Source organism: Oncorhynchus mykiss, chromosome 8, assembly GCF_013265735.2.
Source record: "Oncorhynchus mykiss isolate Arlee chromosome 8, USDA_OmykA_1.1, whole genome shotgun sequence".
Classification (NCBI taxonomy): Eukaryota; Metazoa; Chordata; class Actinopteri; order Salmoniformes; family Salmonidae; genus Oncorhynchus; species Oncorhynchus mykiss.
The window spans coordinates 60,628,986-60,701,074 of record NC_048572.1 but is presented as its reverse complement, the minus strand read 5'-3'; the positions used below and the strand labels follow the sequence as shown (position 1 = coordinate 60,701,074).

Below are 72,089 nucleotides of genomic sequence, written 5' to 3'. Positions count from 1 at the left end.
TGTGACAAAAAATACATACACTTAATCAATTTTATTCAGGCTGTAACACAACAAAATGTTGAAAAGACAAGGGGTGTGAATATTTTCTGAAGGCACTGTAAGTACAATCTGTTTCTAACGTCAGAGTCATCAAGAGTTGCACCAGTTGGGCTTAAAATAAGTTGGTATTAAATTGTTATCTTAGACTCTAGAATGTACACTTCCGTAACATTGGCAACAATGTATTTGTGCAGTGAACAGTATACATGCAAAGGAAAGCACTCTCATTAGTTAATATTGTCTTTTCACAGCAAAGAATGGCCTAGTTTGGGGGAAAAAACGCAAAAGGACACACTCCATTTATTCATTAATACATGATAGAACAACATGTAAACAGTTACAGTGTAGCTCTTCCTAATGTGTCACATCCCTCACTGTCATGCTACATGATGTGACAAGTACACAATGTGCATACATGTCCATGTTTCTGGCCACAGACATTACTGGTAATGTTCATTGTGTCCTAAAGTAATTTCCCCCAATGTTTTAGTGATTCAATGTGCTCAACCAGGTTGTTTTCAGATGCCATCTAAAAGAAAAGTGGAATTGCAGTCCAGAATTGTTGTTATGTGTATTGTGACTGTGACCCATGTGCATGTCCTTTTATATCACTGTTATACCCCTTAGTGGTTTGTTTATGTCAGAGTGGTGACCGATCATCATTAGGTTAATGGAACTTGCTTTTGTTCCGGAACTTTCTCATGTTCTGAGAAAAGCATGTTTCCGACAAAGGGGCAATGATGTCATGCTTTTGTAGTTTAGTCCTTTGTTGCTGTTTGTGAAACACATTACAATTTAATTGAAGTGCATTTTGGCAGATTTTCTGGTTGAATGGAAAATGTCTTGTTATTCTATTACTAAAATATGACATTTTGGGAAACCAAAAATTCCCCCACAAAGCATGACATTGGCTGTGAATAGATCCTTTATTTTTTGTCATCATGTCCAATGCAGAACCATTTTATTTAATTTATGTTCAATTAATTTCCTGTTTGAGCCACCCCACTGGGTACACACTAGTCGAATCAACGTTGTTTCAAAGTCATTGGTCACCCTAATGTCATGTGGAATCTACGTTGGGAAACACATATTTGAATTTGCTAAAAGTCATCAATCAGTACTGGTTTCATCTCATTTCAACCAACGCTGTAAAGATTGAAATTGAGGTAAAACGTCAACCAAAATAAAATGACTTAACCTGGCTAACAGGTTGTTGCATCAATCTAATGATCATCAGAACTATGTATACGCTGACGTTGTGTTGAAAACTCTACATGGAAACTAGTTACATAATATCCTAATAGACCAATAAGAAAGCGAGTTCCAAAGCTGTCCCTTTTCCCATTCCCTACTCAGACCACTCCCAGACAGTCCTAGCAAAATTCTTCCTTGAGAAATTGCTCTTTGCTAAGAAGCTATTTTTGTTTTATTTTGACAATTATAATTTAAAACAATCACATTAAGGTGCTTACTGTAATTACTACCCAGAAATGATTTGATATTGAGATAAAAAATGACTGCATTGAACCTTTAAGTGTCATGCAGCTAGGTCTACACGTTACATGGTGATATGCTATTCAACCCAGTCAATTGTGGAGAAAAACATCATTAGCAAATTCAGAGCGAATAAGTTATATGTGTAAAGTGTTTTTTTTTTTTGAATAAAGTACTCAATTAAAAGTAGAGCTGTGGGTTTCCATTAGTGTACTACTTAATACTGCCTCCCGCCGAGCATTGCTTTCTCGTGGTGTGCCAACTATGTTAACATGACTTTCTCTTTGATGATACAATATATGGGCCGTTTTACATAAGTGTTGCAAATAAGAGATTGAAAACGTGATGTGAATGACTTGCATGATGAAGGATAGTTTTCTCAATACAATTTTCTCAATATCAGCAGGAGTTTTTCTCAATATCAACTGAGCTACCCACAACCTATAACAATACCTGAGGGAAGGATCCTTAGTGGAGTTGCCAACAACCAGAAGTTCCAGTTTTCAGAGCAGATGGAAGAGAAAGAAGGTGAAGCGACTACTGCTTTTGGATGTTAACAAGACAACACTCCATCTTAACTCCTCCTCCACATTTACTGGATTGGTTTAATAGTACAGAAGAGAACCTCCCCCGACAGCTTTTTAAAAATTCTTGTCAAGACCAGAATGCCGGCGATCTAGTTTCAGGCGTTTCTTTTAACGGCTGGCTACGTTGGGTTAGTTACACATTAATCTTGGGCTCGGCCTCCAGAACCAAATGGACTAGATACAAACACGAGTTATTGTAGTCTATAAGAAACGAAGAGTTCTTCACCATGTACAGTGCACTGATTATATTCGAGTGAGGTTCCTTCCAGGGAAATTATGTTATTCTTCTCTATACAGAATAAAGAGTTGTTCAACATGCACAGTATATATTTGGTATATGGCTTTCTTGCACTTGTCTTGTCTTGCAAGCACTGACTTTTCTGCTAGCTGTTTTATTGAGGACGGTTGTAATTACCGTGACTGTGGCTGTTGTACCTAGTTAACTGTATGTCACTCTGGATAAGAGTGTCTGCCAAATGACTCAAATGCAAATGCAAACATATAATGTTCCCTCAGGCAAAATAAAGTTATTCTATATACTGATTCTATTCCATAGGTCAACAAGGTGTGAAGGTGCTTACAATATACTGGAAGCCGTGACCTGCTTGTGCAAGCTTACACATTTAATGCTAATATGTTTAGTTGATTGGCCAGACTAATTGCTATTGTACACATATAGAAAAACATACTTCTGACTATAAAAATATTCCTAGAGGAAATTGAGCAACTGACCTACCCACAACCCACGGCAATACTTGAGGGAAAGACATAACTTACACATAAAGAATAGACATGTTCACCGTGTCATGTCATTCCATTCCAGAGGTCATCGAGGGGTGAAGCAGCTCTGTGATCTGTCCCTCCCTGTGTTCTGCTACTGTATGTGTGAATCCCAAATGACACTATCTATTCCCTAAATAGTGCACTATATCAGGTGCCATTTGGAATGCAAACTATGTGGGTGACAGTGACTGTAGGGGCCAGTCCAATGGGGCAATCAATGGCCATGGGCTGGTCACAGACACATAGAGAATGTTTCTATTGACCCTTCGCACTTTCAATGACATAGATCATGCACTCTACATTAATGCTAATTTGAAACTTATTCTGCTACAGTATATTTTTCTCAGAAAGTCATGTTTCTGGTATGTCTTTAGTTCACAGTTCATATGACTAAGGATCAGTAGAACTGTGGAGTTACAAGTTTCTATGTATTTGTATGAGTATAGCAATTAGGTAAGGGGACACATCCCCACCACATTTTAGGAAATTGCCAGTTGTCCCACTTTTTATTCATAGCAAGCGCAATTAAGTCAATGTATTACTGTGAAAATCGGAAAGGCGTCCTCCCAGCAAAGCCTCTCAAGCAAGGTGGAAACAGAATCAGATCAAATTGACCTGTGTATCGAATGGAATCTAAATCAAACGGCATTTGATTCATTCTATATTGTTTTTCCAACAATCATGGTTAACTGTCAATCTCATATTACGCTTAATCAGTTTGAACAAAGTTGTTAACTCATTCTTTCCGGCACTTCAGTTCTCACCGTTAGTGTAGGATGTTTGATGTTTGACAGAGATTTGCCTGTCATCAAACAGTATAGTTTGAAGGTTCCCGGTCCTTTACCGACAGAAGGTTGCCAAGATTGACCGATGTTACTGTTGAATCACACATTGAGATGTTCACTTACAGTATGTTTTCATCTTTTTTATTTTACACATACTGTATAGGCTTCACTAAAGTTTGAATACTTTTTTAAAGCCCCATTAACAGAATCAAAGTACGTTTCGTAAAGATGACTTTACAGATTTTCTTGAACTATCCATTGGCCTCTGACCTCTCAGTTATCTCAAAAACTGTGGCTGTGTCACAAATGGCAGATTATCCCCCCCCCCCCCCCCCCCCCCATAGGGTTCTGTTAAGAAGTAGTGCACTATATTGGGAATAGGGAGCCATTTGGGACGCATCCTATGTGAACAGAGAACATGTTCCCTATTCATCACAAGCAGACCTGATGGGACTCATCCTTTCTCCGGCTCAGCCACAGGGGAAAATGACTCAAAAGAAATTAAAGGGAAGGGACAAACACACACACTGGTTGACCATTCACTCATCTGGAACCAACTTGGAGGCTGCTTAGAGAGCATCTTGCTCAAGTCAAGTCTAGGGCTTTCATTATGACAAGGGGACACAGAAAATATTTTAGATAATGGAGGAGAACAGTCTTCTTCCCCGAGGTTGAAGTAATTGAACTCAGCATTACATAAGAAATATTCTAGTAGGACATTGGTTGTGTCCCAAATGGCACCCTATTTCCTACAGAGTGCACTAATTTTGAACAGAGCCCTAACAGTAGTGCACTATATAGGAAATAGGGTGCTATTTAGGATTCAGACATTCCCTCACAGCATACATTACTGGGGCTTATTAGGGTCTGCACTGTGTAGTCACATGGGTGCATAGTTGGTTAGTACGTGTTACTCCTCGCCCACACTACAGTATAGCTAATCATTGCATCCTGTGCTGTATTTCTCTGATTTTAAATGCAACCCTGGTGTTGTTTTGTCTTGGTGGGCAGGCATGCTGATCCAGCTGAACAACACATGTGAAACAATACCAAAAGGAGAGGAGCAATATTGTTTCGATATTTGAATGCCTTCATCCTTAGAAGCAAAAGCTGAGGAACATGAACTCAGCAAAAAAAGAAATGTCCTCTCACTGTCAACTGCGCTTATTCTCAGCAAACTTAGCATGTGGAAGTATTTGTATGAACATAACAAGATTCAACAACTGAGACATAAACTGAACAAATTCCACAGACATGTGACTAACATAAATTGAATAATGTGTCCCTGATCAAAGGGGGGAGGGGGGGTCAAAATCAAAAGTAACAGTGAGTATCTGGTGTGGCCACCAGCTGCATTAAGTACTGCAGTGCATCTCCTCCTCATGGACTGCACCAGATTTGCCAGTTCTTGCTGTGAGATGTTACCCCACTCTTCCACCAAGGTAACTGCAAGTTCCCGGACATTTCTTGGGGGAATGGCCCTAGCCCCCAGCCTCCGATCCAACAGGTCCCAAACGTGCTCAATGGGATTGAGATCTGGGCTCTTTGCTTGCCATGGCAGATCACTGACATTCCTGTCTTGTAGGAAATCATGCACAGAACGAGCATTGTTATGCTGGAAGGTCATGTCAGGATGAGCCTGCAGGAAGGGTACCACATGAGGGAGGAGGATGTCTTCCGTGTAACGCACAGCGTTGAGATTGCCTGCAATGACAACAACCTCAGTCCGATGATGCTGTGACACACCGCCGCAGACCATGACGGATCCTCCACCTCCAAATTGATCCCGCTCCAGAGTACAGGCCTCGGTGTAACGCTCATTCCTTTGACGATAAACGCGAATCTGACCATCACTCCTGGTGAGACAAAACCGTGACTCGTCAGTGAAGAGCACTTTTTGCCAGTCCTGTCTGGTCCAGCCCATAGGCGACGTTGTTGACTGTGATGTCTGGTGAGGACCTGCCTTACAACAGGCCTACAAGCCCTCAGTCCAGCCTCTCTCAGCCTATTGCGTACAGTCTAGACACTGATGAAGGGATTGTACGTTCCTGGTGTAACTCGGGCAGTTGTTGTTGCCATCCTGTACCTGTCCCGCAGATGTGATGTTCGGATGTACCGATCCTGTGCATGTGTTGTTACACGTGGTCTGCCACTGCGAGGATGATCAGCTGTCCGTCTTGTCTCCCTGTAGCGCTGTCTTAGGGGTCTCACGGTACGGACATTTAAATGTATTGCCCTGGTCACATCTGCAGTCCTTATGCCTCCTTGCAGCATGCCTAAGGCACGTTCACACAGATGAGCAGGGACATTGGGCATCTTTCTTTTGGTGTTTTTCAGAGTCAGTAGAAATGCCTCTTCAGTGTCCTAAGTTTTCATAACTGTGACCTTAATTGCCTACCATCTATAAGCTGTTAGTGTCTTAACAACCGTTCCACAGGTGCATGTTCATTAATTGTTTATGGTTCATTGAACAAGCATGGGAAATGTGTGTATAAGTGTATAAACCCTTTACAATGAAGATCTGTGAAGTTATTTGGAATTTTACGGATTATCTTTGAAAGACAGGGTCCTGGAAAAGGGCCGTTTCTTTTTTTGCTGAGTTTCTGTACATCTGTAGAAGCTCACATGGTATCTCAACAGAATGAAACTGCTTGCCAATCATTACATATATCTTTTCATAAGGAGTTGTATTCTTATGTCCTCAAAATATTTGTGAACGATCACAGTAACATCAAAGATAAGTTACAGTATTTCAATAAAATATTAAGAAGTGTTTTTAGCTTTAGCAAACAAATGATCACTGACGGCTTTGCAGATTGGTGTCTGAATTTTGTTGTCACAGTCCTTGGGGATAAAACTTGGCTCAAACAATGCTCTAACCCAATAACTTTAGGTCTAGACTCCAGACAAACAATACAAGTGTTAGGCTACCACTGCAAGAAAATAGCAGTTTCTGGGAATTTACAAACCTTGAGCAAATCCACGCAATTTCGCATGCACGAGGAGGAATTTCAATGCTTCTAGGGAGAAATGAAATAGATGTTATTGTTTTGAGATATTCAGACTGTGTCTAAATGGATGGTTTTGTGATATTCAGACTGTGTCTGAATAAGTGACTGTGTCTGAATCTGGTTTAAAACACACAGATGTGTTCCTCGTGCTTTTTGCAGGTGTTCTTTGTGATGTTAGAGAGGATTACATGGAGTGAATTACCTACCTGGGGCGGCAGGTAGCCTAGTAGTTAGAGCGTTGGGCCAGTAACCTAAAGGTTGCAAGATCAAAAAATCTGTCGTTCTGCCCCTGAGCAAGGCACTGTTCCTAGGCTGTCATTGTAAATAAGAATTTGTTTTTAACTGACTTGCCTAGTTAAATTAAAAAAAGCATCAACCTAAAGGGAACGTTGGGGGTTTTGTATTGAGGTTAATTAACAAGCATGTGATTTTATTGCTGATTTGTCATTAACAAAGTATCAACCAGCTGAGTCATCATCACACTGCGGTGTACTTTTATGTCTGAGCAATAAATCAGACATCCCTTCCTTTCTGTCTTTATTGAATGAAAACCACTGTAAACTGTACTCTGGACAAAGTTCTAGGAACAGAATAAAACTCTCTCTGTTGCAGTTTAAGTTTAATATTTACATACTATCCAGTTGCAAGTGTTTTGGAATAATGTAATCAACGGCTTTTGATTACACCAAAACTATGCTCCCATATTAACAAAGCCCATGAAAATGTGGGAAGTGTTCCATTGCATAGTCTGATATTGATACGATGAGAACCGGCTGTGCAGGCTGGTAGACTGTGTATTTGTTCATACCATGAAGTTTTGGATAGCAATGATATCCACTGCCTATGTCCTAAAATGGCACCCTATTCCCTATAACATGCACTATGTTTGACCTATATTTGGAATAGGGGGCCATTTAGGACTGAGACAGTGTTTATAACAGGATGATGGGGTGCCTCTTTCTCTGCTGCATTGTGTGTGGGTGGTCAAGTAGAAAGACATGAGTTTGTGGTTTGTGGTAGGTTGCCAGGCAACATGGATTTCTCTATTGCCTTATGATGTTGGGAACAAATTGAGGGTAGAGTTCCAAATGGCACCCTATTTGGCCACTAGGGATGCAGGTGAGATCTTTGGTGAACATAAAGGAGGTAACGTTTCTTATTCCCTTGAAGTAATTATTTCTAGCGTCAACAAAGGGGTCTTCGTTTTTTTGTCACAGTATTCTGCCAACCTCGTCAACATTGTCGGAAGGGCATGATCTACTGTGCTGTGACCACAACAAAATAGCCTTATCCTACCCAGTGAATGAATGAGAAAGCTCTCTCTAAAAGTCTTACGAAACGTGAAATCAAATCACTGTGTTTATACATTCCAGTTGTTTAGATGGTAGCCCGAAACTAACGATAAGAAATGCTTCACAGAACATTTTCACAGAATATGGTTACTGTGATTGTAACATTCACACACAGAAGATAATGGATCTGTCAGCAGCATGGAAGATGTGCTGTAACTGTAATTGTTCTTTAGAAAGATAAATTAGCCACCAATTGTGCAAGTTCTCACACTTAAAAGTTCTTCCACTTAAAAAGATGAGAGAGGTCTGTAATTTTCATCATAGGCACACTTCAACTATGACAGACAAAATGAGAAAAAAAATCCAGAAAATGACATTGTAGAATTTTTAATGAATTTATTTGCAAATTATGGTGGAAAATAGGTATGTGGTCACTTACAAACAAGCAAGATTTCTGGCTCTCACGGACCTGTAACTTCTTCTTTAAGAGGCTCCTCTGTCCTCCACTCGTTACCTGTATTAATGGCACCTGTTTGAACTTGTTATCAGTATAAAAGACACCTGTCCACAACCTCAAACAGTCACACTCCAAACTCCACTATGGCCAAGACCAAATAGCTGTCAAAGGACACCAGAAAAAATATTGTAGACCTGCACCAGGCTGGGAAGACTGAATCTGCAATAGGTAAGCAGCTTGGTTTGAAGAAATCAACTGTTGGGAGCAATTATTAGGAAATGGAAGACATACAAGACCACTGATAATCTCCCTCGATCTGGGGCTCCACGCAAGATCTCACCCCGTGGGGTCAAAATGATCACAAGAACGGTGAGCAAAAATCCCAGAACCACACGGGGGGACCTAGTGAATGACTTGCAGAGAGCTGGGAAAGTAACAAAGCCTACCATCAGTAACACACTACCCCGCCAGAGACTCAAATCCTGCAGTGCCAGACGTGTCCCCCTGCTTAAGCCAGTACATGTCCGGGCCAGTCTGAAGTTTGCTAGAGAGCATTTGGATGATCCAGAAGAAGAGTGGGAGAATGTCATGTGGTCAGATGAAACCAAAATATAACTTTTTGGCAAAACCTCAACTCGTCGTGTTTGGAGGACAAAGAATGCTGAGTTGCATCCAAAGAACACCATACCTACTGTGAAGCATGGGTGTGGAAACATCATGCTTTGGGGCTGTTATTCTGCAAAGGGACCAGGACGACTGATCCGTGTAAAGGAAAGAATGAATGGGGCCATGTATCGTGAGATTTTGATTGAAAACCTCCTTCCATCAGCAAGGGCATTGAAGATGAAACGTGGCTGGGTCTTTCAGCATGACAATGATCCCAAACACACCGCCCGGGCAACGAAGGAGTGGCTTCGTAAGAAGCATTTCAAGGTCCTGGAGTGGCCTAGCCAGTCTCCAGATCTCAACCCCATAGACAATCTTTGGAGAAAGTTGAAAGTCCGTGTTGCCCAGCAACAGCCCCAAAACATCACTGCTCTAGAGGAGATCTGTATGGAGGAATGGGCCAAAATACCAGCAACAGTGTGTGAAAACCTTGTGAAGACTTACAGAAAACGTTTGACCTCTGTCATTGCCAACAAAGGGTATTTAACAAAGTATTGAGATAAACTTTTGTTATTGACCAAATACTTATTTTCCACCATAATTTGCAAATAAATTCATTAAAAATCCTACAATGTGAATTTCTAGATTTTTTTTCTCATTTTGTCTGTCATAGTTGAAGTGTACCCATGATGAAAATTACAGGCCTCTCTCATCTTTTTAAGTGGGAGAACTTGCACAATTGGTGGATGACTAAATACTTTTTTGACCCACTGTACCTTAATTTGATCACTCTGTTGTCGCAAATATTTTCCTGTACAACAAAGGCTTATAAGTTCGTAATTTCCACTTTAAAATGACTTAGCAAAAAATGTATCAACCCATAGAAAACTGTCCATGAATTATAATCCATGAAATAATGAGGGTTTCACAGCAAATTCACAGCAAAAACTCAAGCACAGACTTTTTTCTAATTTGGCACACAGAAACTAGAGGCCTTGAGTAACTTGATCAAAAACAATTGCACTGATTGGCACTGATTGGTGGTGCTGTTATAAGCAGTCTCACTGAAACCCACATATCTGCCACCCAGTTTGACCTAGAGACTTGGAACTTTGTAGGTGTCGTTTTTTATGCTGAACAAATTTGGGTCATGGACCCATAAGGTCCGTCAGGAGAGATTTTATCTTGGACATTTTGGAAAAACTTAGAAAATGTATTCTCAAGAACCATGAATCCAAATAACACCAATTGTAGGCCCACGGTACATATCTCAGTTTGAGAAAAGCTAAGAGATTGGTTAAGAGAGGGCTGAACTATTGATTAGTCTGGAAATCTGATTTTACAAGCCCATTTAAATCCTCCACTCCACAATGGATTTTTGTGGGGTCATCAAAGACATTACCCTGATGAACCATGTTAAGTTTTTCATTGATATCCAACAATTCACTTTTTTTTGCTATGTAACGCTAATGCTTAAAATAATAATTACAAAAATATTCTCCTCATGGACTAAAAGTCAGATTCACTCAAAATGTGGTCTTTGCACTCATTGCAATAGTCCCTAAAGAGTTTGGGAAAATAATGTGGATGCCTTCAAAGATGGTCACACTATACGAGTAGATGCATATTAGCACATCTTTGAAGATGGCACATAGGCTAATATGCTAAAATGTTCTTGAAATACTTCAAAAATCTTCTTTTCATTAACCGTAAGACCAAATGACACCAAATTGGAACGTAGGCCTGTGATACATGTATTAACTTAGTTTGAGAAAACCTAAGGCATTAGTCAAAAGATGGCTGAGTTATTGACAACTCAAAAATCTGTTTTTACTTGTCCATTTAAACCATTGTAAATTTATTCCACAGTGGCCTACCAACTTGAAACTTGTCATCGCTATTGTGGACATATCTAAGAGTAACCACACTGAATTTGGTATTGATATCTCAGAAAACAAGGGAACTATCAACAACTCATTATTTGCAGATGTAACCCTAATGCTCAACATCTGCATTCATCTATGCTCATGGACAATATGTCCAATTCACTCCAGATTTTGTATTTAGACTAATTTCGTCAGTCTTTAATGGTTTTGAGAATTCAAATATCGATGCACTGTACCTATTGATGCAAGTTAGCACATATACTAATGCTAAAATTACTTTAAAAAAATATTCTTCTCATGAACAGTAAGTCAGATTGACTACATATTTGGCATATAGACTCAATGAATTAGCCTCTAAGGCAGGTATTCCCAAATGCAATGCCGTCGTCGGGGGTACGCCAAATCAAATAAAAAATAATTCCTTCACATTTTCTAACAGTCCATTTATATTTTCCAACGGGGCTATACATTTGGGTGAGGTTCTGTGAAAATGTAATTTAATCAAGCCACTGCCAGATCTCGAGATTGGTCTGCGCTCAGAATATCCTGCCTTGGCAAATCGCGATGTTAAGACACCGATGCCATTTGCAACCACGTATCTATGTGAGAGTGGATTCTCGGCCCTCACTAGCATGAAAACGAAATACAGGCAAAAATTATTTAAGACTGAGACTCTCTCCAATACAACCCAACATTGCAGAGTTATGTGGATCCTTTCAAGTGCACCCTTCTCATTAACCTGTGGTGAGTAATTCACAATTTTCAATTAACAAATAAGGTTTTATATGTAAGATGGTTAAATAAACAGCAAAATTATTGATTATTATTATATTATTATTTGAGCCCTGGTCCAATAAGAACTCTTTGTCACCTCCCATGAGCCGGGTTGTGACAAAAACTCATAGTTATTCTTATGTTTAATAAATGTACCGTATAGTGTGTGTGTGTGTGGCAGGTTTAGCCCTGGTGCTAGAGGGGGTACAGCTGGAGGTTGAATGTTTGAAGGGGTACGGGACTATAAACATTTTGGGAACCACTGATCTAAGGAATTGAAAATGATGAGTTGAGGCATTCAATGTCAGTCCCGCTACACCACTAGATGACACCATATCACACCAGGACTATGCTTTGTCTCATGTACAGTAAATTAATGTTAGATTGAAATTATGCAGACAAACAATGTGAAATATCATCAAAATAACGCTGAAAATACTTCACAAATCTTAACAAAAACCATTAGTCAAATTGACGCCAGAATAGACTTGATAATGATCACCTGCTGCATTCAAAGATAACCGACCTACAGCACTATACTAAAGTTCACTTGCGTCATCCTTGTGCTACTGAGAGATAAACATGGTAATGCTTTCACTGATTGCACATAAAGGAAGCTAGTTCCTCCATGACAGAGTGTTTGCTTTGTAACTGATCGTGTGTCCTTTCTGTCATCCTGTGAATTTCACGGCACTGTCAGAATGTCCCAGGCAGGTATAACCATGTCTAAGTAGTGTGCGATTACATGGTTGCTATTGTGCATCTTCCCAGTATTTAAAACATTCCCCAACCCCTACTGTATATGTTCCACCTCATGTAGCTGGTGAGACAAATGTTCAGTGAAAACCCCTTTTCCCTGGAGATACCAACAATTATAGTTCCGAATGAGGACCACTGAACTGTTCACTCCCTGAAGAGTTCACAATGTGCACAATTATCAAAAGCACACAAGGAACAAAATATTTGCCATTTTGAATTACAGTATAACCAATGAGAGGAATAATTTAGCAGTGAGCATGGTACATGTATGTAGAGACTGAATAATGTAAGAAGTGAGATATATATATATATATTCATTTATGACTTAAGACTTGGATGATGGACAAATGTTTGGAGGAGGGTACTAAATAAAGACATTTCTGACTGAAATGTTGACAATAAATGTGTAGGTAAAATCATGTGTGTGGGAGTTATTTAAAAAAATATCTACAATGTCAATATTGGGGGAAGTAAATCCCTGCACCACACATGAGAACAGCATGGTAGTGTGCTTGTTAAACCTTCACTTCTAATGTTTCTCTCCCTATCCTATGTGGGGGTAAAGGTCAAATAAAGAGGCGTGAGAGGAAGGAGAGGAGCATCTACTCCCTCCACCTCAACCCCCTCCATCCCTCATTGGATTATGTGGATTAGAAAAACCGACATGTCGATCAGATACCCATGTGGTGTAGAGCGGTGTGGATCTAAATCCATCATAGTGGAGACAGATGGTCTGGCATGGACACTGCCATCTGGGAGCTGCATGCACTGCTGAAGTCAACACACACAGACAGACAGACAGACAGACAGACAGACAGACAGACAGACAGACAGACAGACAGACAGACACTCATAGCCAAAAATAAAACGCAACACCTGGAAAATAGAGTCACAATGGCATAACAAGCATTAGTCAAAATGCTCGTAATGTCAACATGTATGTAATTTCATGGAAGATACAGTAACGTACAGCTTGTACACTGCCCAAACAATACCTAACACCTGCCAATGTTGGCCTCAATGTACCAAACACCTGTTAACTTTGGCCTCAAAGTCTTTGCTCTCCAACTGAGGTGCATGGATTGAGGAGCAATCGGAAGTGAAAAGGAAATTCAGCATCTCTTGGAGGACAGTGGAAGTTGATAAAAGAGCTTATTTATTGTTAAAGTAATGACTTAACAATACGGCACAAGACGCACATCGTACCACCGTCTCTCCTCAGCTTAACCAACAACACAATGATTGACAATGTAATTAACCTCTTAGGGTGCTTGGACACTGTGAGCCCAACAGTTGAGCCCAAAAGTTGAGTGCAAGTTTATGAAAGAGATTCTTTATTGTTACATGTATTTAATGACATTGCAACTTACTGCGTTGTTGGTTAACCTGAGGAAAGTGCAGTGGTGCCACAGGTGAGCCTCAGCCTTCTGTGCCTGTTGATTAGCCTGCTGTGCTCTGGGCTGACCTTTTCACGGGGCACGACTCAGACAGCAGGAGAGGACCAGGCCCAGACGTGGTCGATAGATACCAAGGAGAGTAGTGGGAAGCAGTGGCACACAGGACACTACATGGGAGAGAGGGCCCCATACTAGTGTTATGATGAGAGCGACAGGATAGAGGAGCCTCCGTCTGTGCAGACAGGATGAGAGTTAATTAGGGAGATGAGGGACTGAGAGTGGACACTCAGACAGACAGACAGACAGACAGGCAGGCAGGCAGGCAGGCAGGCAGGCAGGCAGGCAGGCAGGCAGGCAGGCAGGCAGACAGACAGACAGACAGACAGACAGACAGACAGACAGACAGACAGACAGACAGACAGACAGACAGACAGACAGACAGACAGACAGACAGACAGACAGACAGACAGACAGACAGACAGGCAGGCAGGCAGGCAGACAGACAGACACACACAGGCTCGCTTTAGTCATGCTGTTGAACAAACCAGGGAAGTGGTGGCCAGTGGAGGAAGAACTCCAAAGCTGGACTCATAGTCGAGGTTGGAATTAAATGAATGGAACAGTATCAAATACATTGTTTTATACCATTCCGTTCCAGCCATTACTATGAGCCCATCCTCTGATTTAAAGTGCCAACAGCCACCACTATAGGGAACATTGTGTGCATGGTAACCTAGTGGGTTCTGAGAAGATGAGATGTGGTTACTTCCCAAAGTACCATGTTGATGTTTTAGTCAGTTAGAGCAGAATATCTTATATTGAAATAGCTACAATCAATGCATTCGATGTTGATCTTTTCCAAACTCCAAAACTGAGAGTGTTTTAATTTTACCATAATGGTATCTGTCAAATAAAACAGAATATATACTGATACATCCTATACTTCTGATGTGCGTTATGTGTGTGGTTGGGGGTGTAAAAGGTAGACTCCTCTTATACTGCCTGCATCCCAAATTGCTCTGGTCAAAAGTAGTGCACAATATAGGGAACAGGGTGCCATTTGGAACGACCTTTCTTGAACTACACTACTGGTCAGAAGTTTTAGAACACCTACTCATTCAAGGGTTTTTCTTTATTTTTACTATTTTCTACATTGTAGAATAATAGTGAAGACATCAAAACTTTGAAATAACACATATGGAATCATGTAGTAACCAAAAAAAATATGTTATATTTGAGATTCTTCAGCTTTACACACTCTTGGCATTCTCTCAACCAGCTTCATGAGGTAGTCACCTGGAATGCATTTCATTTAACAGGTGTGCCTTATTATAAGTTCATTTGTGAAATTTCTTTCCTTCTCAATGCATTTGAGCCAATCAGTTGAAGGATATACAGAAGCCCTATTTGGTAAAAGACCAAGCCGACCAAGCCCTCCCTAACCCGGGCGACGCTAGGCCAATTGTGCGTCGCCCCACGGACCTCCCGGTCGCGGCAGGTTACGACAGAGCCTGGGCGCGAACCCAGCACAGCTGGCGCTGCAGTACAGCGCCCTTAACCACTGCGCCAACCGGGAGGCCTAAGAAGAAGAGACTTGCTTGGGCCAAGAAACATGAGCGATGGATGCTGGAAATCTGTCCTTTGTTCTGATGAGTCCAAATCTGAGATTTCTGGTTCCAACCGCCATGTCTTTGTGAGACTCAGGGGGGTGAACGGATGATCTCTGCATGTGTATTTCCCACCGTAAAGCATGGAGGAGGAGGTATTGTGGTGTGGGTGTTCTTTGCTGGTGACACTGTCTGTGATTTACTTAGAAATCAAGGCACAACAAGGCTACCACAGCATTCTGCAGCGATACGCCATCCCACCTGGTTTGGGCTTAGTGGGACAATCATTTGTTTTTCAACAGGACAATGACCCAACACCCCTCCAGTCTGTGTAAGGGGTATTTTACCAATAATTGGAGTGATGGAGTGCTGCATCAGATGACCTGGTCTCCACAATCCCCCGACCTCTACCAAATTGAGATGGTTTGGGATGAGTCGGACCGCAGAGTGAAGGAAAAGCAGCCAACAAGTGCTCAGCATGTGAGAACTCCTTCAAGACTGTTGGAAAAGCATGTGTGTCTATTCGAAGAATCTCAAACATGAAATATATGTTGATTTGTTCAACACTTTTCTGGTTACTACTGTACATTATTCCATATGTGTTATTTCATAGTTTTGATGTCTTCACCATTATTCTACAATGTAGAAAATAGTAAAAATAAACAAAAACCCTTAAATGAGTAGGTGTTCTAAAACTTTTGAGCTGTAGTGTGTGTACAGAGAAATGCAAACATCAGCTTTTCCAGTGCATTGAAAAACAGATATTTACATGGATTATTGTGGGAAAATCATTGACGTATCAACCAACATGGCCTTAATCCTATTTAGAAAGAGGAAAATGTCAGGACAGAATTAAGTGCCAACGCAAAAAGGCCTTGAAGCATTCTCAGCCCTTCGGGTGAACTTAATACCACTCATCTGACAGGTCATCAAGAGATCTTCATTACAAAGGTCACAGTGGTAAGAGAAAGCGGCATGTGTTACCATAATGCTAGCCTGGTCCCAGATCTGTTTGCATTCTTGCTATCTCCAATGCTGTCATTGTCAAGCCAAACATGGAATGGAAATTAGTGAAGGAGTTGGCACGATGGCACAAACAGACTGGCAATAAGGCTAGTCTAATGCCTATCTTGTCACTGTATTAAATCATTTATTTACAGTCAGCTGCTAAGATGTATTTTTGTTGTGATATTAAGGTGAATATTCAGATGACTTAAAAGAGCCAGAACTACATTGGCTCAATTTGGTGAAGCAGAATGTAGCGCATTGACTTTGTTTCTTGTATCCAGGTTTAATGTAAAAAATATGCTGATGAGGTAGAGTTGAGGTTAATTAGAACAGACAAGAGGCCCGTGATGAACAAGAGGGGTTTGGACAGAAGATTGATGCTGGCTAGAGAGCTGTGGCCATTGATGGAGATAGTCATCTCTCTGCTCTCTGCCTGATAAACCAGAGTGACAGACGGCTCAAGGAGCAAACTGCGGAGACCCCTTCAGCCTGCCCCTGCCTGCTTGTGTCCGCACGTCCACCCTCTGACTTGTACACTGGCTCTGTCCCAAATGGCACCCTATTCCCATTATAATGCAATACTTTTGGTCAGGGCCCATAGGGGTCTAGTCAAAAGTAGTGCACCAGGGAATAGGGTGTCATTTGGGACACACACTGTGTGTTCTGAGCAGGACACCACTGCCTTCCTGCACTGGCCACTGACTGTCTACCCTGAGTCTTCACTCTCATCAGCAGTCCCTTGTCACCAGTGATGCCTTTTCACAGTCATTTCAATGTTATCGCTCCACATTTTACTGACAGGTAGAGGACGCAGTGGGTACGTCCAAAATGGCACCCTTTTCCCTACATAGTGCACTACTTTTGACCAGAGCCCTATTCAAAAGTAGTGTACCATAAATATTATAGGGTGCCGTTTGGAACGCAAGCATAGGGGAACAAAGTAGTTTTGTAGTGCTCATGAGCCAAAACGGGTCCCCGAAAGTTTTTGCACACTTGTGTACTACATCATGTATTTCGTATGATATGTTACGAATTGAGCAAAAAATATACAGCATATAGCTATTTATAATCCAGCTGTTAAATCCCAGATAGCCCCTTTAACTTTTGTCCTGATGAAAGTCTGGTTCTAGGAATTAAACAGAGATACAAATAATGTTTGTTGATTCAGAGCCACTCCTCCAGAAGCCGTTGTGAAAGGGTAATAAATAGATGAGAGAAGATAAAGTGCTTCTCGGGGATATACACAGAAAATTATGATGACCAGGCCATAGTAACTCCACATCCGTCATTGGGGGATTTTCAATGACATTTTACATTTTTCTATGGTAGGTAGCTATCTGCTTCTACATAGGAAAGAGGCTGCCATTTGAAATGCAGACCACATCCCCTTGGTATCAGCAGTGTTAGTGAAAGCAGCGCTAGAGGCAGAGGGAGTTTGTTTTTTCCTCTTTGATGAGGACATCAAAGTCAGCACTGGCACTAACACAAAAACCATTGCCCTTTATTTCAATGAAACCTAGTGCTGAGGGAAACTACCTCAACCCAACTCCAGGCTTGTGTGATGTATTACAGAGATTTGCATATGCATGACTATGTCTCTATGTCTATGTCGCTAGGTTCAGCTTGTGATTTGTGATTAGTGATCATTAGCAAATAGAACATGAAAAAGTTGGGGAGGGTGGGATGTAGAGACGTTTTTTTACCTTCAGCATTACTGCATGAAGGGAAAGAAGTCATCGACTGTACATATATCTCAGGATGTTGTGTATCCCTGGAAATCTAGAAGTCATGTAAACATAGCAGTTTTGAACAGGGGCTTCATGCACCCATTCATTTAGAGGGGGCACAAAGTACGTGAGGATGGGGGGGGGGGGTCTTTGTCCGAGAATTTAGCCTATTGTCTGCAAAAGATTGTTACATTGTAACTACTGTACATAGTAAATATAAAGGTTATAGTCTACTGGGTTCCACTTTAAATGAAGTTCCTTGCTCCTAGGTAAGTACAGTACATGATCATTACTAGTATATCCTATGTAACTACAGTTCCTACATTACACTTCATTTAGCATAGCCTTTGAGCCAGGTCATAACATAGAAAAAGGTAATACAAAATGACTGGTAGTTAACGACAGGGTGTGCCTTGTTACATTTGTTGTTACCAGGTCCTAGTCTATTTATCAACCCTGGTATTACATGTGGATTCAATGGCAGTGGCACCTTGTAGTTACATGTCACAAGGTTCCGATTTTGGTTCAAGTTATTATCGTTGTAATTCATAAGTGACTTTCAAACGTGTAATTACAAAACACCAGTTACATAGTGAGACAAGAAAATGTATAATAAAAGACAAAGTACCCTGTAATTACATAGTAACATAGTAAGACTTATATAACTACGATGTTGTTACCACGGTTATTACTGTGTAGTTACATAGTGTAATGTAAAGCGTTACCAAGAAACTAATTATGCTTCTCTGCGTCTCTGCTAAAATCTGGGTAAAAGATTTAAATTACTGTGAGTATTTTTCAGTGCATTTAGTAATCTACCAACCTTGCCAGCAGGCATGCCAGCTAAGATAGTTCGACAAGCTACTCTACCTTGATTGACAGCCTGAAAAGGTTTGGTAGCTAGTTATGAGGTTGAGAGATTGGGAACCTATCTAGCTGGCTAGCTAAAGCCAACTTCATACAATTGCTAGGTGACTAGTATTACAGAGATACAAGTTTTTCTTTATTCATTCTTCAAGAAGGACTCAATAGGCTACATAGCTTTATAAAACTAATTCACAAACACAACTCCTGCGAGTTCAGCCAATCACTGGCAGCTAAAATCAAATCAATTGCTGTGTGTCCCTCTCTACACTCTCTCGCATCCTCCACTGCATGATACTGTCTGCACTCACACCGTGCCTGCACCTTGGAAGGAAACACTTACTAGGGAGAATAGGGTGGGGGGGGTACTCTTTGCCTGGTCCAGTCAGTGTGCCCCCTCCACAAAATTATTTACAATTATTTAATGAATGGAATGTGGGTTTTGTGTATTGTATATCTTAAATGTATGCCTACATTCAGATATACATTGAGTACACTACCCCCCCCCCCCCCCCCCACACACACACACGCACACACAAGTGGAATCATAGCTTTCACCTGGTCAACTGGTCAGTCATGGAAATAACACTGTGTATGTGTCTGTCTGTCTGTCTGTGAGTGGATATATATATATATATTTCTGTCTGTCTGTCTGTCTGTCTGTCTGTCTGTCTGTCTGTCTGTCTGTCTGTCTGTCTGTCTGTCTGTCTGTCTGTCTGTCTGTCTGTAAGTGGATATGTCTGCCTGTCTGTCTCTGTCTGTCCGTCCGTCCGTCCGTCTGTCTGTCTCTTTGTCTCTTTGTCTGTCTGTATGTCTGACATGAAAATGAAGCTCTTTGGCCACACCAGTGGTGGGCTTGGCATCAAAATGAGAATGCATGAGCATAAAATACCTCCATACCTACTGTAAAATGTGGTGGTGAATCCTTCATTTTATAGGGCTATTTTGCTTCATCTAGTCCTGTGGCCCTTGTCAACGGCATCATGAACTTTACTCAGTATCAGGACATTTTAGACAAAAACATGGATGCCTCTGCCAAGAGGCTGAAACTAGGCTGCAAGTGGATCTTCCAGCATGATAATAACCCCAAGCACACATCAAAATCCACAAAGAAATGGTTAATTGGCAACATCATCAACATTTTCGAATGGCCATCTTTCTCAGTCTCCTGTGGTTTGATTTGAAGAGGGCAGTCCATAATAAGCGTAGACGAAGGATATCAAGGATCTGGAAAGGTTCTGTATGGGAAATGGTTTAAGATGCCTCCCAATGTGTTCTCCAACTAATACAACATTACAGAAAAAGGCTCAGTGCCGTTACCTCGCAAGTTGACGTATTGAAATCTATTGAAAACAAGAGTGTCAATCATTTTGAATTAAAGAAAATCTCATTCTCTGAGCAATTGTATTAGTATAAAATAATATAATTTCCCAATTTCTTTGCGTACAGATCAGATCAGTATAGATCAGTACATACATTATTTTATACAGTAATTTTTGCAAACTTTTCGCATTGAATGCAATGTATTGAGTTATGCGTCACATTTCATGATACATATCATTTTGCAAAAGCATACCAGACTGAAGCTTATCAGTTGATACCAGGCTGGTACACCCTACCTCTTCCTGCTCCTGAAGGAATGAATTGTGGGGATGCGATGGAAGCCAGTTAACTTGTATTGTATATGTCAGCTACATTTACATACGTTTATACCATCCAAAGGAACCACAGCCATATTACATAAATGACTTTGAAAAATACTATATGAGTCATATTCACAGAACGGCGTTGAGATATCAAATGTATCTTCAATAATCCAACCGTTGAAATCAGAACTAAATTAGACATTGTGTAGTTTGTCATGAACAATTGTACTTCCAAATTGTCAGCATAGTTCTGTAAGATTTCAAGTTGTCAACTTTGTACTGTAAGGGGAACATTTCATCACTAAGTCCACAATCAAATCCAAAGGTAATAACATCAGGGATTCCTCACTGTTCTCCACACACATTTATTTGAGCTTGTTTACCTCATACATAAAAGGAAACACAGGGGATAGCTCTTTAATAGCTCTGTGATTGGCTGAGTTAATATGTTAAATTCATTTACTGTGGGTTTCTGTAACGTGAGCCTGAACAAACAACCTACAGCACAGACCATAGGCTAGGCTTTCTTCCCTCATGTGGAAAGAGATTTTCGACATCCCAAATGGCACCCTATTCGCTAACAAAGTTCCCTGTAGTGCACTATTTAGGGAATAGGGTGCCATTTGGGACTCAGATATTCTATTCTGCTCCTTGACTGAACCCCATAAACATGTTAACACATCCCTTCTCTATGATCTAATCAGGAGGATTATGCTGCTATAAATAAACATGCTATAAATCTGCCCATCAGGGCAATGAGCCACTCTTGTGTAGCAGAGGCTCCTACCGAGTGGTTTGGGTGGAGATCATATTTTAGAATTTATTCTAGTTACTGCTTCAGGATTTCTGATCCAAATGACAACTATCTTGCTCATTGCTCATAGCCTGGCCCAATTTCTTGACATAATATAAAAAGTCCAGCGAATAAGAACCAAATACACCCATTTCATGATAAAATGATCAAACTTGGTACACTAATACTAGATGCCGTAAGGAACATTTTAAGATGTTTGGGATGCCTGTCAATTAACCATTTTGATAAAATGTCTGCCATTTTGATTTCCTGTTAGACGAAAATAGAGGAATATAAAAACATGAGCTGGCGCACACCCAGAAAAATGTGTTTGTGTGGAGGTGCTGACTAACGGCAAATAAACTATAAACTATCAAAATAAATAAATAAACTAGCAGTAATTTATTGGGTATATACTATTTACCAACGTTTCGTCATCACTGTGCCTTCTTCAGGGTAATGTTATGAATACTTGAACCAGGTTATGTAGACAAACAGTGCAATTAGTGCAACCAATGACAATAGTGAGGGGTGTGTCATAACGATTAAGTTAATTAGAATGAATTAGTGATGGCATATTAAATATATTAGGCTATTGTTATCATAGGGTAAAATAATTCCAAACAATATCAAAATGACTTTGTAATGTAATCTACTCACTAAATCAACCCCACCGATAATGTAGAAAATTATTATTATCATAAAGCCATCTTAAGACCTTCATGGGGGTGATATTGAGGTCATATTTGACCATTGCCTTGTGTAAATAAGTATTTTTGGCTATAGTGCCATTGCAGACATTTTCTATTACCACCCAGATGGCCATTTCCAATATGCCCCCCCCTCCCAAGATGCCCCCCCTCTAAAACGACATTGGAGGCAGCTTATGGTAGTGAAATGCACATTCAATTCTCTAGAACGTTTCTGCAGTCAGCATACCAATTGCACAATCCCTCAAAACTTGATACATCTGTGGCATTGTGTTGTGTGACAAAACGGCACATTTTAAAGTGGCCTTTCATCGTCCCAGCACAAGGTGCACCTGTGTAATTATCATGCCGTTTAATCAGTTTCATGATATGCCACACCCGTCAGGTGGATGGATTATCTTGGCAAAAGAGAAATGCTTACGAACAGGGATGTAAACAAATTTGTGCATTTGAGAGAAATAAGATTTTTGTGTGTATGGAATTTCTTTTTGAATTTTTTTTTTTTACAGCTCATGAAACACGGGACCAACACTTTTAGATGTTGCGTTTATATTTTTGTTCAGTGTAGTTTGAGAGAATGAAATGAAGCATGCTTATTCGTGGCAACATAAACCATGTAACATTTTACCTCTACTGCCGATAAGCTTGAGTGATGGTATTTGTCACGTCCCTCATATGCTCACTCGCATTTGTTTGCAATCATTCCAGAGGAGCCTTGTGTGGTCTCTGCTACTCAAAACAATCCATTAGTGGAGCCAGTGATGTGGGAGGTTCCCTCAAGCTGTAAGGAGGAGGTTTCTTAACAGCTTTGAGGAGGAAGTATAACGAACTGTTTGATCTCCATATATGGCTCAAATCTATGCGTAGTAACACTATTAGCCTGAGGCCTCTCATTCTTAAAAGTTTTGGTACAGATATTTTGACAAGATAGTAATTTACAGATTCTCGTTTTGAAGACGTGATTAAACCCACTCATAATTCCCATATCCCATCCTCTCATATGCCAAATGCTAGAATAGGGGTATAATATGACAATCAGGATGTGTAGAGAAATAGAGTGAATCCAGTGTGGATCAGTGGTTCCTTCTTGGACAGCATCTTCTCTTCCAATTAGTGCTGCTGCCTCCGCCCCAGAGCAGCTATGTCAGCTCAGATCACCACAGCTCCCCGGCTCTGAGTCAGCAACACGTTCAGCTAGCATCCTCGCATCCTGGCCTGCGTCCTCGCATCCTGGCCTGCGTCCCAATTGGCACCCTATTACCTGCATAGTGCGCTACTTTTGACCAGAGCCGAATGGCCCTGGTCAAAAGTAGTGCACTATGTAGGGAATAGGATGATTTGGGACATATCTGGAAAGTAACCCAAAGCTCTTAGCAGAGTCTATGAACCAGCAGAAAGGACAAGGTTTAATCAGTAACAGCAAAACATAGGCTGTAACAAATATCCTCGTAGTGGGATCTCCTTGATTGTATTAGCTTTCCTTTAACTTTTATTCTCTCTCCATTTGGGTTGTTTACCACGCAACAAGCCCTTTAGGGATTCTTCTACCTATTAATAGTCATTGGTATTAGCATCGGAAACGACCTTGGTGGTGCCCTTCAAAATGAGTTCATGGGCCAAGCCTCATCAATGACGAGATGAGTCATAAAAGGTGCTGTATTGTTTACTCATCATAATCTCATGACATACATGTACCCAGACATTAAAACAAAGCATCATTCAATAGCATGTTGCTAATATATAAAAATGTTTGTTATGCAACCTTATAAAATGGCTCCCTGTGGTGGGAGGGTATAGCGGTGAGAATGCAGCTAATGGAAAGATATATTTGACCATGAAGGCAAACATTTTGTTCTCATAAGGACATACAGCCTTGTAGCCTAGTCCCAAATCTGTTTGTGCTCTTGCCAACTCCATGGCTGTCTATGTTAAACCAACGACAATGCGTATGGCACTTAGCCTGACAATGAGTGACAAGTTGTTGACATGAAAACACAAACAGACAAACATTCAGGCTAATCAAGACAAGGATACATCACTAATGTTCATCAAAGCTATGGCATTTAATATACACATAGGGTGCGCCCTAAATTATACCCTATTCCTATTTTGTGCACTACTTTTGAACAGAGCTGGTCAAACCTGTTGCACTATGTAGGGAATAGTGTGCCATTTGGGAAGCAGACATAGCAATAGGATGTGGAATAAATAATTACGATTAAATAGCAAATATTAGGCACTTAACATTTTGATTGACTACTGTACATCAATGACAAACATGCCCAAAAAAAACACACAATCCTGGCAGTATTTTACATGGCAAATACACGAGGTCGTCTGAAATATCTTAGGTGATCAGGGAATAACCTTACAGTAGATATAACCTTTGGGAATCATTTTTTACTAAACACAAAAGATTTCAATGTTGGAGCCAAGGTTTTGTTCTTATATGACCTCAAGTCTAAACATTGTCACCTTCTCAGTGAAAACACTTCTGAGGAAAAAGCCAAGCTAATCAGCATTCATTTCCTGTCTTTCTTTCATATCTACACCAAGCACCTGAAATCACGGTCTGGTACGCTGGGTGGATGTGTGTATAGCATCCCAGACTGGAGCATTTAAGTTATCTACCACAGAACTCATACCTCGAGTTAACATTTACATGGACAACATAGCTGTATAACTTACATCAGAGAAGGCTTTGGTTGATTGCCTTGACGAATGAAAAAAACAAACAAACATAGCATACTGTAAAAGACAGAGGGAAATTACATTCACATGATGCAACACTTGATGCAACACTACACCACAATCATGTGGTATAACATTCGTGGTCTTTGCAGAAAATAATTCTGAGTAATAACTCAGCAAACATGACATACCAGTACTTTGCAGTAGGTCAAGATACTCTTATGTACACAATGGTCGTTCACCTCCTCTAAGCCCTACTCTTACGGTTCTTAGACAACTGATGCAGAAAACCTGTGTTAACAAAAAAACAATCTTATTTTATAATCCTTTCGATGGCAACCCAAAGCAACATGTAAAATGTACACATGTAGTAGAACTAAAACACATCCTTGCCCTGACAATCCTAGTTTCATTGTAATCATGTTTTGACAACATTGCATTGGATTTACTAGAACCACAGTCAGCTCGGCTAATATAGCATTAAAAAAATGAAGGAACTCAAACCTACTGTTGAGAGTTAGAATAGCAGAATACACAAGGTGCAATTTAAAAAATGTGGTTGTGCATCAGCAGTTTGTCTCTTAGTCACTCAATTATCCCACGTCAGCTAAAGTTTTTTAGATTGGTAAACTAGTCGAGCCAGCGATCTAAACTTGTCGTAATCATGGTTGAATTACCGAACATGGGGGACCCATTGATTTTGTTAGTCACTCTCACTCGGATATCCTATTAAAAACTGCAAACAATTCAGTCCACCCTATGACTAAACGTGTAGAATTGAAGGATATTACCTATGAACCTGAACAATTATCTCTGCCCCATAGCAAAAGGAGTAGAATTGCATGAAATATATATATTTTAAACTACAACATTATCTGAGGTGAAGAGAACATTTTACAGTTTTAAAGCTAATTTCTTGCAATTCTACACATTTTGCCATGATTTATGTCATGTTCATATGATATGAGTGAGAGTGACTTACAAAATCAAATGTCATTTGGTGAGGATTACTACAGGGTTTAGATTGCTGAGAAAGGTAGTCTACCCAGCTATCTAAAGAATTGAGCTGACATAGCTGGGCTAATTGAGTGACTGTCAGTGACTGACATGACAAGTGGCAAACTGCAATGCATGACCATATTTCTAAATTGCAACTTGTGTATTCTACTTTGTAACTCTCAACAGCAAGTTGAAACCCCGACTGAGTTCCTACGTTTTTTTCCTTTTTGGGTCGGGGACACCTTAGTGGCCGTGGAACCGTGGGCGTATAGGCAGAGGCATCTCTGGTCGTTAACCACAGAGTGAAATCCATTTTACTACAGGGAGAGGGAGAGGGAGATAAAGATTTAAGAGCCATGCAGAGCAATTCTCCTTGGCATCCAGTAATGAAAATGTTTACTTAAACTAATTATTACAAATATTGACATTAATGCAGCTTAGCCCAATTGATTCATATCTGTTCAAAAATACCCTGTTACGCCATCTGCCATAAAAATAAAAATAAATAAAACCCTGTACCGGGGTCCAGGTTTTAGCGACAAACTCATTAGAAGATCCTAGAGTGCCATTGTGCCAATTGTTCTGCCAATACCGTGGTCCAAGCTAACTTTTTAGTGCCCACAACTGTAGGCTGTGTGTGCTGTAGTGTGTATTTAGGCCAATACCAGAGTCCCAGAGCGTTTTAATGGAGACCGATCCCTCTTTAACACGCAGCCCTCACACTACAGTGGTCTCTGACTGCAGGAAGGACTGAGCACGAGAATTACGTTGGAACTGAGCCATGTTCTCTGAACCGTTTCTGGAGGCGTAGGTGTTGTGCTGGGTGTAGTTTCTGGCCATATGGCAGTTGAGGCATATACTCCGCCATTTTCTCTTGAGTTCCCCTTGAACCTGAAGTAGCAAGGTAAATATTTTAGCACAGAGGAAAAACTAGCCCACATCTGTCACTACATTAAATGGTATAAATGTTCTTATAAAATGCCGTACTCATCGTTTTACTACAATTAAAACAAAGCAGACAACAATTAAAATGAACATTTGTAGTAACTGCTAACAAAATACCTTTAAACACTATATATATTATATATATCTCATAATTTACACTTTTACATTTATCACTGTCAAGTACATTTTTCCTCAATAAAGTTGAAACCAGCCAAGTCAGAGCTAGTAAGGGGGAAAAAAGTCAAGTGTGAGTGTTAGTTCACAAATGTGTTTTTGTTTTGTATATTTTGGGGGGGCTGAGTGTTGAGGAGGGGGTGCGAGGGGGGGTGCTGTGGGATTATTTAAGATATTGTTAAAAGAGGTAGGTTTTCAGTTTTTGAAAGATGGGCAGGGACTCTGCTGTCCTAGCTTCAGGAGGGAAACTGGTTCCCCCATTAGGATGCCAGGTCAGGCAAAAGCTTGGACTGGGCTGAGCTGAGCGGGAGCTGCCCTCCCGTAGGGGTGGAAGGGCTAAGAGACCAGAGGTGGCAGAACGGAGTACTCAGGTTGGGATGTAGGGTTTGAGCAGAGCCTGAAGGTAGGGAGGTGCAGTTCCTCTTGCTGCTCCATAGGAAAGTACCATAGCCTTCCAGTGGAGTGTGTGGAGTAGCAGGGTGACATGGGAGAACTTGGATAGCTTGAAAACAGGCAGGCTGCACCATTCTGGATAAGTTTCAGGGGTTTGATGGCACAAGCGGGGAGCCCAGCCAACAGCATGTTGCAATAGTCCAGAAGGGTGATGACAAGTGCCTGGATTAGGACCTGCGCCGCTTCCTGTGTAAAGTAGGGTCGTACTCTACGGATGTTGTAGAGCATCAACCTGCAGGAGCGGGTCACTGCTTTGATGTTTCCAGAGACCCACAGGGTGTAGTCCAGGGTCACAGCAACGTTCTTTACACTATGGGGGGGGGGGGGGGGGGGGGACGGACGGACACTGGAGTTGTCAACCGCGGAGCTACTCCGTCTTGTCGAGGTTGAGGTCAATTACAATGATGTACACAGCAGCTTTTATAAAAGCCTGAACATTGCTTGTCATCTATCCTAATTTGTGCCAAGGAAGACTTTGTCAACACTGATTCAACACTAATCATTTACGCTGTTGTGCGTCTTCTTAACTGGGCCATCAGTGCCCAAGGCAACCTATTCATTCCAGAATAAAATGTAATTAAGAGCAATCAAGGCAAGAGCTTACCTCACTGTTTAAGAAACAGTACAGGATGGCAACCACCAGGCCCTGTCAACAGAAAATCTTCAAAATGAGAAACAACCAAAAACAATCCAAAACAAAAATGCCCCAAATATAGCCAAAATATATTGTGATAGATTAAAATATCCAAAAAGGATCCGTTTTACCTGAAAGGATCCAATAGCAAGGTCAAAGAAGATTTTATAATTTTCCATGGATTCATTGAGAGACACAAAGACAACGTAATGGATGCCAAACAGGGGGATCAGCAGGAGAGTGGATTTGGCCAACCTCCTGAAACCAGACACACAATATTACAGAGACACTCTATGGAGGGGACCTAGAGACTACACTGTTATACAATCACATACACCGAGTATAGCCAACATTGGGAACACCTTCCTAATATTGAGTTGCACCACCCCTTTTGCCCTCAGAACAGCCTCAATTAGTTGTGTCATGGACTCTACAAGGTGTCGAAAGCATTCCACAGGGATGCTGGCCAATGTGAACTCCAATGCTTCCCACAGTTGTGTCAAGTTGGCTGGATGTCCTTTGAGTGGTGGACCATTCTTGATACACACGGGAATCTGTTGAGTGAAAAACTCAGCAGCGTTGCAGTTCTTGATGCAAACCGGTGTGCCTGGCACCTACTTCCATACCCTGTTCAAAAGGCACTTAAATATTTTTGTCTTACCCATTCACCCTCTGAATGGCACATATACAAAATCCTTGTCTAAATTGTCTCAAGCCTTAAAAATCCTTCTTTAACCTGTCTCCTCCCCTTCATCTACACTGATTGAAGTGGATTTAACAAGTGACATCAATAAGGGATCATAGCTTTCACCTGTATTCACCTGGTCAGTCGGTCATGGAAAGGGCATGTTTTGTATACTCAGTGTATATTTTAATAATAATTGTTGTTAATACGTCCACAAAACGTTGGTGTTTAGCCATTAAATGATAGGGAGCATGAGGCAGGGATGGGCAACTTTGATAGGGGTGGGGGCCACAAAAAAATCTAAACTAATCATGAGGGGCCACAGTGGCTCGTGGGTCTATGTACGCACATCCATACCCACACATGCAGTCAGAGCCTTTTGAGGGCCCCATGTTGTTTGCGGTGCTGTGAGAGTAACCCGTAGTGCGCTACTTTTGACCAGAGCTCTATGGGCACTAAAAGTTGTGCACTATGAAGGGAATGGGGTGCCATTTCAGACACATCCTAAATCGTGAAGGGGCCCTGACTGCTAAGTGCCAACCGAGGTGGACTTTCCTGTAGCAGTAGACAGCAGCTCATCCAGTCTTTGCGTCGCCAGCCGCTTCTCAGCCCTTAAATCCGCTCAGACAAGATGGGAATATTTCTCCCTGAAGGCAAATACGTGCTGTGCTGACCACCTCTACAGCTTAGCCGAATCTAGTGTCGCTCTACAGTGTACAATTTGCACAATAGAACAATAGGCTACATATCTATGTATTTTGCTTGAGAAGTCAACTAAAATACCATATGTCAGAGTGACATACAAAGGCATGCTGAAACATTTGAGCACTTAATTTCTCCGTTCAGGAATGTTGACACTGAGTATTCATGGTCTGTTGCCTGAGTGCAGTAACACATAGTCACAAAACAGGGAGACCTGACTGAGCACAACAACACATACCTGTATTGTGACTGGTCGTTGCCACCCACATCAGGACACCTCAGCTTCTGAACCAGAATCCTTATAATACTGATGAACAGGAGGAAGTTCACCTGGAAACCCAGTCAACATATATTGACATACAGTTTGTTTTATTTATTTAGTGAAATTTGGTTACTGCAGTACTTTTTAAGGGCAGTTAACTCAGCTATAACCAGCGTTGGTATACATTGAGGGATGTGTTATGGAATCAGATAAGAAGACAGTACTTAGTTCCATTTAAATCGTCCCATATAAAATCACCTGTTGTAAAATACAATGACAGTTTGAAAAAGCTAGTTCAACCTTGAATTACATCCAAGCCAGCCTCAATTCACACGCATGCAGAGTCTCTCGGTTTAACATGCTCTAGCCGTTACAGTCCTATCAGCTCCCCAGTATGCGCTGGCTACCTAACATGACAGATCGGAATATTCTCTGTGTGGCATTTACTTATCTCCTGGACACATTCTGTTTAGTTAATGCTTGGGATGTAGCAAGGGTTTGATCCTGCATGTGGTAAAGGATATTAAAACAGCAGCAACCGAGAAGGATAAATGATATATACCCACCATGATGGAGAAGCCTATGGGTACATTGATCACCCACTTGGGGATTGGGTTATCATTCTGTTCCCAGCATCTGAAGGAATAGGAAATGATACCCATACGAAGATGTTAGTCAACACGTGCCATGCATCCCTGGCCATACTAACCTAAGCACAGCACTCCCAGGTTCCTGCATTTCTAAGGAGTTCTTCCTAGCCACCGTGCTTCTACATCTGCATTGCATTTTTAAATACATTTGATTGATTGATTGATTGAGCACTTTGAACTGGTTTAAACTGATTTGAGAAATAAATTAAAATGACAAAGGTTGCCAATGCTTCATTAACTTTATAATCACAATCAAATTCTTTCATGCAATCCAAGACAAACAGCACATCTACATTAAGTCTGGCAACAGGCACAGATTGGGTTCAACCAGTGCCCAAACACCTGCCCTTTTCCCCTCTTATGGAAAAAGTGCCCACGCAGCTCATCGATCATTTACATGTTATTATAAAAAATATATAAAACATTTAAAAAATATATTTATATATAAATAATGTTACCTATTTTAACCCACATTTGATCATAATATACAAGTGGTAGTTATGACCTTATCCAAATGCTGCAACTCCCAACGGGCTAGAAAGAGATGAAGGTCGAGACGTGAAACATGACCCGCCAAGCTGCACTGCTTCTTTACACACTGCTGGCTTAACCCTGAAGTCAGCCGCACCAATGTGTCAGAGGAAACACTGTTCGACTGACCAAAGTCAGCTTGCAGGCGCCCGGCCCGCCCGTAACAAATTACGCATATAATTAGGTCATTTCATAAACTCTTGAATCTCGTAAAATACACCCCCTCCCCGAAGACCACCCTCATCTGACTTGCATGCAGTAGCCACCGGTGGGGAGACATTGCCCCGTTCTTTGCCCCTAACAGTGAATGAGACTCATGACAGATCCAACTTCAATAGTAGCCTCCTAACAGGAAAGAATGGGGCAATTTGACTGATTGTTAGTAAGAGGCAGATGTCAGTAGCAGAACACTCAAATCAAGTGATTTTTTTTGTTCTCCCCCCGACAGCATTGCTAACCAGCTAGCATATTTAGCCTACATCATCATTCGCTCTCTGGTTGTCCCCAGGCCTAGGAGTCACTGGTTTGCTTACAATGTTTGATGAGTGAGTGTGTTGTACCAGAAAATATTAGACCGATTTTCTTTTTTTGGGGTGCGGGATGGAGGGGGCTGCCCTTATTTTGAGCACTGCCCCCGAAATGTCTGTGCACGGCCCTGTCTGGCAATCACACATGAAAATAATCCACTACCCTACCAACCATGTACATTTATGCTTTCCAAGGTGACTTACCCAGTATCCTCAAAATAAACCCTTGTTATAGCCCATGCAGAAACAAACACGGTTGGGAATCCTGAAATACAGATGGAGAATTCACTGAATACAATCTCTTGGCATAAATGGATTGGATGTACTGTATGTTCCTCACTGTTTTTGATACATTGGATATATATTAATGACTAGCTTACCCCAGCCGATGAGAAGATAAACAATGAAGTGTCTATTTTCAGAGAAGATGACAATCAGGAGCGTATGGAGGTAGAGGCCCTCGACCAGCAACCAGAAGAAGTTGGCCATGATAAAGTATTGAAAAATCACCAGGCTCGCCTTGCATCCAATCTGGAACAACATTGTAGAACATCACTTGTGCTGCTATACAAAGAGAAACTACAGGACACTCAACACAAATAACCAGTGTATCTATATGGAAGCTGAATTCCCTGTCCTTATTCTGATAGAGTGGTTACCAGATCTTTGTCTAAAATATACTCACACCAACACAATCGGAGTGAACTGAAGGAGCAAGAATCAAAATGTGTCCAGCGGAAAATGAATTCCGTACCTCAATTTCAAAGGAGTGAAAGAAACATGTTTCATAGCAAATCTATACAAATACAGTTGAAGTCAGAAGTTTACATACACCTTAGCCAAATACATTTAAACTCCGTTTCACAATTCCTGGCATTTAATCCTATTAACAATTCCCTGTCTTATGATCACCACTTTATTTTAAGAATGTGAAATTAGAGAGAATTATTTATTACAGCTTTGATTTCTTTCATCACATTCCCAGTGGGTCAGAAGTTTACATACACTCAATTAGTATTTGGTAGCATTGCCATTAAATTGTTTAACTTGTGTCAAATGTTTTGGGTAGCCTTCTACATGCTTCCCACAATAAGTTGGGTGACTTTTGGCCCATTCCTCCTGACAGCTGGTGTAACTGAGTCAGGTTTGTAGGCCTCCTTGCCCGCCACGCTTTTTCAGTTCTGCCCACAACTTTTCTATAGGACTGAGGTCAGGGCTTTGTGATGGCCACTCCAATACCTTGACTTTGCATACTATTGTTTGTACAGATGAATGTGGTACCTTCATGCATTTGGAAATTGCTCCCAAGGATGAACCAGAATTGTGGAGGTCTACCATTTTTTTTTCTGAGGTCTTGGCTGATTTCTTTTGATTTTCCCGTGATGTCAAGCAAAGAGGCACTGAGTTTGAAGGTAGGCCTTGAAATACATCCACAGGTACAACTCCAATTGACTCAAATGATGTAAATTAGCCTATCAGAAGCTTCTAAAGCCATAATTTATGTGCTGGATTACTTTCCGCCTGGAATTGTGATACTGTGAATTATAAGTGAAATAATCTGTCTATAAACAATTGTTGGAAAAAGTACTTGTGTCATGCACAAAGTAGATGTCCTAACCAAATTGCCAAAACTATAGTTTGTTAACAAGAAATTTGTGGAGTGGTTGAAAAATGAGTTTTAATGACTCCAACCTAAGTGCATTTAAACTTCCAACTTCAACTCTACATCTATACCAATACATATCAGTTGGAATTGTCAAATGATCTATAAGAACCAGAGGTATACAGGCTGATGAACAACCTGACTCACCAGTGAAGGCTGCTCAGAGCACTGATTGCGAGAGAAGAGGATGTCGTCCTTCACAAGGACTGCCACCGCTCTCAGGATGAAGGAAAAGAACAGGTTGAGGTGAATGTAGTTCCGCGTGCAGTGGAGTTTTCTATAGAGGGAGTGGAAGAAATGATTTATCAGAGGATCTCTGCTGTGTGACAATACCCTGCTGCTTCTCTTTACAGTGAGTGACTGAGACTGTTTCCCAAATAGCACCTTATTTCCTACAGTATATGATGCACTACATAGGAAATAGGGTGTCTTTTGGGACTCATCCTAACTCTCACCTGAATAGACAGAGAATGGCGCTCCCGGTTGTGAGGGCGATCAAAGACAAACTGTGGCCCAGCGTATACAGAGTCTTCACCACGGTAAAGAAGACAAGCTATAGGTGAGAGAACATGCAGTACACAGTCATTGGCAGTATCAAAGCTGTATATATAATGTATCTCAGATGGGCATTCACTTCAGCACCATAGAAGAAGAGTCAGGAGAAAGAACATACAGGGCACAGGCCCAGCACATCGGTCACTTTCAGAATGGACTTTGATCCGAACACCAAATGACATGTGTGAAATCATATAAATTATCAGCAACATCAACATGTTGATACTGAAAGACTGTAGGATCTTCAGAAACATCATTTTCAGAGTCACAAAAGTGTACTTCAGAGGCGGTGTTTAAAAACAATGGGGAGAAAAACATGTACCGAGCATTGCTGTCAGAAAGAGCCTTCCCCTGAAAGGAGCCATTGTAAGTAGTTTTCTGCCAATCATTCAACCCACTCAGAGTGATTCACAGATTCAAAGAGATTAAAATCTGTCAATAAAATGACCTGCTCAAATTTGCCCTCTTATCTTGTTTCCCCAGGAAATTAGTCAATGGTTTGATTCCCCCCCCTCCCCTTTTTTACTACAGCCGAGTGAAAAACAAAGAGACTTCCTCTAAAACAAATGTCAGACAAGGACCGTACCAACGCACCAATGCTCGCAGTCATTCCTTTGAGGCAGTGCCAAATTGACATTCTCTTAGTAAAACAGTCACTCTTTCTAAAAGCATTGAGTGAGCTCCTATCCTGTAGCAGTGACATCTCTTCTCCACCTGCACTTCACACTTTCCATTGCTCATTGTTCTACAAAACGTGGACGCACGCACACACTTCCTACAGAACGAATGTATCCCTGTAGACAGTTGTAAACAGTGAAAGGACAGATAGTCAATTTGAAGAAAAGGTCCATTTGTTTTGATGCTGCATCTCCTCCAAAAGACTTAAGAAAACTTTGCGTACATTTAGTTGATAAAAACACCCCAATTGATTACATGAAATACACCTTCACGACGAAGTGCGTGTCAAAACTGCAAGGTGTCTTCAGTACACTTTCCAAGCGTATTCAGATGGAACTGTTGAAAGTTATCTATGGGAAATGCCTAACACCTATCAACCAATAAGCATCCAGGATCCAAACTACCCATTTTATTCTACATAATGATACCTCACATAAATAATTAGCCACAGCAAAACTGTGTGATGAATTTTGTATAATTGGTAGGGACCATCATGTCAATAGGGCAATCAACATCTGTCCAGCTAATCTGCTCATCTGTATCACCAAAAATAGCCTTTGATCCTACAAATATTGTTATTTAAAATAGCTTTAAGGTATGAGAGGAACAAGTGAGAGTCCCAAATGTTTCCCCTTTGCCACTTCTGATTGCCACATGGACTGAATTGGCTCTCCAGGGCGTCACGTTGTTCTTAGGAAATTGCCTTTAGAGGACACACAGCATGCCACTGATGTACTTTATATGATAGACAACCTAATATACTGTCACACTTACATAATTGCTTCAGTAAGAATGTCAATGAATCTATTCATGTATTATCGCGGAGATATCACACTTAATATATATTAAAAGGTTACATTAGGTTTGAACATCACACATCAATGAACATCATAACTCACCTTCAAATACAACTAGAAGAAAAGGTTATATACACCCAACGTTGATGTTAAATAGTCTGGTCCCAGATCTGTCTGTGCTCTTGCCAACTCCATTGTTGTCATTGTCAAGCCAAACATAACAATGAGTGACAAGGAGTTGGCATGAAAACACAAACAGACTGGCACTCAGGCAAGAGGTTATATCCCAAAGAGCTTGCACTATATTAGTAATGGCAGGGGGCATCGTTTGGTACTTCTTGCCCCTCCATCACCTTCAAGAATTCCTTGCTTCACTACTAGTTGCAGCCCAAAATGTATTAACTACAGGTGTGAAACAAGTTATTGAGGAAACGTGTTCCATTCTCTGCATACTGAGAAGATGAACTTTCCTTTCCGAAAGACTGGACTGACCTTAACACAGATGGACTGGTGGAAAGGCTACACAGCTAAAGGAAAACCTTTCAGTACATTTCATGTTCCAGATTTTTTCAGATTGAGATAAACACAGTGCCAATGGTGGCCCTGTGATCCAGACCAGAGGTGCATCTTGGATAACCTCCAACAGAAGAGACATTCATGCCCCAATCTGAATAAAACAAGTGAATGGGAGGGAATCGTTGACAGCAATTTTACTTCAGTCAGTATGTCAAATGTAAATTACTGGTGTTGGGAGAAGGGTTGCAAGTAATCTGATTACAAAAAAAGGAACTGTTCAGTAATGTTACCAGCAAAATATTGTAATCTGTTAACAGATACTTTTGAAAAACTGATTATTTGTTAGATTTTTATTTTTTTTACAGAAAGGATGTTTGCGAAAAAATACACTGCTCAAAAAAATAAAGGGAACACTAAAATAACACATCCTAGATCAGAATGAATGAAATATTATTAAATACTTTTTTCTTTACATACTTGAATGTGCTGACAACAAAATCACACAAAAATGATCAATGGAAATCAAATGCATCAACCCATGGAGGTCTGGATTTGGAGTCACACTCAAAATTAAAGTGGAAAACCACACTACAGGCTGATCCAACTTTGATGTAATGTCCTTAAAACAAGTCAAAATGAGGCTCAGTAGTGTGTGTGGCCTCCACGTGCCTGTATGACCTCCCTACAATGCCTGGGCATGCTCCTGATGAGCATGCCAACTCCTGGACAGTCTGTGGTGTCCCAGATGTGCTCAACTGGATTCAGGTCTGGGGAACAGGCGGGCCAGTCCATAGCATCAATGCCTTCCTCTTGCAGGAACTGCTGACACACTCCAGCCACATGAGGTCTAGCATTGTCTTGCATTAGGAGGAACCCAGGGCCAACCGCACCAGCATATGGTCTCACAGGGGGTCTGGGGATCTCATCTCGGTACCTAACGGCAGTCAGGCTACCTCTGGCGAGCACATGGAGGGCTGTGCGGCCCCCCAAAGAAATGCCACCCCACCGCCAAACCGGTCATGCTGGAGGATGTTGCAGACAGCAGAACGTTCTCCACGGCGTCTCCAGACTGTCACGTCTGTCACATGTGCTCAGTGTGAACCTGCTTTCATCTGTGAAGAGCATTTGCCAATCTTGGTGTTCTCTGGCAAATGCCAAACGTCCTGCACGGTTGGGCTGTAAGCAGTGGAATAGCTTTATGAATCAGTCTTCTTCATGTTTTCTTCTCCTAGTACATTGTTGCTACTTGCTTGGCCTCTTACTAACATCTGCTGTAGTGGGCCAACCAGGAGGACAGTAACTCGGAGTCTGCATCCAAAATGTCACCCAATTCACCACCAGGGTTTTGTAGGTTACCTATCCAAAATTGTAATCAGTAACATAACTTTTGAATTATCCAAACTCAGTAATGTAAACAGATTACATTCAGTTACTTCTGGATTACTTTCCCCTTAAGAGGCATCAGAAGAAGACCAAAAGGATCCATCAAACGCATTTGGTTTGTCATCATAGTGGTCTCTGACTTTTGGTCAGACTCCCTCAGGTGAAACAAACTTAAACGTGCACATTTTTGCAATGCTGAATTGAACGTCACTGAGAAAACAGAAAGGTGTTTTAAATTTTAAAAAATACAATATTTTTGCTGGTAACGTTACGGAATACAGTTACAGTTTTGTAATCAGATTACATGTAACTGATTACTTTTATTCACAGTTACTCCCCAACCCTGTTCTACCTCAGGGCTCTGGTCAAAAGCAGTGCACTATAGGGAATAGGGTGCCATTTGGGACACAGCCTGGTACAATGTTTAGATTGAGGAGACAGCTGGGTGCCACAGTGAACAGGATGTTTTATTTAGCCTTTAAGGCGCCTGTGTTTCATCTGTATTTCAAGTCATCAGGTGGAAGTGAGCACACAAACACACACTGCAGTACACCTTCCCTATCAAAACAGACCCAGGACAGAATTTCAATTCATTTAGCAAAGGGTTCTTAGCAAAGGGCTCTACTGCTAATTTTCATTATCAACATGAGGGCCTTGACACTCAGAAATCAGACCAAACTAAATCGAATTTTATATATTATAAAACCATGGAAAAATCTATCACACAAGAACATTGTCTTGTTTCTCTCTCTCTCTCTGAGGTCCAACGTATCCATGCCTTCATTGCAATATCTAATATATGATAGAGTACTGTATTGTATTTCCAAATAAAGCTACTTTCAAGTCACATCATGTAATTTCTTGGTCAAACTAAGAACAATGATACAACACCAGAGAGACAATAGAGGTAGAGATCTAGTACTTAAAGATCATCACCCTGCTTACCTTATCATGCTTTTCTTCTGCCCCACACACACTGCTGATGTTGGGGAAAACATCAGACCATCCGTCCGCTGTACAGTTCTTGTTTATGTTTCCTGTGGATAGGAGAAAAACATGTTTTTTGCCAGCTAAATGTTTCTATTGCCTCTTCTCTAAAACCTTTAGAAATGGTTATCCAGACCCAACATTCCTTTCATAAATCATAGTCCAAGAAACATGCAGCATGTTTATTTGTTTGGAGATGCAGGGGTTTGATTTCTCTGGTGAGTTTGATGAAAGATTTCTCTTCAGCCAAGACTATCCTCTATTGTTGTCACAGATAGTAAGCCCAATCAAGCTGACTGAAATATTAGCTTCACACACAACCCCAAAGTGAATGGCTGTGATCCCATTTTGAGCATGACAGATGATGGCTTCAATTAAAGTTTCATTCATCAGGCTCTTGTTTACAGTGTTCTAATATATTTTAAAGGCTGTTTGTAAATCAATATCAAATGAATATATCAAAATCATTTCTGGGTAACAAGGAAGTACCTTACTGTAATAGTTTTCCATTAAAATTGACAAAAATAGCTTTTAATCAAAAAACGAGTTCTCAAGCAAGAATTTAGCTAGGACTGTCTGGGAGTGTGTAGGGGAAAACTGAAAACTAGCCTTATTGCCAGAGAACTCTTTGGAAACTTCTTTGTTATTGGTCTATTAACCAGTTTACCACCTGGTAATGGTCACCCGGCAAGCCAAAACTCCCATCCACGCAAACCTGCTGATTAGAAAGTCCTGTGTAGATTGTATTTTCAACCAGGACATTTTTCACACTGTTACTGTTAGTTTCATCAGCTGTTGTACAATATGATTTAAAAAACACAGAAAAACAGAATTTTTACTGTACTGGGCCTTTAAAAGATATTCAGACAGACTTTTCAAGGGCAAATAGATGTAATTTTGAGAGATTGGTTTTTGACAAAAAACCACTCACTCTGGGAAGAACAATCAATTGTTCAATGCTTGATTCAAAGGAGCCTTCAACTTAGTCGGTTGAATATTGAATGTGTTTCTTCTCTTGGGTTTGGCATTCCACAGAGGTCTAGATGAGAGAATGTGTCTGGAGATATAAACGTCTGGAGTGTGCTCTGCTCTGTGGCAGGGACAGACAGGGGCAGGGGGAGAATGTAAGCGGAACAGAGGATGTGAGAGCCTGTGTTTATTCTCTCTGTGTTATTCTCGAGGAGACAACGATGACTGTCCCAAATGGCACCCTATTCCTCACAATGCACTACTCTTGACCAGAGTCTTATCGTCCCTGGTCAAAAGTAGTGCACTCTATAGAGAATATGGTGACATTTGGAACGCAGCCGATGGCAGTGCCTGATCCCAGTGTGCAACGTCCTGTAATGTACTTTGCCACATACTATGTATAACCACAGGCCTCTTTCTTTCTTTCTCCACTTCTGTGATCAGAATGAGCATGTCTCACTCCATTAGTCTACTCTACACAGACCCTGCCACAGCAGCCTGCCTAGCCGTAGGTTTGACGAGTGCTATAGGGCTTCCCAGAGGTTTCTGTTACAAAGAAGTTTTCCAAGCCAATTTACATGCCTAACTCGTCCTTTCCAAAACAATTTCACACAGCTAGTTTTAACCCAGACGTACACTATACAGACAAAAGTATGTGGACACCCCTTCAAATGAGTGGATTCAGCCACATTGGTTGTTGACAGGTGTATGAAGTCGAGCACAAAGCCATGCAATGTCCATAGACAAACATTGTCAGTAGAATGGCCTGTACTGAAGAGCACAGTGATTTTCAACGTGGCACCATCATAGGATACCACCTTTCCAACAAGTCAGTTTGTCAAATTTCTACCCTGCTATAGCTGCCGACTCAGCCGTGAAGTGGTAGCTCACAGAAAGGGACCGTCAGTTGCTGAAACGCGTACGGCAAAAAAAAAGTGTCGATCCTCGGATGTAACACTTACTACTGAGTTCCAAACTGCCTCTGGAAGCAACATCAGCACAAGAACTGTTCGTCGGGAGCTTCATTAAATGGGTTTCCATGGCCAAGCAGCCACACACAAGCCTAAGATCACCATGCTCAATGCCAAGCATCGGCTGGAGTGGTGTAAAGCTTGCCGCCATTAGACTCAGGAGCAGTGGAAACGCAACATTTGGCAGTCCGATTAGCAAATCTGGGTTTGGCGGATGCCAGGAGAACACTACCTGCCCCAATGCATATTGCCAAATGTAAAGTTTGGTGGATGAGGAATAATGGTCTCGTGCTGTCTTTCATGATTCAGGCTCCTTGGTTCCAGTGAAGGGACATCTTAATGCTACAGCATACAACGACATTCCAGACGATTCTGTCATTCCAACTTTGTGGCAACAGTTTGGGGAAGGCCCTTTCCTGTTTCAGCACGATAATGCCCCCTTGCACAAAGCAAGGTCCATACAGAAATGATTTGTCGAGATCGGTGTGGAAGAACTTGACTGGCCTGCACAGAGCCCTGACCTCAACCCCATTGAACACCATTGGGATGAATTGGAACGCCGACTGCGAGCCAGGCCTAATCGCCCAACATCAGTGCTCGACCTCACGAATGCTCTTGTGGCTGAATGGAAGCAAGTCCCTGCAGCAATGTTCCAACATCTAGTCGAAAGCCTTCCCAGAAGAGTGAAGGCTGTTATAGCAGCAAAAGGGGGACCAACTCCATATTAATGCTTATGATTTTGGAATTAGATGTTCGACGAGTAGGTGTCCACATACACTAAATGGCCAAAAGTATCTTGAATGTGGGGAGTTCATCATAGGACTGGAACCTGTCTTCAAGAGAATAAGATAATCTAACAGCATAATCCATAATTTATCATCCTCTTTGTCTGGGTAATTAGTTTATAATGAATGAAGTGTCCGTGCAGATTCATCCAGACTGATGGGAAGGAGGAGAGCTCCGCAGAATCCTAGTCTGCCACACGGGCCATTGGAGATTGTGGAGTGAGCAGACGTGATTCATTTTGCCTCTAGTCCATGCAGTGCAGAACATATTCTCTGAACCTTGCTTGGTACAATTCACCATGATTCAGTGCCACACTATATAAAAAAAGAACGATACAGACTTGGGGGCCATTTTTGTCCCTGCCTTTCAATGCACTCCAAAAGGTAGAACATCTACATTACACTGGTCTATACATCTCAGTAATTCTGTGAAATGAGAAACATGGGTCTGGTGTGACTCCAAAGCCCGAACATAGCGTGAGCTTTAACCCGAAAGAAAACGTACATAACATTGTAGTGTAGCTTTAGATGTCACAGACCACATCAGAACATTGCTTGAGGAATATCTCAAACTACCCTTTCATCTCGGCCTGGGTTTGAGAACAGAACACTCCAGAAATGTTACTTTGCCATTGATATCAAAATGAAAAAAAAATACAATACTTTACCATTTCTGCCAAAAAACATCTTGAGCACTCTGGGGCACTCTCTAGTGACAGTCTCTCCAACCTCTGCACGGTCCCAACATGCTATGTTATCCCAGATCGCTTTGCATCCTACTCCTGTCAACAGATCAGACAGCAGCGTCTTAGAAAAATACAACACTTTAAGTAAATAAAACATGTTTATCTAAACTCTGCCTCCTGCAACTGTTGAAATTGTGATTCAAGGCCATACATTCTACAGCAGGGCTCTCTAACCCTGTTCTTGAAGAGCTACCCTCCTGTAGGTTTTCCAAACCCAAGTTGTAACTAACCTGATTCAGCTCATCAACCAGCTAATTATTAGAATCAGGTGTGCTCGATTAGGGTTGGAGAGAAAATGTACAGGATGGTAGTTCTCCGGGAACAGGGTTGGAGAGCCATGCTACGGTGCCTTCGGAAAGTATTCAAACCCCTTGACTTTTTCCACATTTTGTTACGCTACAGCCTTATTCTCAAATTGATTAAGTGAATAAAAAAATCCTCAGCGATCTACACACATAACCCCACTAATGACAACGCGAAAACAGGTTTTTAGAAAACCTTATTTACTTAAGTATTCAGAGCCTTTGATATGAGACTCAAAATTGAGGTCAGGTCCATCCTGTTTCCATTGATCATCCTTGAGATGTTTCTCCAACTTGATTGGAGTCCACCTGTGGTAAATTCAATTGATGGGACATGATTTGGAAAGGCAGACACCTGTCTACTGTATATAAGGTCCCACAGTTGACAGTGCATGTCAGAGCAAAAACCAAGCCATGAGGTCGAGACAGGATCAGCGGCAGGGACTGGGAGACTAGTCAGGATCGAGGCAAAGATGAATGGAAAACAAAGTACAGAGAGATCCTTGATGAAGACCTGCTCCAGAGCACTCAGGACTGGGGGGGAAGGTTCACCTTCCAACAGGACAATGACCCTAAGCACACAGCCAAGGCAACGCAGGAGTGGCTTCAGGACAAGTCTCTGAATGGCCCAGCCAGAGCCCGGACTTGAACCAGATTGAACATCTCTGGAGAAACCTGAAAATAGCTGTGCAGGAACGCTTCCCATCCGACCTAACAGGGCTTGAGAGGATCTGCAGAGAAGAATAGGAGAAACTCCCCAAATACAGGTGTGCCAAGCTTGTAGTGTCAAACCCAAGAAGACTTGAGGCTGTAATCGCTGCCAAATGTGCTTCAACAAAGTATTGAGTAAAAGGTCTAAATACTTATGTAAATGTGATATTTCAGTTTTAAATGTTTTATAAATTAGCAAAAAATTACATTATTTTGCTTTGTCATTATGGGGTTTTGTGTGTAGCTTGATGAGGAGAAAAACTATTTAAATCCATTTTAGGAAAAGGCTGTAACAAAATGTGGAAAAACTTTCCGAGGGATAACATCATAGAATTATTGAACATGATCAATGCCTCACGTAGTGTAGACACAATATACAATATACACTGCACAATATACACTACAGCAGGGTCTTTCAGAATGAAAGGTAGTCCATTAGGCTGCTGGTGTTTGGAACAATATGATAGACACTCTGTGTGGGAGTGAAAGTGGCTAAATGTGTGACTATTTGCTTCACCAATGTCAGGAGGAGGACCACGGCTGAGAAAGCCTTTCGCTGAAACTTGATTCCTGAAATGGCTTGTTATGAAACAAAAGGGTGTGAAAGTCCCAAGGGCAGACTTAACAGTCAAACCCTTTTAAGCCACTTAGTGGAAAAAATGGAGCGCTTAAGCTCAGTAAAATGTAGCTAGCAGAGAGAATACACCAGTAAACAACGTGGCTAGCTCTATCAAAAGAAACCTTTCAACTAACATCAGATAAAAATAATTAAATGAAAACAAAATTGTGAAACCCAGACAAAAAAAATACATATTCATGATGTGACCCACATGAGTGGTATAATGTGTGTCCTCCTGCGTCTCAAATGGCACCCTATTCCCTTATAATACACAGGGCTCTGGTCAAAAGTAGTGCATTATAGGGGATAGAGTGACATTTGGGACACACCCAATGATATTATTTTAAGTGCAGCTCCTGCTTGCTGTATGGTATCTTCATAACTGTGATTCAGTGCATGGTAATGGCAGTTTTGTATCACACTTTTAGATGATACTGTTGAGCACTTTGCCACCCACAGTGTGCACTGGCGCTAATCAACGCATAGATTTCTTTCATAAATGTTTCATAATCACATTGGGCTTTAGAACAAGAACAAATCAATTATCGATTTGCATTAAGCATGGCTTCATTCCAGTACCAGGGTAACTGACGCATGAAATCCCAGCTCCCTTTAATGTTGACCTGGATGCTCTCTATACTTTCATACTACAGTTGGCTCAGTTAGTATGAGCATTGTGCCAGCAACGTCATGGTCCTGGTTTATATTCCCCCTGTTACCACCCATATGAAAAGGCATACATCTATTAATGAAGTCAAATTATTTTGTGTTCTCTTTTGTGTTATTTTATGTTCAGAAAAATGATTTGTTCCTGCTGTAACTGGGTATTTTCAATGCATATTGTACTTAATATTGTCTATAAGAACTGTTTTATACCTATGCTCATGTTATGGTGAAAGAAGGCAAGTTACATTGCAAAACAACGTATAATTTAAACTATACACGTTGTTTTAATTTTTGCGGCAAAGACTAAGTGTCTTGTCTTTGATAACGTGCACTAATTCCCTTGACAGTTCACAGTAACTCTACATCCAATTAGTTTAAATTATGTAGCACAGCCTGGGTTACAACTCCCAGTAAAGTGTCAACATAGTGAGTCGGCAGCATGGTGGAGCTGCCAGGCATGAAGTTTAGTTTAATAATAATAATAAGAAGAAAAATAAATCATTAAAACTGCAAGCAGAAATGCCAGGGTTCAAGCTGTGGGCCCACTGTGCTACCATCAGGACAAACTCGACACATTGCCCTAGGATGAGCTACTTCTGTAATCCATACCATGCTTGCCAAATATCAGAACTAAAACATCAAACAGATCATGCAATATGTCTTTGATGTATTTTGGACCAATTGTAATGATGTTGACTACTTTAAATGCCTTCTCCAGAACCACTGGACCGATCTGCACCAAATTTGGTACATGTATCCATGTTTCTGGCTCAAACAATATGGCCTCTATGAGCCAATGACCTTGCATTCATGTTTTTTTTCTGTCCAACAGTGCCACCATGCAACCATACTATACAGGTTAGCTAGACTCATATCCCTGAGCATGTGTGCCAAATTTGAGTCAAACAGATAAAGATATATAAATATGTGCCTGTTTTAGCGCCACCGTGTGATCGATCTGAATGTGCTTGCATATGTTGAGTCTTGACAGTGTTTGGAACATGTGTACCAAGTTTGGTTACAATACAAATATCTGTGTCTGATAAAGATGCATTAATGTGCCAGACCACACCCACATTAATGTTTATTGGTTAGTAGTAGTCATGTTGTTTGACATACTAGTCTGGAACATATTGTGTTGAGAGATCTTGGTCCATAAATCCGTATGTTAAGGTTCATTCAGATCAACCCAGTGGTTCCAGAGGAGATTTAAGTATTTTTAACTCAATTCTAAATGGCGGAAAATCCATCATGGCGAACCTTATGGGTCATTGAGGCAACTTTGTTCCTTGTGAGAAGAGGGACCGATTTACTCAATTTCAGGACTCTAGGTCATATGGGGTGAGGGACGTGATGTTTCAAAGTTTGCAACTTCAATCGCCTGTTATAGAGCCACCTTGTGGCCAATTGGCATGGTATTGCATGAGAGGGTGTGGACTATGGGCCTTTACCACCATGTCAAGTCGCACCGTCCTCGGCTTTACCATCTCACAGTCATTTGCATGTTAAATTAACTTGCAAGAACAACCGGTATAATGATAATGAACGGCAACAAATACAATAGGGTTTCACCCAGCTTCACTCGCTTGAACCCTAAATTATAGAGCGACTGCTCATAGGCATGAGCTGTAAAACATTCACTATGTACAACATTTACTTCAAGACAGCTAAAGTGCGAGTTATTCAGATTTTAATATTAAGTGCCAATACAGCAAAGGTTTGTGGTCACAATCTGAATTGTGGCGCTTATCTGGACTAGGAAACACTGCACAACTACTGAAGGTCTTCATTGAATTTGACATTTACGTTTCAAAGGCACTCGAATAGGTGGCATTTCATATTTTCGTTTAAAAGTTTCATCAAAGTAATTTAGTTGAGTGACCTAAAAATCTATGTAGCTTGTACTCTTTCACCACTAATCAAAATATGCAGTTGGTTTCCATTCCCGAAATATTCAGAAATCTATTTTCAACCCATGGTTTATTCTGTCTGATGAGAAGAGATGAATGGGAAATCAAAATATTCTGTGATGTCACCTTTGGAGTAATTTGAAGATTCTTCGTCCCTCAGCTTCACAAGACATTCTTCCTGGTCTGTTTCAAGCTCCAGGAGGAAGTTACATGTTGGATGCCTTCCACTCACCTAAAAAAAAAAATGCAATATAAGTTTTATTCAAATGAATTGAGTCGTATTTTGAGATCATATTTAAGAGATCAATTGCGTGGTAGAAAGAAAGGTGTAGTTAATTTATGTTGTAGATTCAATACATTTTTTTCACAGGACATCATATATTTTCTTAAGCAGCAGAATGCAGGGAAACACCAGTGAACAAGACATCCACAATATCAGGGACGGGTTATACATCAGCTGTTCTACATCACATAAATCTAATCATGTTTTAAAATACATTTATTTTATGTTTTTAAATGACACCGCAGTTCATGATAACACCACCTTACTAACTATATAGATTAGTTGAGAGAGAGAGAGAGAGAATGAAAGAATAAATAAATGAATGAGAAGTTTTACTGGAGGAGAGAGATTCCCATTAGAGGTAGAACAAAATCGATGGTGAGAAAAATTGCTAAACTTGTCACATGGAGAAGATAGATAGAATAACCAATATGTTTATGCATCATGACGTTCCACACTAAACAACCAGTGTTAGTATATGGTTTGGGGAGATAGGACGGTAGGGAATTCCTTGACAAACACCTTCAGCATTCTAAATGGGAACTGTATACGTTCCCTAGATCCCCTGAAGGGTTTCAGACATATGTGATGACATACAGTATGTGTGGCTGTGTGTTGAGGTTGTGTGTGAGTGGGTGTGCATCAGTGTGTGTGTGTGTGTGTAAGTGTGTGTGTGTGTTAACCACGTTAGGCCCTTTCTGGAGGATTCAAGTGCAGTAAAAAGGTGATGATGGCCTGAGTATAAAGAACAGAATAGTCAAACTGGGCATTGTGCCATTATGAGGTGTGCTGGAGGAAGAGAGTGGCCTGAAAACATGACTGAACATCAGAATGAACTGTCGTTTCTGAATTGACCCAATCCCTGCCAGGAGAAACAATTGGCATGTCACAGAAAGGGTGAGAGACACACTGTGTGCCGCAGAGAGCACACCTCAGGGGACACACACAGCACCAAGTAGCATTGTCAGAAGCGTTAACAAGCAATCGGGGGCACCAAGCAGAAGAGACCTCACACTGGGTCAATAGGCCCTCAATTCTGCATCCCTATTCCCTACATATTGTACTACTTTTGACCAGAGCCCTATGGGCCAAAGTCAAAAGTAGAATACCACTCTCCCCTATGTATTTGGACAGAGATGCTAAAACTATTTATTTGTCTCTACACTCCAGCATTTTAGATTTGAGATCAAATGTTTTATATGAGGCGACAGTACAGAATGTCAACTTTCGTTTGAGCGTATTTTCAAATATATCTGTTTTATTGTTTAGAAATGAAAGCACTTTATGTACTATATATAGTCCCCCCCATTTGAAGGTGTCGTACTTAGAAGAAAATAACTTATAGTGTATTACATTTAGTAAAAAGTTTAGCATTTGGTCCCATATTCCTAGCACGGAATGACTACATCAAATTTGTGACTAACAAACTTGTTGGATGCATTTGCAGTTTGTTTTGGTTGTTTCCAATTATGTTGTGCCAAATAGAAATGAATGGTTAATAATGTATTGTATCATTTTGGAGTCACGTTTATTGTAAATAAGAATAGAATATGTTTCTGAACACGTCTACATGAATGTGGATGCTATCATGATTACTGATAGTCCTGAATGAATTGTGAATAATGATGAGTGAGAAAGTCACAGAGGCATAAATATCATAACCCCCCAAAATGCTAACCTCCCTGATTATTGTAATGGTGAGAGGTTAACATGTCTTTTGGACATGATCTTTGTGCATCTGTAACTTTCTCATTCATCATTACTCACGATTCATTCATGATTATCCATAACCTTTTACTACAGTGGGCTAAATCAGGGTCACACAGTGTTTCTTGGTAGTCAAACAAATCTACTTTGAAACAAAAATATACACCTCACATGGTTATGGGCTTTAAAAAGGAGAAGACATCTGTACCATGTCAGACAGAGTTGAAATGTATTCCATTTTGAATTTGCATCCTAATAATACAGTATATACTTCACAGAAGACTAAAATACAACACAACTGTTTGACATAGAAACACCAGATTTTTGTCCGTTTTTGGAAATAATCTTTATTAATCATGAAATTATAAAAAAAATATTAATAACATTTCATCCATGAGGCCAAAGAGAGCACTTTTGATCATTGACTGCAGGAAAGGGCTACATCCAAAATGCTGAAGTATAGAGCTAAATTAAACGTTTTAGCTTCTCTGTCCAAATAAATACGTAGGACAGTGCATATGAAAAAGGGTTCTGTTTGGGACACAGGCACACAGAACTACACTACACTCACAGTCGAAGATGCATTCAAAAGAAACTACGTCACACTTGAGGCAGAATGTTTCCTCTGGCTGACTAGGAAGGGTATTGAGGGCATTGCTACCTTTCGTGAGTGTGCAGTGAGAGAGGAGATATTGACTCTCACAGTTTCGCCCCAAAATGGCAGTGACTGTCAGGTCAGTGGTGGGAGCATCTATCTCTGAGAGAGAGTCAATGACCCACTCCCAGTCAGCTAAAGGGCCTTTTAAATTAAGCTGCACACAACACACCACTAATTACTGGGTCTACTAACCGTCGCCTAGGCCGTTACAACTAGGCTCCGTCCCTAATGGCATTCTATTTCCTTTAAAAGGGCACTATTTAGTGCACTATTTAGGGAATAGGGTGCCATTTGGGACGTAACTTATCTGTAGCCACACACATTGGTGTTAATGCAGCAGCAATCCCATCCACTGTATGTTTTGCTAAAGCAAATGTATTTTAACGCTTCTTTGCTCCACCAAATTGTGGTACCACACACATTCAATTGGAAGGCCATTGGCGGTAGAAGATATTGCTCTGATTAATTCTTAGTATTCTGTCAGAGAGGGAGAGAGAGAGAGGAAGTGGAGAGTATGTAAGACATCTTAGTAAGTGCAACAACGCAGACCTTCAGGCTAAAATGTGAGAGCCTAACATTTTGATATGAAATGTATTGCGCTGCCATTACTATATCCCACAGCTGATTTGTAACTAACAAAGCTAAAAACACTGAAGCACTGGGGACAGACAGTAAGCCTTTGCACTTCTTATGCATAAACAAACTTCACAGCTTTTTATTTAATCATCCTCTATCCAAAAATATGTTTGATTCCTACAACAATATCAAATAAATCCATAATGTTCATCACCTTCCCCTAACAGATGAATCTGTGTCCAGTGATGCTCTGTAAATGGTTTATTGGTCTATAGCCAGATGGACTTGTGAACCCAAGACTGGTACATAGCAGCTTTACACTAATCATACTGATTTGGCACATACTGTATTAAATCTGTGACATAATAGTAATTAATTTGATGAAAGGCAGTGGCTAGAACTTGCTATTTCACAATTCACATAAACCTGAGATGATGGGACATGCTTTTGTAAAGCATAATGAGGTGAGATTAGAACGCACTGACTATTGAATGAGACTGACTGTGTGTTTGACAGATCCAACATGCTTTATACTTGAGAGTCAAGGGCGTGTCATTGAAATTAGCAACCATTTCAATTAGCTGTCATGTCATGTACAGGACACTTGCACATCTAGACAGCTGTTGATCATGATCTGCTGATTGGGATCTTTGGAAGTACAGGATAATCATGAGAGTCTGCTAATTACCTGCACAGAGTACATTTCAGAAATGAAAAGAGAATGCCAATTACTTGGTCTGATTTTGAAGTTATCTTTGTAGCTGCTTACAAATGATGCTCAGATAGGTATTTCTGTACGGTACAATATGACCTCCATATCGTCGATTACAAAGTAAGCACTGTGTGTTGTATTAAACATTAACACATACTGTAGATAGTCCGCCTCAACATACAGTGCTAAATATTTCTATGAAGATACGCCACTGTAGAGAGATGGGGGGTACATGCAAAATACATCAACATTCTCAGTAGCTACTGTACTTGTTGAATTTCTATACAAATCCATATTAATATGTGATAAATTAATGATTATTTGCTGATTTGTCTAAATACAATATCCAGAGAAAGCTCTGCTTTCCTCAGGTTGGTGGAGGAGAACTATCATGACATAAAATACACAAAATATTCAACTTATTTTGAGAGAGGGGGTTCATTCGTCCTGGCAATAGTCCTGCCCTCTAGCACTATGTGAAGATGGGTCAAAACAGGAGAGTCTAGTTGTATCAAGAACATTGGCACTCTACCAAACCAAAAGGTGCAACGGTACATGAGGTCTCGCTACAGCATGTTCTGAACAGATAGGAGCACCTGTGTGCTACAGACACTGAACATGCCTGAGGTGCATTACAGCATATTAGGTACCAGTGTGATAGCCTGGTCTCAGACCTGTTTGTGCTTTTGCCAACAGCATTGCTCCTTGTCAAGCCAAACAGCATGACAATGGATGACACAGTTGCTAGCATGATAGCACAAACAGACTGGCACTCAGGCTACCAGTGTGCTATAGAGAACAAACCTGTTGCGATCTGCTTGCCTAATCAGATGGTGAAGTCTGGCGTGTTTCAGGTGACCCATATTAAGTGTGACTTGAAGCAAAGTAAAAAAAAAAGTACTATAATGGGGTTTGAAAAGTCTAAAACTGTTAGACCATGTTAGACCATGCAGTTTACTCCAATTTTCAGAGTTGAACATCTTTGTGTGAGAGGGGTTCTACCATAGAATCTCTATGGCTTCTACTTTCCAACTTTTTGTGTAATGTTGTGATGTTAACAACAAGAGTATTTCTAGGTAAATCATTCTCACGAGTCACATCATTACATCAGAATACACTGCGTCGAACAGACACTGAACAGCTGCTATCTCTTGTTCTGATGGGTATAAGCTCATTACATGCACTATGGGACCAGACTCCCATTCACACCTGTGCCCCGATCACTCTGCCACACATTGGGGGCACAGACAACATAGGCACAGCATTGCATGGGTAAATTCCATAGAGGTAGATAGAGGACTCTCGTGCCCAAAAGACAGTTTTAGCATGGGCAGCGCCATGGAGGACTTTCACCATTTTCAAGTAGTCAACAGGGTGGGAATTCCTATGGGTTAAGGAAGGACCACATAATTCCATCCAGGTCAACAGGAAGGATCAACCAATGAATTATAATTTTGTGCCAACATTCCAAAACTGTGGTGGCAGTAAATCATTAACCTTGGCTTTGTCCTTTATCCTCGTCTTTTCAGTTCGCTGCAGCTAGCGACTGGAACGAGCTGCAACAAACACTCAAACTGGACAGTTTTATCTCAATCTCTTCATTCAAAGACTCAATCATGGACACTCTTAATGACAGTTGCGGCTGCTTTGCGTGATGTATTGTTGTCTCTACCTTCTTGCCCTTTGTGCTGTTGTCTGTGCCCAATAATGTTTGTATCATGTTTTATGCTGCTACCATTTTGTGTTGCTACCATGTTGTTGTCATGTTGTGTTGCTAACATGCTGTGTTGTCATGTGTTGCTGCCTTGTTATGTTGTTGTCTTAGGTCTCTCTTTATGTAGTGTTGTGTTGTCTCTCTTGTCGGGGTGTGTGTTTTGTCCTATATTTCATTTATTTAAAAAAATATATATCCCAGCCCTGTCCCAGAAGTAGGCCTTTTGCCTTTTGGTAGGCCGTCATTATAAATAAGAATTTGTTCTTAACTGACTTGCCTATTTAAATAAAGGTTAAATAATATAAATCATATAAATAAATTATACCTGTTCAAACAACACACTCCAGGTGGCGGTATGCACCTTTTCAGTTTGTTTTTTACCAATGCATAGACGGGCTGGTTGTTTAGCAACAAAACCGATGTGTCTTCAACTATGGGGCAAAACAGAAGGGGTTGGCTTAGATTGTTGACAACATGTAAACCATATTTCGTATCCAATGTTTATTGAAAACACAAATACATTTTCACAATGAACACGTCTCTCAAGTACATTGTTACAATTGTTGGTTAGCTAGGTATCGAATTTTGCCGATATTGGCATAGACATGACATCAGTCACCCCAAAACAAGACATTGTATCAAGAACAAGATAAAACTAGCTGAAACGAGCCACCTACAATTCCACACATGGCAGCTTCTTGTCATTGTTGCTATCTGGCCATCCAAAATCACAACAACACACATACTTCTGCTCATTGAAGCGTGCACATAGTTTTTCGTGACATTGTCAGCTTACCCATCAATAGAAGTATAAAAAAATGTACTTCTTAAAAATTGAGATTGCCTCAATGGCGCTGCCCATGCTCTCACAGACACCACAATGCGACAGATTGTATGTCCTCTAACTATATCTATGGTCAATTCAGAGCAATCCTTGAGGGGTAGATAATGAGGATGCTAGTTAGCTGAAAGATGAAATTACCTAGTCTAGAATTTGACCTGTAAAGTGGATGAAAAGGGAAGAGGGCACTCCAATGTCAGCATTATGGCAAAATCTTGATGTTTTGAAGACCACAACCCTATTCATTACTGCTGTGTTTATATCATATATCTTTGGACTGTGAAAAATGCTGCTTAAATCAAGAGCTGAACTACTGTAGACTGCACAGAGCAATATGTTGTAATAAATTACACAGTAGTGTACACTGTACAGTTTCCTATACCCTATATCGACAAAAGCCTATTAGCAAATGCACCAATCATAATGCCACACATTTGAGGTACATTTCTGTTATGTCTTTATATTTATTATGTCATATTTTCAAGCATTAGAAAGCCCTTCTCTGCAATAATGGTGCGCATTTTGATCATCACGCATAAAACGAAATATAAAATAAAAGTATTGTTGTGTCACACTTACCACAGACAGACCCGTTGATAATGACAGAATAAAAGCAATCAAATATGTCATCTTAAACTCGTCGGTCACCTGCCTGTTCTTCTAAAAGAGAAAAATCTGTTTAAAACTGATGCCGGACTTCATTGAGAGGTCGTAATCCCATGTAAGTGACTAAGTAAGAGTGTTTTATTGAGAAGAAAAATCTAAAATCTCAAGATTTAAAAGTAAAACCAACCAGCTATGAAAATGGCTTAAATATTTTGATTTGTCAAATCCAAATACTTGACTCAGAGAGACAGAGGGAAAAACGCGCACTGCTTGTTTGTCCCCGCACACTTCTTTGGCACCTCTTCGGGTTGTTGGGAAGTCAGAGGTCTGCAGCAGACGTGTCAACTATTACATTGAACGCTTATTTAGTAAGTCCCGAATCACCGAACTGAGCTTGGAATTTTGAAATTCCATTTCCCTGAAGCCATCAAGCCCGAGAACCATCTGCACGCACCGGACAATAGTACAGCAGCACGCGCGTCCGTGGAGGGACGCTCCTTTCTCCTTGTGAACTTCGAAATGACTGAAGTCAGCTCTGCGCTGTTGTTACGCAAGGCAAAACGCGTGCACATCAGTACAAAAATGATATTGACCTCAGCTTCTAATCAGCTGATCGTTCAGGCTACTAACCACGCTCCCTTAATTTCTTGGATTTCTAATGTGGATTTTGTATACAACATGCCTAGCCTACAACACATAAATAACAGCATACTTATTGTAAATTATTTGTGTAAATTCACTTCCATGAAAGTAAGTTTCACTCATTTGATAAGTAATGTAATAGGCCATCATCCAGGATAATAAATAAAACAATTGTTCATTATGGAAATGTTCCCTTCTCTTGAACCTGATTTACTGTTCAAAGCTGAGCTTTGTGTGATAGTGAAGGGAAACTAAAGTGACAGCACGCAAAGCCTAGAGCAAAGTCGACAGAATGATGACGAAACAATTCCTAAAGATGTATGTGATGCACAATGTTGCAACAAGTACCTGAGGAGATCCTCCAACAGCAGCAATATTTTCATTTTCAAGCCAAACTTACAATCCACATCTCAAATGAATGGACTAAAGGTGTGTTTCAAGTACGTAAAAGATAAGGGGAAAAATGTAAGGCAATTTCAGATGCAATACATTTGACCTCTAAATAGCAGCAGCACTGCTTTTCTCAACCAGACAATCTCCTGTAGTTGTCCGCTCCACTCACTCCACCCTTCACCCACTGCAGCCAACTAATCATGCATTCATTCCAAGGCCTCCTTTTTTGTTGAGCACTGACGACACCTTGCACTGGCCCTTGTGTACTCCATAAGCATGGGATTCAATTAAGAATATAGTTTTTTTTCCTTTTTATGGTTTGAGTGCCAGTACCTGCTTAACCTAGTTATGTATTTATCTAACATCCCGGCCACCATTCACCAAAGACCCTTTCACCTCCATGGTTCACTCTACACACCTTACGCAGGTCTATCCATAGTGGGGGTCTCCATTAGTCCCCTGGTCACTGATGAACGTGATAAGCAGAATAATATTTCCAAGGGGAATGGTAGGAGACAGTAGAGCCTTCGGTTTTCCATGAGGAAGAAAGGGGATGTCGGAGGCATCAGTGTAACATGGTTTGTGGAGCTGAAGCAAGGCCAATATAAGCAAGGCAGCCAGCACTGCAGAGGTCAGTGTAGCATACCTCACACTGTATCCATCATTACACTTTTCTGAAGGACAGGCTGTCTATCAGCAATGTTACATTAGCATATAGGTGTTTCATTTACCTTGAGAGTATTGACCAGAATTATATTTTCCCAGTGGTGGAAAAAGTACCCAATTGTCATACTTGAGTAAAAGTCTAGATAACTTCATAGAAAGTTACTCAAGTAAAAAACACCCAGTAAAATACTACTTGAGCAAAAGTATAAAAATATTTCAATTTATATATACTTTGTATCAAAAGTAAAAGTATAAATCATTTCAAATTCCTTATATTAAAAAGCACCACTTTTTAAAATGTTTATTATGGATAGCCAGGGAAACACTCCAACATAATTTAAAAACAAAGCATGTGTGTTTAGTGAGTCCGCCAGATCAGCATTGTACAATTTTCCTGTCCTGATAAGGATTCAAAATGTAACAAGTACTTTTGGGTGTCAGGAAAAAATTTATGGAGTAAAAAGCACATTATTTTCAATAGGAATGTAGTGAAGTAAAAGTAAAAGTTGTAGAAAATATAAATAGTAAAGTACAGATACCACACAAAAACTACTTAAGTGGTACTTTAAAGTATTTTTACTTAAGTACTTTACACCACTGTATTTTCCCCAACATTTAACAGATAATGAACCATTACAGCGTAGTGACAGAGTTGAGTCATATGTTCTGGGAGTGCATATTACTGTGCGAATATTTAACATATAGCCAATCAGATTACGTGGAATGAGTACTTTCAGATGTAAAAGCCATCAAGTTTCTGTTTTTAGGTGTAGTGTAATATTTACTCACAGCAGGGGATATATTTTATAGCTCAATTTCATAGCTCCAATGAAATTCTTCCCCATATTTTTTCGATCAATTCCACTTCCCGGCAGGCAAGTGTTCCGTTTGTGTGACCTTAACTAATCTGTAATATGATTGGTTGGACCCAGATGATGGCTGCACACATTAACTCCAACATGTGGGATTTCTTCCTGTGGTAAAACAGTACAAGGGAGGTTATTTCATTTGAAGGCCTGTCAGCAGTTAGCACTAGACAACGGGGACATTTCAATCATTTCACAAGTTTGTCTCTTTGATGTGCAGTGTTTCGCCTTGGATTTTTTTTCAGCAGTGGTACTAGTGTAAACGCAATGACATGCTAGATATTCCCATAGACCTACAGTCATTGAGCCAACGACTAGCCATTTAAAAGCACGTGTCAGCAGAAATGTACAGTTCAAGTCGGAGGTTTACGTACACCTTAGCCAAATACATTTAAACTCAGTTTTTCACAATTCCTGAAATGTAATCCCAGTAAAAATTCCCTGTCTTAGGTCAGTTTATTTTGAGAATGTGAAATATCTGAATAATAGTAGAGAGAATTATTTATTTCAGCTTTTATTTCTGTCATCACATTCCCAGTGGGTCAGAAGTTTACATTAACTCAATTAGTATTTGGTAGCATATCCTTGAAATTGTTTAACTTGGGTAAAACATTTTGGGTAGCCTTCCACAAGCTTCCTACAATATGTTGGGTGAATTTTGGCCCATGCCTCCTGACAGAGCTGGTGTAACTGAGTCAGGTTTGTAGGCCTCCTTGCTCGCACATGCTATTTCAGTTCTGCCCACACATTTTCTATGGGATTGAGGTCAGGGCTTTGTGATGGTCACTCCAATACCTTGACTTTGTTGTCCTTAAGCCATTTTGCCACAACTTTGGAAGTATGCTTGGGGTCATTGTCCATTTGGAAGACCCAAGATTTAACTTCCTGACTGATGTCTTGAGATGTTGCTTCAGTATATCCACATAATTTTCCTACCTCATGATGCCATCTATTTTGTGAAGAGCACCTGTCCCTCCTGCAGCAAAGCAACCCCACAACATGATGCTGCCACCCCAGTGCTTCACGGTTGGGATGGTGTTCTTCAGCTTGCAGGCCTCCCCCTTTTCCTCCAAACATAACGATGGTCATTATGGCCAAACAGTTATATTTTTGTTTCATCAGACCAGAGGACATTTCTCCAAAAAGTACGATCTTTGTCCCCATGTGCAGTTGCAAACCATTGTCTGGCTTTTTATGGCGGTTTTGGAGCAGTGACTTCTTCCCTGCCGAGCGGCCTTTTAGGTTATGTTGATATAGAACTTGTTTTACTGTGGGTATTGATACTTTGTACCTGCTTCCTCCAGCATCTTCACAAGGTCCTTTGCTGTTGTTCTGGGATTGATTTGCACTTTTTGCACCAAAGTAGGTTCATCTCTAGGAGACAGAACGCGTCTCCTTCCTGAGCGGTAAGACGCCTGCGTGGTTCCATGGTGTTTATACTTGCGTACTATTGTTTGTACAGATGAACGTGGTACCTTCAGGCATTTGGAAATTGCTCCCAATGATGAACTAGAATTGTGGAGGTCTACAATTTGTTTTCTGAGGTCTTGCCTGATTTCTTTTGATTTTCCCATGATGTCAAGCAAAGAGGCACTGAGTTTGAAGGTAGGCCTTGAAATACATCCACAGGTACACCTTCAATTGACTCAAATTATGTCAATTAGCCTATCAGAAGCTTCTAAAACCATGATATCATTTTCTGGAATTGTCCAAGCTGTTTAAAGGCACAGTCAACGTGTATGTAAACTTCTGACCCACTGGAATTGTGATACAGTGAAATATAAGTGAAATAATCTGTCTGTAAACAATTACAGGGGAAACGCTGATAGGGGAAACAGGGGAAACACTGATATGGAGTCCTTTGGTGACGTTTGCTACTTTTCATTGACAAACTTCAGAGGTTTCTAACATGTAAACTAGACACTAACCATGATCAATAGGTCAGTCAGCCTAAAACAATTAAATCCTGAATGCCTTACCTTGCATCACTAGAATTGGAACTTTTTAAGACTTTTCTGGTATTCGACTCGATGCACTCATTTAAACACCAATCGTATGGGGATTCTGGAATCGCATGTCAATCGCATGGGGACTCTGGAATGGCTCCATTAACCGTGTTATATTTGTAATGCCCTAAATAGTTTCACCTAAAAATAAAAGACAAGATGTGAGCATGAAAAATAACATTCAATCAATAAAATGTTAGCTAGTCTGTGAAAAGAAAGATAACCCACTGAAGGCTCAAACATAGAACTTCACAAATACTCAAAACTTGGTGTGTCATCTGTTTCTCATTTAAGTTATGCCAGTAATTCAGCACTTATAGGTTATAATCATAGGAGGCCCATGATGTTAGTCAGTTCAGTGAAATCAATTAGTTCTAGAAGTTGAGCTTAGCTTTGCACAATTTACTTCATTAAAAGATATGATGACCTGTCATTTCTAGACTTAACTCACCATCACTGTCGATTATTCTGTTGGATGGCATTCCACCACTGAAATACACGAAAGAACATAAATGCAAAGTCATAAGAACGAGCTCAATGCCATAATGAGGAATACATTAGTAGTTGTTGTGCTTGTTGGGTCAACATTACATGTGTAGACTTGTTATTATTTGTAGACCTGTTACAACATACAAACTACATTTCCCTCAAATATTCCTTCCTTAAAATTAGGAAAAGTGTTAAACTTGACCCATTTAGCCAAATAATTGCTTCCCCTGGGAAGTGAGGCAGCTCGGGGAACATGGGTCATCTCCTTTCTGCACCATCTGCTGTCATGGCTGTGCTACAAGTGTTGAATTTCATGTTGTATAATGACACCAAATCTGAACAGTCCTCATGCCTGATATTAGTGTACATTCCTTTTGTTGGTGTATGTGCCCTTTCTAATGCTGACTTCCTTCTCCTCCTGTATTCCCCCTCAATCATCCCTTGCCTCTTTCCCTGTTTACTACACTCATGTGGTAGAGGTATGTTACAGTACAATTGTACATTTAAATGAATCCTAAAATCACAAATAATGTGTTTATATGGTGTTGACAGTGTATTATAATGCTTTCCTACCAATATATTGTGATATCTATGCATTTCATGCATTAATGAACTGTATCTTGTAATGTGTCCCTACTGTACATGTTAGCTAGCTACTGTACTTTCTACTGTAGGCTCCGTGTCTTCATTGGACTAGCATGGCTATTCATGTGCACTTTCATTGTTAATTTGTACTTTGCAGAGGAGTTGGCGTATAAGGGCAGCACAACATTTTGGTTTATGGAAGTTATTCCTTTCCTTATCAAGGAATTTAATATCAACATCAACCCTGATCCTACTGTCATACATAAGCCGATCAAAACATAACGCAAAGGCAATCTACACCGGTCACAGCTGGAAGGACTTCCCTCTCGCTGAATCTGGGTTCCTCAATTTCATAATTTCCCCCAAAATCTAAGGAATTTTGCCCAAATCTGTGTCTGGGGGACATGAGTTAATGGTCCTGAGACAAAAATACTATAGCTTTAGGTTATTGTTGACTTGTCATTTTATTTGTATCACATTACTGCAATTTAATCTGTTGCTTTGCATTATTGCTATTGCTAAAAGCTTTTGGGAGTTAGTTCAAAAATATTTTCAATTGATTAGGTAGTATAAAAACATTAATCGCACCAAAATGTACTTAAAATGACTTTTTAGATACAGCATTTAGACTTAACATTCAATTCAATCCAACATCCAATTCAGACTCTCATTTTGGAAGGTATCCATATTTCTTCAAGCTACCATTTACATAGAAGCTGTTTACCATTCTCATCATTTGAATGTCAGTACAGCACATCTGAAGCATATTCACAAAATGAGCTAGCACAAAACCAAATAATAAATGACTAAATATGGAGCTATCTAACATAGCTAACATTCCAAGAGGGTTCAATGTTTATTTTAGCAAAGTACTAAACCATAAACACCCTTTTATCGTCTATTTAACAGCTCTATACCAGGTGGTGTCAGAGGAAGGCCCGGAAAATTGCCAAAGACTTCAGCCACCCAAGCCATAGACTGTTACTCTGCTACTGTCCAGCTGTCTACCTGAGCATCGGCTCTCAGATCAACAGGCTCCGTGACATCTTCTACCCCCAAGCCATAAGACTGCTAAATGTTTAATTAAATGGTTACACGGTCCATATCTTGCACTGACTTTGCACTCTCACAAGTCTATACACTCTGTATTATCTAGAACCTTAAAGGGATCTTGGGCTGTCCCCATAGGAGAACCCTTTAAAGAAACATTTTTGGTTGCAGGTAGAACTACCTGCAACTAAAAATAGTTGTACTACGGAGGCCGAAGAACCTTTTTGGTACCCTTTTTTTCTAAGAGTGTACAGTACATATACACACACACACACACACACACACACACACACACACACACACTACACTGAAAAACTCACACAAAACCCACACAACACACACATACACTCATACCGACAACACACACGCACAAACACACACTTTCACACTCATCAAATGCTGCTGCTACTCTGTTATTCATTACATATCTACCTTATCTACATATCACTGCACATTGATCAAGGACTTCTATTCCCTCTATGTACTGCAGCTCCATTCTTGTGAATTTTATTCCTTGTGTTACGATTTCTATTTTTATCTCTGCATTGTTGGGAAGGGCTCTACACCCGTTGTATTTGGCGCATGTGACAAATACAATTTTATTTTATTTATTTAGACAGTACTGATAGTAAGTGTACCACAAGCCTGGGAGAACACAATAGTGTGTAAAACTCTACTGAGAGAGGTCCACTCAGGCAATGACCAGTCCCCTTGTTAACGTAAGAAGATTGACGATTCCCCGCTGTTCTGTTTTAACTGGGCAATCTGGGATTCAAACAACAACAAAGTGATCACACTGCCTAAAATGGATGTAACAATTCCAGATTTCCCCTTTAAGGATGCCCCCGTGATGCACTTTGGGATTCTTCTGGTGCTTTGAGGAAGTGACTCATTTGTAAACAGTTATCTGTGATTTATCAAATAACTGTGGCCGAGTAGGCAGTCTCAGAGTGCATCCCAAATGGCACCCTATTCCTTATGTAGTGCACTATATGGTAGGTTGCCATTTGGGAAACCGGTCTTAGTCTCACACAGTAACACTGCTCTCTCTCATATCTTTGTCCAACATGTCAAACTGTATAACATGTCTCACCTTGTCTAAATGCGTTTAGATGTAAATATACTAACTGAATATTATTATACAGTTGGCTACTTTGATTTACTTTGGTAGCGACTACATAAAACACACCTGGATGGTGACCAAAAATGTCTGAGAAGGTCCAGTCCAGACAATAGTTAGAAATAGAGAAATGTAGACAGGAGACTAATGTGAGATCTTTGTCTGCACTAAACGAGTTTAAAAGGAGAAATCGGCGATTGCGACTTTTAAAAGAAGTATACATACCCATTGATTCTTAAAGAATGTAACTTATAAATACCTCCTGAGCTTATTTCAACTGTCTCACCTCATCAGAACTCAAAATAGAAGCTTGTTTTACTCCTTTTTTAAGAAAAACAAAAACAATGTAATTGTAAGCAATCACTATATAGACTAAAAACATGGTTAAAACTATAATTCTGATCTCATGGATGGTCAGCTCTTGCATCGATAGCTCTGTCTATGAATTTGAGAGTGGTTGCATTTCTGCAGCCCCATCCCTCAGCTGTTTACCAAAAACAGTGGCAGGGAACAGGCTTTGTTATTGTTTGAACTGCAGATTGCCATTTTAAAGATGACATGAAATGATGCAGCTGAGCTACATACCGAACCATGACACTTTGGAGTAAGGAGATTGTACTCATGATATGTGTTTTGTTTAACTGTTATTAATTAAATCGCAAACCTCACAGAGTGAATGCTGGATTGTGTGTGAATGTGGGCTATAAAGATGTGGAGGCATACCTTCACAAAACTATAGTTTATTTAGCTTACTATAAAAGGGAAAGAAGACTTTTGAAAACCAGGGAAAGAAAATTTATATATTTTGGGTGTCGATTACATTGATTAATTTGGAAACATACTTGCAAGGGCCAAGAAATGTAAAAAGTCACGAAGTCTAAAGATTAAAATAATGAGCTGTACTACACGGATTCAACCATTCCAAATAAAACAATGCCGAGTGATTTTCATATCATCGTTATGAGCGGAAGCAATGAAGAAGGCCTGCTATTTATGTCGGGAAACATAATTAATGTGTTATTCCTCTACCAAAACGAGAAAACAAATAAATCTCCTTTTTCTAAATGAAAGCAGTACAGACATACACTATCAGAGGGCATGACAAAATACATCTTGAGGAACTTTGACAAAGGAGTAAGCTGCCCTTCAACATTCAGTAGGACGTAATCATCTGAAATGGCCAGACGCAGACAGTGTCCACCATGTCATCAGGCCAAAGTACTCAAAGCAAAGGAGGCCGGCAAAACCTTTATCAATTTATCAGGAGAGTGCACGAATAGATGAATAAACATGTGGACAATGTACAGGACTGACTGTACACATGCATACACAATTCACATAATGGATTAAAGTACACTGTGAGAGAAATCCTAAAAAACATGCACTTTCACTTAGTCATAGATTGATGTCCAGGGCTTGACGTGGGCAGGAGCTCACCGGAGCTGAGTACCGGCACTTGAGTACCAACTATCTAAAGTAGTGAAAATAAGATTTGCCAATGAATTGCTAAAATATCCCAAAAGTCTGAACGTTGTTTTTTTGGGCTTGACAATCCTAGACTACTGCTTGTAGTGCAGCAAAATTGCTGCCACTTCATAAATGATTAGACCTTGGCTTTCTCTACCCTGCAATAGATTTTGGAACAGAGAAGTTGTGGAATGAACAATACAGACAGACCTCTTCTGTTTTTGTCTGGTGACGTGCAGAGGATGTCATGTCAGTCTGACTTCGAATGAAGTCAAATTCTTCAATGGAGAAATACTGAGTCACCGGCGTATCCTGTGAAAATTGGTTTACACGTTTCCTAAGTGCTATACACCTTGGTTGGAGAGCGATGTTCCAAACCTAAGATCTATAATGGAGTATGACCATATCCCGTGTACTGTCACTCCAAATTGAGTGCCGCCATTACAGTCGGAATAGTGTCACCCTATTCCGTGAAACTATGAGAATGTCCCAATGTGATTCGAACAAATGGCTTATATGAAGTTCAGTGTTCATTTGCAAATGAAACTTTTACACACTGCACTGCAGAATACAAATGAGTTGACTTGTCAACCAATGGAATAACTGAACACTCCACTATGACCTACGGGGTTTGGTGTACACTGTGGTATTTTCTATTGTCCTGTGAATAAAGTGTTGTGACAGGTTTTATGTAACATGTCCTTTCTCACAAATGAGCTACGCACAAACTGTGGCACTGGGTCAATCAGTACTTGTTTCTGGGCAAGGATAGAGGGGGATTCTGAAAGACCCAGAAATGCTAGACAGACCGAGGGGTTCCCATGTAAGCTGTGTCTGTGTTTGTGTCTCCGATTCAAAGACACCTCTGCACAACAGGCATTAATGTCAAAGAGATTACTTGAGCTGAGTGGTAAAGCAAAAATGTGCTTGAGAGTCACATCTTATTGATGCATATGGTTGCTATTAATATGATTGCTTTTCATTTCACTATCGATTTGGTCTGTGTTCAGATGCTTGGTTCACATTCTTCACTCACCCCTCTGCCACATTGTGTCTATGTGAATTAGCTGCTACTACAGTTCACCACTCCTCTTAAAAATACAAATATGCATAGGCTACCCTCAACGGAGATTTAGATTTGATGTATACAGTTTTATGTACAGTGTCAAGCTGATGAAAGCATGATTCATGCTGAGTTAATGCATGACCTACTGCAACAAAAGACTAGGAAAACCATGCCCAGATGTCTTGCCATGGGCTAAATTATCAACATTGCATCTACTTCTGCTTGTAAAGGCTTTAGGTTGCCAGTCTGTTTAAAATGCTTTGTAGTTTGTGTACAAAACAGTCTTTTAAACATTCTTAAGCGTAAACATATACATCCCATCCTCAATGAAAAGAAGAACGAATTCCCATACGAGTTAGATCAACAGCAACTGTCTGCTGGAATATGTTCAGCCCGTAAAACGAATGCATCGTTTTCCTGAAAGATAAATCCACAGAGTACATCCCCAGTATCCCCTTATGACAATCTCAAATTAATATAGGACCCCTGTACACTTACTGTAGAATGGAACATAGAACAGACTATCCATCCAGATGTAGTACAATAGTCTATATGTCAATCACTTGATATAGAAGTGTCTTGTCTGGCCACAAAGACATATTGATGAACTTTTATTTAACCAGGGAAAAGCACATTGAGACCTAGGTCTCATTTGCAAATGTGCCCTGGGAACAATACAGAAAATAAAATGATACACAATTTAAAACACGAAATTAAAGAATTAGCAAATATTATATACACAATAAACTAACAAAACAAACACATTTATCAATATAAAAATCCCTTTCCCCTAAACTGACCCAGAGACAACAACACATCCAAATGAAACGTTACTTGGAGATGATTCCACTGTAGGTAAAGGCAGATTTACCCAACTCTGTGGATACACGTGGCGTCTCCAGCATTAACCAACCCTGTGTTGTAATACTAGTTTCTGTAGTTCAACAATATCAAGTAAATTGGTAGTTTATTGAGTAAGGCTTTAGAAACAAAAACAGAATAAGGAAGTGACCTACATGTTTTTAGCGAGGTCCAACCAACTTTATGATAAACGATGCAGGGGTGAGTGTCAAAACTGTCAGATGTTATAAAACGAATTGTGCTGTGATAATTGTGTCCAAGGGCTTCAAAACACTGGAAGCTGCATTCATGTATATAATATCACCATAATCTATAACAGGAATGAATGTAGACTGAATGACCTGTTCTCTACTATTTAATGAAAGGCAAGCCCTATTCCTACAGAAGAAGCCCAACTTAATTCTTAATTTCTTCACTAACTCGTCAACATGCTTTTAAAAAGATAGCTGTTCATCAATCCAGATATTTATAGGCGGGACACGACCAATGGGGGCACCATCTAACGTACTTGTACACAAACCATCAGTTAGATTATTACATGATTTGGAAAATAACCTGTACTTGGTTTTAGCAGCATTTAGTACCAACTTCAGGTCAACGAAGAGCCAATCGTAGAATAAGTAACGTGTGATCCACAGTGTGAATGCCTTGGACAGGTCAATGAAGAGGGCAACACAATGTTTCTTCGTATCTAAACAATTTATGACATCATTTAAAACCATAGAAATAGCAGAGATGGTACCTTGAGCTGGTCTGAACTTTGACCGCTTTACATTCAGAAAAGATGTAGCAGTTAAAAGGGATCTAAGTTGAGTACTAATCAATGATTGCAGGATATTTGCTAGGCAACAGAGCTTGGAAATGGGACGATAATTATTTAGATCACTCGGGCCGCCACCTTTATGCAGAGGAGGCACATGGGCCGCCTTCCAAACTCAATATAATTGTCAAGTTAAATATATGTGTTAATGCTTTCACAATCAATGGAGCAAAAAAAATGTAATAAGAAGGCATCAAGCATATCAGCCCCAGCAGATTTTTTTTTACATCAATCATAAGTACTTGTTCCAATACGTCAGAAGTAGACAGTTGCTCCAGAGTACAAGGATTCACTAGGGGTTGTCTGGTCCTTTATCAAGTCGACTTGCGGCTGGGGAGGGACGAGCAGTTTACTGACTGACCCGGGTCTATTAATAAACCAAGATTTCTTTCAAACAAAAAGACGGCAGACATAAAATGTTGATTTAAAGCATGACCTATCAGAGTCCAGTATAACTTGCTTGGGTAGGGAAGGAGAGGACTTTCCATGCTTTAGCGCCTTAACGTTTTTCAAAATGTAGATGGATCACCAGCAGTCAGCAAAAGAACTTAGGAAGTGGCTTGATTTAGCCTTTTTTTTACTATATATGATAATTACAATATTTAGTCCACCAATAATAATTGGCAATAAGTAGTTGACAAATTTTAGTATAGAAATAACTCCTAACACCCCCAGGTGCAGTGAAATGTGTAACACTGTACAGGTCAGGTAAAGGTATACATTTTCAGTGCTACTCTATCGCCGCCCAGTGGTGATCGATTGATATATCACCCCTTCAAATTCCTCCACTTTCATTAAATTCAGATTCAGACTCAGAACTACAGCATGTCTAGGCCTACTCAATCTTTTGTCTTTTACAAAACTTTGGGCCTTCCCTAATTTGATACTGGCAAAATGTTTCATCTTGCTTTTCAAAAATGGCCTACATGTCAAGAAAATGCATGCCATTTACACTAACAAAATGTAACCTTTATTTAACTAGGCAAGTCAGTTAAGAAAAAAATATTATTTACAATGACGGCCTAATGGTAGGTCTAGTAACAGCCAGAATAGATGGGCCTCACCTATGAGTCTGGTTCCTTTCTAGGTGTCTTCCTTCCAGGCCTGGGCAACTCCAGTCCTCGGGGTCTGATTGGTGTCACACTTTTTCCCCAGCCAACACACCTGACTCCAATAATCAACTAATCATGAGATTCAGTTAAAAAATGCAATTAGTTTAAATCAGGTTTGTTTGCTTGGGATGCGGGAAAAGTGTGACATGCACCTCTGATTGATAGCCTACAGCTGCTCTTTGAGATCTTGACAAGGTAAAGCAGGAGGAACAACTGCTTTGATGCAAAAGGGGCTCCGGACATTCAACTACACACCTCTATTTGGCGCCAAACACAGATTGCAAATGTTTTTGTCATGTTTGTCATGTTAATTGTAAGCGTATTTCATCCACATTCATGCTTAACGTGACTGACAATTGTTATACAAAAATCATAAGTGAATAATATTTAGTAGAGTTTATTGTTAGTAACAGCGTTGGTATCGCTGTCGAAGACCTACATGTAGCCTACTCACCACACTAACTACGGTCAAGTGAGCCAACACTTGCAATATGCAGGTCAAGCCATTTATTTTCCTTCTGGGTTTGTGTGCGTGAATACACAATACTTTTTCTGGTAGGCAAACTGAGTCAAATGTGCACTCATGCACAGATTGAGACGATGGCAAGAAATCATTCCAAACAAACAGTTTGAAGAACACTTATCCCTTCTTCCATAATCAAAATTATAACAAATTGTTTATTTCCTTTTCGCCCCTTATCAAAAATGGCTTTGATATCACGGGTAGAATGAGGGCCCAGTAGCCTAATGGGCTGCTATTTAGCAAATGTTCTATTGTTAAAGTGAGATGTTTTTACGATCATGACACAAACACAGTACACAGACACACACAGCTTCACAATGTAAGCCTACTAGAGAGTGTGTGCCCTCAGGCCTGGAGGGAAGCTAAAGTCATTCCGCTACCCAAGAATAGTAAAGCCCCCTTTACTGACTCAAATAGCCGAACAATCAGTCTGTTACCAACCCTTAGTAAACTTCTGGAAAAAATGGTGTTTGACCAGATACAATGCTATTTCACAGTAAAGAAATTGACAACAGAATTTCCGCATGCTTATAGCGGACACTCAACAAGGACACTCAACAAGCACAGCACTTACACAAATGACTGATGATTGGCTGAGAGAAATTGATGATAAAAATGATTGTGGGGGCTGTCTTGTTAGACTTCAGTGCAGCTTTCGACATTATCGATCATAGTCTGCTGCTGGAAAAACGTATGTGCTATGGCTTTACACCACCTGCTATAATGTGGATAAAGAGTTACTATGATCGATAATGTCAAAAGCTGCACTGAAGTCTAACAAGACAGCCCCCACAATCATTTTATCATCTATTTCTCTCAGCCAATCATCAGTCATTTGTGTAAGTGCTGTGCTTGTTGAGTGTCTTTCCCTATAAGCGTGCTGAAAGTTACAAGTTCCTTACTTTTTTCCCCTTCTACTTGCCTCTTCCATTTTTGTGGTAATGCTGCAATTAATTGGTTGTAATTTTGGGTAGAGCAGACATTTCCATATGTCTGTGTTAGCTGCATGTGTGACATAACTCCACCAGTCCTATTTATGATATCATTCACTAAAATTATACATTTTTTAAAAATGTCTTCGATAAATACATTTTTTTTTAATCAATTAGTATATTTGAATTTAACCACAATATTTGTTGTACTATTTGTTCCGTCCTTTCAGGTGGATTAAACTGAAATTGCAACCAACTTTCTAAGGCTTGTTAAAAAATAAGGATATTTTGGAGATGATTTCCTTTTCAAACAACTGAAAGTGAGCAGGTGTAATATGAATAAAGGGGGAAAGGCCCTTCCTGAATATAGGATGAGACATTCGTACCATTTGACTAGAGAAGCAGTTTGGATTTAAGTATGACTTTTGTATGACTGATGCCTTTAGTGAGAGGTCTAATGCTTTAATATTTAATCATTTCTGCCCACCAAATTCATATTCGTTATATAAATAGGCCCTTTTAATTTTATCTGGCTTGCCGTTCCAAATAAAATTGTATATTTTTTGATCATATAATTTCAAAAGCAGGTCAGTAGGTGTAGGCAAAACCATAAGCAAATAGGTAAACTGTGATATAACTAAGGAGTTAATCAGGGTGATTTTTCCACAAATAGACAGGTATTTCCTTTCCATGGTAGCAAGATCTTATCTATTTTTGCTAACTTCCTATAAAAATTTATTGGAGTGAGATAATTTCTTTCTTTTGGGATTTGTATGCCAAGTATGTCCACATCTCCATCAGACCATTTAATTGGTAAACTACATGGTAATGTAAAATGTGCATTTTTTAGTGATCCAATACGTAATATGGTACATTTATCATAATTTGGTTTTAATCCAGAGAGGATAGCAAAAGTATCTAGATCCTCTAAGAGGCCGTGGAGAGACTCCAATTGTGGTTTTAAAAGAAAACATGAATCATCAGCGTACAATGACACCTTCGTTTTTAAGCCACGGATTTCTAATCCCTTAATATTATTGTTTGATCTAATCTTTGCAGCTAACACTTCGATAGCAATAATAAATAGATATGCCGATAGTGGACAACCTTGTTTTACTCCTCTTGACAGTTTAAAACTTTCTGAGAAGTAGCCATTATTTATTATTTTACACCTAGGGTTACTATACATAACTTTAACCCATTTTATAAGAGATTCCCCAAAATTGAAATATTCTAGGCATTTATATATATAAACTCCAGTCGTACTTTATCAAAAGCCTTTTCTAAATCAGCTATGAAAACCAGGCCTGGTGTCCCCGATATTTCATAGTGTTCTATTGTTTCCAGTACTTGTCTTATATTATCTCCAATGTATCGTCCATGTAAAAAACCTGTCTGATTAGGATGAATAATATCTGACAATACTTTTTAAATTCTATGTGCCAAGCATTTTGCTAGGATTTTTGCATCACAACACTGAAGTGTAATAGGTCTCCAATTTTTTAAATGGACTGGATCTTTATATATACCACTTGGATCCTGTTTCAGTAATAATGATATCAGACCTTCTTGTTGCGTGTCTGATAATCTACCATTTATATAGGAGTGGTTAAAACAAGACAATAATGGTCCTTTGAGTATACCAAAAAAAGTTTTGTATACTTCCACTGGTATGCCATCCAGCCCTGGAGTTTTCCCATCCTTAAAGGCCCCAAGGCCCCAATTTCCTCCTCAGTAATTTGGCCTTCACATGAGTACTTTCTGTACAGATATTAATTTTACATTACTATTAGGAAAAAAATCCATACAATTAGTTTCAGTTAGTGGAGATGGAGGAGCCTGAAATGAAAACATATTCTTAAAGTACTTTACTTCCTCTTTCAAAATATAATTTGGTGAATCATGCGTGACTCCATCATTTGTAACAAGTTTTAATAAAACATTTTTGGTAGCATTTCTATATTGAAGATTGAAAAATTATTTGGTGCATTTTTCCCCATATTCCATCCAGTTCGCTTTATTATTATAATATATTACACTGGGATCTTTCTTGAATAAGTTCCTCCAATTCTTTTTGTTTTTCCTCTAACTTATTCTGTGCCTCTATAGTACCGTTTTTATTGCTATCTAACTGTACTGTTAGTCCTTCAATTTCCTTTGTTAATATGGACTCTTTTGATCTAAATTGCTTTTGTTTTATAGATGAGTGAGTACTGAATTGCATTGCCTCTAAAGGCACATTTAAAAGTGTCCCATACAATAAGGGGATCTGCTGTACCTATGTTATGTCTGAAAAAGTCCGTTATAAATTCTTCTGTCCTAGTTCTAAACAATTTATCATCTAGTAGACTTTGATTACAATTCCAATATCCTCGCCCACGTGGAAATTCTGTAAGAGTAATATATATGCCAATTATGTGATGATCCGACCGCATTCTGTCCCCTATCAACACTTTTTAAACTTTTGGTGCCAGAGAGAATGGTATAAGAAAGTAGTCAAGGCGACTAGCTTGATTAAGCCTCCGCCATGTATATCTCACTAGGTCAGGGTATTTAAGTCTCCATATATCCACTAATTCCAATATATCCATGACATTCATGATTTCCTTAAGTGCCTGAGGGTGATAGTTTGTAGTGTGATTTCCTTTCCGGTCCATAGAGGTATTTAAGACCGTATAAAAATCTCCCACCATAACAATAGAGTCTAGTGTTGCATGTAGAGTTGATCAATTCTTATATTTTCAAAGAAGCTTGGATCATCATTATTCAGACCGTATAGGTTAATAAGCCATATCTGTTTATTGTCCAATAACATATTTAAAATAATCCATCTACCTTGAGGATCTGTTTGGACAATTTGCACATTTGGATCAAAATTATTGTTAATTAAAACCATCACCCCTTTTGAATTTCTTTGCCAATGGGAGAAGTATATTTCGCCCCCAGTTCTTTTTCCACAAAACTTCATCTAAAACTGTTGAATGGGTTTCCTGTAAACAATAGATATTATATTCCTTCTCTTTTAGCCAGGTAAATACTGATTGTCTTTTCTTATTATCTGCTAGGCCATTACAATTGTAACTCGCTATACTTATTTCACCACCTATCATAATGAGACACAACTTTCAATTATTTTTATCAAAATATATGTTTGTAAACATGCCATTAAAAAGTAACATGATGATTGAGTGTCTATATAGCTGTACTATGATATTTGCATTTCTACTAAGTAAACCTCCAATTGGTCCCTACTATTCCACCCGCTAAAAGCCCTCCTCATCCCGAGTTGGGTTGTCATCCCAATGCCCGGCAGACCACCCTCGACCCCCTGTATCCCATAACCCATAAACGACTGGGATCCATCCTTTGAAAAGAGCACACAGTGCCATTTACCGAATTGAAGTAGAGAGCTAATATTAATAATATGCATGTCAATCTCTCCTGGCTGAAAGTGGAGGAGAGATTGACTTCATCACTACTTTTATTTATGAGAGGTATTGACATGTTGAATGCATATTTTGGAACTCCTCCAAGACTGTTGGAAAAGCATTCCTCGTGAAGCTGGTTGAGAGAATGCCAAGAGTGTGCAAAGCTGTTATCAATGCAAAGAGGGGCTACTTTGAGCTTTATTCAAGGTCAGTGGAAGGTCCTTAGTAAACACAGAAAACAATAAGGGTCCAATCCAGCTGCCCTGTGGAACACCACACTCAAATTTGCATCAGAGAGGCTTCCATTAAATAAAACCCTCTGTGTTCTATTGGAAAGGTAACTGTCCATCCATGATAAGGCAGTTGATGTTAATTCATAACTCCTACGTTTTTTCAGTATTTTCCAAAAGCTTGCTAAGCACCGGTAACAGGCTGATTGGTCTGCTGTTTCAACCATTAAAGGGTGTTTTGCTATTTTTGGGTAGCGGAATGACCTTTACCTCCCTCCAGGCCTTAGGGCACACTCCGTCTTCTAAGCTTAGATTGAAGATGTGGCTAAAAGGAGTCACAGTGTATTCCACTACCAACCTCAGACATGTACAGTACCATCCAGGTTGTCGGTTCCAGGTGGTTTGTCCTTATTTATAGATACTGCAGCAATATAGTTTTCTGTGCTTATCTTTCATTATTTGGATCACTATGCATGAATATGAAGGCTCAGCATCTGTTGTTTGCATGTCATGCCTAAATTTGCTAATCTTGTCAACAAAGTGGTTGGCAATATCAAAGGGTTTTGTTATGAATGAGCCATCAGCCTCAATGAAGGATGAAGCTGAGTTAGTATATCTGCCTTGAATTTCATTTAGGGTACTCCAGAGCTTTTTACTATTATTCTTTCTATCATTTATCTTTGTTCCATAGTATAGTTTTTTCTTCTATTTGTTTAGTTTAGTTATGTGAGATATCTCAATTTACTATATGTCTGCCAATATGTTGTGTTGCCAGACTTATTTGCCATTCTCTTAACCTCGTCCATACAGTTTTTTCAATTCATCTATCCATGGGGGATTTGGAAGTTTTAACAGTCAGTTTCATTATGGACACATGCCTGTCAGTAACCGGAAGAAGCAATTTCATAAATGCTTCAAGTGCAGCATCAAAATGTTCATCATTACATACATCAGACCAACAAATATTTTTCACATCTTCAACATAGGAATCATTGCAAAA

General features: G+C 40.1%; 1 protein-coding gene across 2 annotated transcripts; it reads right to left on the bottom strand.

Moving 5' to 3' along the window:
* Positions 1-23,873: 23,873 nt before the first annotated feature.
* On the bottom strand, positions 23,874-65,971 carry LOC110530263 (vasoactive intestinal polypeptide receptor 2). 2 transcript variants are annotated; one of them, XM_036985868.1, is made up of 13 exons: positions 65,929-65,971; positions 45,863-45,968; positions 41,451-41,564; positions 38,016-38,107; positions 33,597-33,694; positions 33,289-33,418; positions 31,859-32,009; positions 31,683-31,743; positions 30,337-30,406; positions 29,747-29,838; positions 28,253-28,379; positions 28,092-28,133; positions 23,874-26,806 (listed from the first exon to the last, which is right to left on the bottom strand). In XM_036985868.1, exons 3-13 carry the CDS (start codon positions 41,467-41,469, stop codon positions 26,633-26,635), a joined length of 1,056 nt encoding a protein of 351 aa, XP_036841763.1. In that variant the 5' UTR covers positions 41,470-41,564; positions 45,863-45,968; positions 65,929-65,971; the 3' UTR covers positions 23,874-26,632. The 2 variants fall into 2 exon arrangements, with proteins under 2 accessions (XP_036841763.1, XP_036841762.1); XM_036985867.1 differs by lacking the exon at positions 65,929-65,971 and adding an exon at positions 52,807-53,361.
* Between the last annotated feature and the right edge of the window lie 6,118 nt (positions 65,972-72,089).

Excerpts from the sequence above, each read along its gene's own strand:
- LOC110530263 (XM_036985867.1), bottom strand. The coding sequence starts at position 52,857 with ATGACATATTTGATTGCTTTTATTCTGTCATTATCAACGGGTCTGTCT. Across the intron at positions 45,969-52,806 it reads TATCAACGGGTCTGTCTGTG|GTGAGTGGAAGGCATCCAAC; the intron begins GTAAGTGTGACA and ends TTTTTTTTTTAG. Across the intron at positions 38,108-41,450 it reads GATGTTTTTTGGCAGAAATG|GAAACATAAACAAGAACTGT; the intron begins GTAAAGTATTGT and ends TCCTATCCACAG.